This window comes from Silene latifolia, chromosome 2 (genome assembly GCF_048544455.1).
Source record: "Silene latifolia isolate original U9 population chromosome 2, ASM4854445v1, whole genome shotgun sequence".
NCBI lineage: Eukaryota > Viridiplantae > Streptophyta > Magnoliopsida > Caryophyllales > Caryophyllaceae > Silene > Silene latifolia.
In genome coordinates this window covers 92,617,408-92,689,496 of record NC_133527.1, presented here as the reverse complement: position 1 = coordinate 92,689,496, position 72,089 = coordinate 92,617,408, and the positions used below count along the sequence as shown (strand labels likewise).

Sequence of the window (72,089 nt, the reverse complement as noted above, 5' to 3'; positions counted from 1 at the left end):
CAACCCTAAATATTTTCCCTTGCGATTGTCATTCGAACGAGAGGAAAACCTAAAGACAACCTAGAGGGGCAGAGTGAACCCTTTTTGGGGATGGGATTAAAAATAGAGGACTTGGTATCCTAAAACGTGACGGGAAAGGATTTAGGGTTGGATTAGGCGGACCACTACTGCGGATCCGCCTATTCCAACCCTAAACTTTTTCCCTCGTTATTGTCATTCGAACGAAAGGAAAACCTACTGACACACTAGAGGGGCAGAGTGAACCCTTTTTTAGGACGGGATTAAAATTAGGGGACCGGGTATCCTAAAACGGTACGGGAAGATTTTAGGGTTGGATTAAGCGGACCGCTATCGTGGATCCGCCTAATCCAACCCTGAACTCTTTCCCTTGCTATTGTCATTAGAACGGGAGGAAAACCTAAAGACACCCTAGAGGGACAGAGTGAACCCTTTTTGGGGACGGCATTAAAAATAGGGGACCAGGTATCGTAAAACGGGATGGGAAAGGGTTTAGGGTTGGATTAGGCGGACCGCTACCGTGGATCTGCCTAATCCAATCCTGAACTCTTTCCCTTGCTATTATCATTCGAATGGGAGGAAAACCTAAAGACACCCTAGAGGGACAGAGTGAACCCTTTTTGGGGACGGCATTAAAAATAGGGGACCGGGTATCTTAAAATGGGGCGGGAAAGGGTTTAGGGTTGGATTACGCGGCCCACCTAGTCCAACCCTAAACCCTTTCCCTTGCTATTGTCATTCAAACGGGAGGAAAACCTAAAGATACCCTAGAGGGGCAGAGTGAACCCTTTTTGGGGACGGGATTAAAAATAGGGGACCGGGTATCCTGAAACGGGATGGAAAAGGGTTTAGGGTTGGATTAGGCGGACCACTACCGCGGATCCGCCTAATCGAACTCTAAATCCTTTACCTTGCTATTGTCATTCGAACGAGAGGAAAACCTAAAGAGACCCTAGAGAGGCAGAGTGAACCCTTTTTGGGGACGGGATTAAAAATATGGGATCGGGTATACTAAAACGGGACGGGAAAGGGTTTAGGGTAGGATTACGCGGACCGCTACCACGGATCCGCCTAATCCAACCCTAAAATCTTTCCCTTGCTATTGTCATTCGAATGAAAGGAAAGCCTAATGACACACTAGAGGGGCAGAGTGAACCCTTTTTTAGGACGGGATTAAAATTAGGGGACCGGGTATCCTAAAACGGTACGAGAAGAGTTTAGTGTTGGATTAGGCGGACCGATATCGTGGATCCGCCTAATCCAACCCTGAACTCTTTCCCTTGCTATTGTCATTCGAATGGGAGGAAAACCTAAAGACACCCTAGAGGGACAGAGTGAACCCTTTTTGGGGACAGCATTAAAAATAGGGGACCGGGTATCCTAAAATGGGATGGGAAAGGGTTTAGGGTTGGATTAGGCGGACCGCTACAGCGGATACGCCTAATCCAACCCTGAACCCTTTCCCTTGCTATTGTCATTCGAACGGGAGGAAAACCTAAAGACACCCTAGAGGGACAGAGTGAACCTTTTTTGGGGACATCATTAAAAATAGGGGACCGGGTATCCTAAAACGGGGCGTGAAAGGGTTTAGGGTTGGATTACGCGGTCCACATAATCCAACCCTAAACCCTTTCCCTTGCTATTGTCATTCAAACGGGAGGAAAACCTAAAGACACCCTAGAGGGGCAGAGTGAACCCTTTTTGGGGACGGTATTAAAAATAGGGGACCGGGTTGTTGGAAATCTACATCTCATTACTTAACATATTCTTATATGTTACAAATTAATTTAGTCATAAAATTAACTTAGATCTTATGCATGCAAACTAAATAAGAAAAGATAAGAAAATCGATTTCTCACCATCTAATATTTCGGTCATCATATGGGCACCAATAAGATCTCCTTCTTGTTAGTTCTTGAGCTTTCCAATAAAGGATGAACATTCATGACTTCAAAATAGAAGCCCTCCAATTAGTAGCACCCAAGACTATCCCAAAAACCCACAAACTAATATGTACTAGATATTTGTAATGTGGTTTACCTTAAAATTGATTACTAATACTCATATACTACTACTAGTATTATTAGTTATTGATTTATACAAATTAGATTCATAAAACTTGATTTTATGATGAACAAGAGAGAGAGAAAGTAGTTTTATGGAAAAACAGAATAGAAAGATAAAAATGAGAAAAAATCCTCTCACTCTATTCACCAAAACCGGTTGGTCTATGAGTATATGGACCAATTTTCTTTTTTTTTTCTTTTTGTCTTCACAAGACAAATTGGTGTAAGGCTTTGTCATGGTCAAGTCACTATCAAGTGTCATAGACAAATGAATAAGACAAATGAACAAGACAAAATTTCTAAAGCTTGCCCGCCAATTTCGGTTTTGATGTAGTAATATGGAGTCCATTTTATTTTTGTCAATTGTACAATTGTATGTCATGTGACATGTGACATGTCTTATGTCATGTTTTAATTTAAAATACATATTTAACAAATTAAATATCATTTACAAATTAAAGAAATCATATTTAACAAATTGACTAGTAATTTAAAATTACTTTCTCATAAAATGGTCATTTAATTACTAGTTAGTATAATTCACAACATCTTGTAATTATAACTGACTTATCATTCTCATCTCGCGTGTTTCGCAAACACCGATTAATTTTAGTAATATAACTTCTTAAAATTACTAAATGAAATCTCATTTAATCACATTATAATAAGATGTCATTTTCTCTCTTATGATAATAATTTGTTCAATTTTAAGGAATTAATTAATCTGTATCGGCATACAATTAATTAACCTTTTCAATTAAGGGAATCGTCCTTTAGGTGTGACCTCAAGGGATCAACTAATCACCACCGTCGCACGACAGTAATGTCAAACTCTAGCCAGCCAACCATTGCCGATATGTGTGGACCAGTTGACTATATATGTAATGTATCATCCCTTTCGTATTCTTGGTATGAGATTTAAATATGTGATCAATATGATCGACAATTGTGATCGCATTATTGTCGGGGACACTTACTCCAACAATCTCCAACTTGTCCTTGACAAGTGTGCGTCACCAATTCTCTTGTCCTATTACTATCTCCCACTCAATGCAAGGTGTCTTTCGGGTCATACTTGCAAGTGATCATATCGAGAGTGGTTTCCTCGATCTGGAGAATAACTGATTGACCAGAATTTATCTACCATAGATACCATCCGAGCGTGGCCACGTATTTCCAGTTCATTACTCCCCGAGTGGCCCTGAGATATTGTTTTAACCCTGACAAAGGGGTGGACAATTCCTATCGCACTTATTCCCTTCGACTAGCCACAGCCATCATAACCCAAAATATGCCCATTTGACCCCATTTACGAAGGTCGTAGTAACACAAATCAAAGTTAATCTGAAACTTTGCCACCTTAGGCGAACAGTCTTTAGTCAAAAGAATCGACTCATTAGAATACTATAGTAGCTCTCGCCACGACCAGGCTATATAAATTTGCCAGAACTCTATAAGCGGTCACTGCCCGACAAGGTGTTCCTAACAGTCTGCCTATGTGATCGACTAGTCATCTCACATGACTCTATGACACTTGAACTTGCCATCAATCGCATCACATTCTAGTCACTTCGAGACGTCGCCTCATACAAGTGACTATGGACGAATACCATGTTAATCCGGGTTCACTTTAACGGGGTTCAATGTTGTCTCTACAACCCGTTTGGATGTAACAAAGTATAAGAAAAGAGTTTTTAAAGTAAAAACTCGAACGACAAATGCGATTATCACATATGAATAGTCAATGCCTGATTACTATTTCATATTCTATAATCTAATTTGATCTTGAATGTAGTTGTTCATCTCAATTTAATTGAAATGACATGACTCATCATGTTAAGCCTATGAGAAGGCTTTGGTTCGTAGGTTTTATCAACTTCTTGTACCTAACTCAACCTTAATACATACTCGTTTTCCTTTGTAATGTATACATTTGCATTACAAAACTTTCTGAGTACGTGTCGAGATCCAATCAAGACCTAGGCCCTCTAGCCTTAGAATAGCTCCCACCGTTTTCACAGTGTTCGGGACTCATCCTTCTTGCACATCCCATGATTGCAAGTGTACTCAATTTCCGTTGTAAATATTCCTCATTGTTCTTTATTGCCTAGAACGATTCTAGAAAATCTATTTCTTAAATAACATAGCCATAATGGTATCTTAACCATCCTAATGTGTTTTGATTATGGTTTTGTCGGAAACCATGCGCAATCTCAATTGTCAATTGTCACTTGTGTAACACCCTTACACAAAATTGCATCAAAAACACTTTGCATTATTTCCTTAATGCTTTTGCAAGCACTTAAGGGTAATCTTTATGGCTTACTTGGTAACTTATTACTTAAATTCGATTTTAAAACAATTCATCATACTCAAAGCATATGAAGTGTTATACATCATTACTTATTTAATTGATCCGGCAGCGGAAGCAAATGGAATCAACCAAATATGTTCAATTCGATTGAACTAATCATGAATCTTATCAACATAAGACTTCTTATTTGATGCTAATATCATGTAGATTTATCTTCATAAATCCGGATATTATAGATGTATTATGATACTCCATAAGTCTTAAATCATTCCCAATGATCAATATGTCATCCACATATAAGACTAATTAAAATTACCGTAACTCCCACTAAACCCCATGTATAAACACAACTTCTCGACTTATCGAGAAAAGTTTTATAACATGATCAAAACATTGATTCCAACTCATTGATGTCCTACTTAAGATTCTCTCTTAAGTTTCACATTATCTTAGGATTGCAAGAATCTACAAAACTCAAGACATGTATTGAATACATTCCTTCTAATTGAAGAAGTGGGTTTTAGATTCACTCGCTATGTATTTCATAATGAAACACAATCTCTAAGAAGATCCAAATAGACTTAAGCATTTCAAGTAGTGCAAAACCCTTTGCTACCAATCAAGCTTTGAAATCTCTCTTTATTAGTGCAAAACTCTTTGTCACTAATTAAGCCTTTAATTTCGGATTTTCATGGCTCTAAGCCTTGTATTGAGTTGTGACTTATATACTCTTATGTAAGTCATATATTCATTACTTTCCTGAAGTAACTTGAATCAAACAATTTCTTTGTAAGTTGTAATCTCTTTACTTTAAGCTTTTTACTTTCTTAAAAGTAACATTAATTCATCATCTTCAACAAGTGATGGCTTTAACCTCCTAGGTTTTGAAGAAACAACGTCTTACACAAAACATCTCATGTAGCCAAGAAAGACCAGTTTCTTGGGACATAACATTCTTTGTGGCTCTTGAATAATTTCTCCCACTCTGTCTTCTAGAAATAAACTTGTATTTTAGAAAGACAGCTTCACGAGCCGCAAAACCTGTTGTACTCGTGATAATTGAAAGGGGAAAATGAGCATTTGTTTCTTGTGAAAACTTACAAGCATGGTACTCTACCATTTCATATCTCATATGTATCGGTTAGGTTTAGTGGAAAAACAACTTAGACAAAATGATAAAATCCCCAAAAGGATCAAGTAACTCAAAGTAACTTGATTGAAGTCCAAACCATATCGAATAGCGTTTGATTTCTTATCCAACCACACATTATCCCATAATGTGTGTCAAGAGAGATTAACTTGTGATATTATATGACATTTCATTTGGCTTATATCAAAGTCTTCACTTTGATAATCCCATCATGATTAAATCATGATTCTTTGAACTCTTTGAACTTCTTCACAGATTCCCTATTTACCTTATTAAGTGAACACATTAGCGTCAACTTAAATCGTTGGTAAAATAAAATGATCAACCTATTTTGGAGCAATGATTTACAACCTCGATCTCCTTTTCAACCAAAAGGCAAGAGACATCTTGCTTTGAATACAAGATACACATATACCATTAACAATCTAATGGTTTCAAGAGTACTCGATAACCCTTTGCGTTCATCATTCCAGAATTTAAGGTTTAATCTTGGGTTACCAATTTGAGTCTTACATCATCTACATGATGTGTCATTCTAGTTTGGTTTAGAATATAATCACCTTGATAATGGGCTAGCCATACATCAAATTATGGTGTATAGGGTCACAAAAGTGAAACCTCTTTTGTATCTTAACAAGTTTATATTCTTATTTAGAGTTTATGCACTTAATAGTCATAATTAAGTACAACTTTAAATCCAAAAACTAGATTGAGTACACAATTACTCTATCTCTCGACATTATTGTTGCTAGTCATCATATTCTAATCATCTTATGTGTCGAATACAATGATGAAAACCTCCACTGGTTTCTAATATTGATTTAAGTAGTACTAGCAAAATTTATGTTTAATCAAATAAACATTTAAAGAAGAAGGTCCCATTAGATGTCCCACAACTAACTTGTTGATTCTTCAATAATTTGGGGTAGTTTCCTTTCTAGTGTCCAACATTTAAGACAGTGGAAACTTTATCGGTCGGGATTGATAGGTTTAGTATCGCTATTCTCAACAACTTTACTTTTAACATTACCTTGTATCAATTCCATTATAATCTTTACTTCTTGAACCTCATCCTTTTCTTAACGGTTTAAGAGAATGCTCCCACTCATTTCAAAGAGTCTTTACTTAGAGAAGCAAAGTTGAATCTTATGAAGATTACTCTTCAATTCAATCGTTTTAGTCTTTAAAACTTTCATTGAAGTGGTTGCGTTATTTTGGTCAATTACGAATTCTGACAAATCTAATTACCAAAACAATTTATCGCTTGAACGTACTTAATTTAATTAAGCATATGAGAAACAATTCATTGTAAGTAGATATGTTAGTCAAGAATCAAAAACCTGTTTGATAATGAATAACTTTAATCTATACTCTTTACAAGAGATCCTTAGCAATGGTTCATTTGAGGTTTTTAGAAGCAAATTCATATTTGTCTTTTGTTATGATGTTTTAATGGAGATTTGAATCAAAAACGAAATGATATCGCATATGAATTGTGGTAAAGAAATAGAACAATATGATAACGGAATAGTGGAAAACAACACATTCATCGTTATAATAATACTTGTAAGCAAGTATAGCATTTACATAGTGACCTCTACCCAACTATGATAAATGATTCCAAGATCCAAATTCATATTAACTTGGGCACGGTGTGGCCGATGAAACCCTTATCAATATAACTCGGTGGATTAACTCTTTAATCGATTCTACTTTTAGAACTCTTGGTCGATAAAATTACATTAACATTTATCTTTAGCCCAAAACACATCTGACAAGGGCACGGTGTGGCCGATGAAACCCTTATCAAAAACTTTTGTTGAGTTCAATCCAAATTTCGAATAAATGTGTCCATGATCCAGACCCACATTAACTTGGGCACGGTGTGGCCGATGAAACCCTCATCAACATGAATTCGGTGGATAGACATTTATCACCCACTTCCCCTACGTAACAAGGTTTGTACCCCGGTGTGGCCGAGTGCACTCCCTCACGAAATAGGTTTTCATGGTTTCTACTATTTGGTAAGGCTAAGTCTCAATTGTTTATTTTAGCGAGAGGTCATGTCAATTTATTATCTATCACGTTTTAAGTGAACTAAAGCGGTGAACTACTATAATTGTAATTGACACGGTCGATATACTCGATTTAAATGATAATGCATGTTTTAGTTATGGCGATTTAGCGATGCATGCGACATATAAATAAAATGCAAAGCATAAATTAAATCCTAGTATGGCCTTCCTAAAATAGAAAATATAATTAACTATTACATATTCGGAAACCAACTCCATTGGTCCCTTGAACTTCGGTTTTGGCACGCATCTCGAGGTAACACCGTCTTTATGTATCGTCTTCCTTGAGTGACACCGTCTTCAAGGAACTCCGAAATAATTAAATTACATAACAAATTACATAATTTCCAATTATACATTTGTAATTAAAATAAAATAAATCTATTAAATTACAAAACGGTGATACGAGATCACAATAAATTACAACCGAATCGATATTCCCATACATTTCGGGTAATACCAATTAAAAACTAAGGCCATACTAAGTAAAATTACATAAAATAAAATTATGACAATCATAAATAAAATGCAGCATTATAATATGTATGAACATGCCCAATTTTATGCTAAATCACCTTTAAGGAGCCAATATCGTATATTAAACGGTTTTTACGGATTTGCGTGATTTAACGTTTTATAATCACAATAATTACATAAATTCATATTTATGCATACGTTAATTACCCTAACCAACTTAGGACTCAAAATAAGTCTCCACTAACATATTTGACAATAATTAACTTATATTTCTTAAAATTGTTCATTAGAGGACTCAAAATTACAATAAAATGCTATAAACTTCAAATAAATCACAAAAATTTCAAATAAATTCAAAATTTGAAATTTAAACTCATGAACATTCTGGAAAAATACCATGACACTCATAATGTTCAAAAACTTAGGTTAAAATTTCGAAAAATTTCTCGGAAAAACTATGTTGCGGTTTATCGGATTTATCAATTAAAATCATAAAAACATGAGAAAAAATTATATTCATCAACTTTTCAATTTTATATCTGAAAACGATAATAAAATACAACATGTGACGTTTTTCCTTAGTCATGAAGTATGTTTTAGCAATTTTTCACTAATTAAGTCACTATTTATGCTATTTTTCATCAAAAATTCATAAATCATGCATGAAGACTTCATTATAGCCTATTATTTTATACACATCTTGTAAAATTTAATGTGACAACATACTAAATTTCTATGACCAGATTCGAAATATTTCTCATATTAACCTATTTTTCATTTAAATTCGATTTTTATCAAGAAAAATCCATACTTCGAGCATAAAAACTCCAAAAATTCTGAAAATTTCCAGATCATCTAAAAATAATATATGTGAAAACATATCCAAAAACCATTGAAAAATTCGAAGTTTAGCTAATTTTCGTCCAAAAATAACATTTTTATCATAAAAATCACATTTTAAAGCCAATATTATATAAAATGAACAATAAAATCCATAAATTTAACCAAAATATCCTAAAACATTTTAGGAACAGAAACTTTAACATGCATAATAAATTTCATGATATATCATAATAAACACAAATTTATAAGTTTTGTTTGTTAATCATATAACTCGGAAAAACAATAACCGATTTGCATGCAAACAACCTAAGGCTCTAGATACCGCTTGTTGGAAATCTACATATCATTACTTAACATATTCTTATATGTTACAAATTAATTTAGTCATAAAATTAACTTAGATCTTATGCATGCAAACTAAATAAGAAAATCGATTTCTCACCATCTAATATTTCGGTCATCATATGGGCACCAACAAGATCTCCTTCTTATTAGTTCTTGAGCTTTCCAATAATGGATGAACATTCATGACTTCAAAATAGAAGCCCTCCAATTAGTAGCACCCAAGACTATCCCAAAAACCCACAAACTAATATGTACTAGATATTTGTAATGTGGTTTACCTTAAAATTGATTACTAATACTCATATACTACTACTAGTATTATTAGTTATTGATTTATACAAATTAGATTCATAAAACTTGATTTTATGATGAACAAGAGAGAGAAAGTAGTTTTATAGAAAAACATAAGAGAATGAGAAAAATGAGAAAAAATCCTCTCACTCTATTCACCAAAACCGGTTGGTCTATGAGTATATGGACCAATTTTCTTTTTTTTTTCTTTTTGTCTTCACAAGATAAATTGGTGTAAGGCTTTGTCATGGTCAAGTCACTATCAAGTGTCATAGACAAATGAATAAGACAAATGAACAAGACAAAATTTCTAAAATTGTCGATCATATTGATCACATATTTAAATCTCATACCAAGAATACGAAAGGAATGATATATTACATATATATAGTCAACTGTTCCACACATATCGGTAATGATTGGCTGGCTAGACTTTGACATAACTGTCGTGCGACGGTGGTGATCAGTTGATCCCTTGAGGTCACACCTAAAGGACGATTCCCTTAAATGAAAAGGTTAATTAATTGTATGCCGATACAGATTAATTAATTCCTTAAAATTGAACAAATTATTATCATAAGAGAGAAAATGACATCTTATTATAATGTGATTAAATGAGATTTCATTTAGTAATTTTAAGAAGTTATATTACTAAAATTAATCGGTGTTTGCGAAACACGCGAGATGAGAATGATAGGTCAGTTATAATTACAAGATGTTGTGAATTATACTAACTAGTAATTAAATGACCATTTTATGAGAAAATAATTTTAAATTACTAGTCAATTTGTTAAATATGATTTAGTTAATTTGTAAATGATATTTAATTTGTTAAATATGCATTTTAAATTAAAACATGACATAAGACATGTCACATGTCACATGACATACAATTGTACAATTGACAAAAATAAAATGGACTCCATATTACTACATCAAAACCGAAATTGGTGGGCAAGCTTTAGAAATTTTGTCTTGTTCATTTGTCTTATTCATTTGTCTATGACACTTGATAGTGACTTGACCATGACAAAGCCTTACACCAATTTGTCTTGTGAAGACAAAAAGAAAAAAAAAAGAAAATTGGTCCATATACTCATAGACCAACCGGTTTTGGTGAATAGAGTGAGAGGATTTTTTTTTCTCATTTTTATCATTCTCTTATGTTTTTCCATAAAACTACTTTCTCTCTCTTGTTCATCATAAAATCAAGTTTTATGAATCTAATTTGTATAAATCAATAACTAATAATACTAGTAGTAGTATATGAGTATTAGTAATCAATTTTAAGGTAAACCACATTACAAATATCTAGTACATATTAGTTTGTGGGTTTTTGGGATAGTCTTGGGCGCTACTAATTGGAGGGCTTCTATTTTGAAGTCATGAATATTCATCCATTATTGAAAAGCTCAAGAACTAACAAGAAGGAGATCTTGTTGGTGCCCATATGATGACCGAAATATTAGATGGTGAAAAATCGATTTTCTTATCTTTTCTTATTTAGTTTGCATGCATAAGATCTAAGCTAATTATATGACTAAATTAATTTGTAACATATAAGAATATGTTAAGTAATGAGATGTAGATTTCCAACACGGGTATCCTGAAACGGGATGGAAAAGGGTTTAGGGTTGGATTAGGCGGATCGCTACCGCGGATCCGCCTAATCGAAACCTAAATCCTTTACCTTGCTATTGTCATTCGAACGAGAGGAAAACCTAAAGAGACCCTAGAGAGGCAGAGTGAACCCTTTTTGGGGACAGGATTAAAAATAGGGGATCGGTATCATAAAAAGGGACGGGAAAGGGCTTGGGGTAGGATTAGGCGGACCGCTACCACGGATCCGCCTAATCCAACCCTAAACTCTTTCCCTTTCTATTGTCATTCGAACGGGAGGAAAACCTAAAGACACCCTAGAGGGGCAGAGTGAACCCTTTTTGGGGAAGGGATTAAAAATAGGGGACCGGGGATCCTAAACCCTTTCCCTTGCTATTATCATTAGAACAGGTCGAAAACCTAAGGAAACCCTAGAGGGGCAGAGTGAACCCTTTTTAGGAATAGGATTAAAAATAGGGGACCTGGTATCCTAAAACGGGACGAAAAAGGGTTTAGGGTTGGATTAGGCAGACAGCTACCACGGATCCGCCTAATCCAACCCTGAACTCTTTCACTTGCTATTGTCATTCGAATAGGAGAAAACCCTAAAGACACCGTAGAGGGATAGAGTGAACCCTTTTTGGGGACGACATTAAAAATAGGGGACCGGGTATCCTAAAACGGGACGGGAGAAGGTTTAGGGTTGGATTAGGCGGACCGCTTCCGCGGATCCGCCTAATCCAACCTAAACCCTTTCCCTTGCTATTGTCATTCGAACGGGAGGAAAACCTAAAGACACCCTAGAGGGGCAGAGGGAACCCTTTTTAGGGATGGGATTAAAATCAGGGATCGGGTATCCTAAAATGGGACGGGAAAGGGTTTATGTTGGATTAGGCGGACCGCTACCGCGGATTCGCCTAATCCAATCCTAAACCGTTTCTCTAGCTATTGTCATTCGTATGGGAGGAAACCCTAAAGACACCCTAGAGGGGCAGAGTGAACCCTTTTTGGGGATGGGATTAAAAATAGGTGATCGGGTATCCTAAAATGGGACGAGAAAGGGTATAGGGTTGGATTAGGTGGACCTCTACCGCGGATCCGCCTAATCTTACCCTAAACCCTTTCTCTTGCAATTGTCATTCGAACGGGAGGAAAACCTAAAGACAGGGTTGGGTAATGCACATGGATTGCTTTTTTATGCATCTATAAGGCTACTTCATGCATTCATAAGGGTATTGCACCCTTAAATCACCATTATTATTGGAATAAACGGTAGGGACCGGAAATCCTAAAAAGGGATAGGAAAGGGTAAACCCTCACTATTGTTGTTACTAGAAGGCAAATCTGGTGTAACTTGCTCGGTAACCTTTGGTTGGATACGCGGACTCTGTCGACGTGGAGGAATATGTTCTTGGTCTATTGATGTAGTACTTGCTTTGGGAGGATTTTCCGTCAAATTAATTAGCGTCAGGAAGGCAGCTCATTTCATGCATATACAGGGTTATTAAATGCACATAGATTGCTTTTTTATACATCTACAAGGCTGCTCCATGAATTCAGAAGTCTATTACACCCCAAATCCTCTACGTTTACAATTAAACATGTAATTATAAAACAATATAAGCTTGATGATTGACAAAATAAGGAAAAGATCCTTCATTAATAAAACATATCATCCATACATGACAAAGTTTGACATCCAAAATGTAAAACAGTCGACTACATAATTAAACAAGAGTGGCTTAATACATGTAATTATACAAGAGTACTACGAAAGAGTGAAAATACGACAACTTTAACACCTGAACGGTTAAAGGCCTAAATACACAGACATCAAAATGCCAAAAAGTGGTACAAACTTGAGCAGTTGAGTTACATTTCGAGCAAGTAAGGTAAATCTAAATAAGTTAAACTTGCCCGAGTTGTTAACTCTGTTGAAATGGCAACTGATATGTCACGTGCTCGAGATGGCGTAGCAAAAGCCTGAAGCAAATCATGCACATGTGCGCGTTCAGTATCATCAAGAGCGTTAAGATGTTCTCTTTTGAAAGGATTTTTCTCTTGGTGATATGCAGAAGCATTTTAGCTGCCAAATCTTGAGTCATAAAGCATTTGCATCTTTTATAAATTATTCTAGAACCCCTACGAATAATTCTTACACCATTGATATCATTGATACGTAGAGAAAGCCCATGTGCAAGTTCAATGCGAGGTGCAGTTGGGTGTATGAGGAAAAGCTGAGACCAATTCCCACAGACCAACGCCATGTTTGCCTTATCTTGGTAACAATTAACTCGGTCAAATATGTTATTCATTATATCTTAATTATTGAAAACATCATCAAGTTGGGCTTGATAATGGTTGTCAGTGAGCTCAAATTTGACTAAGGGATCAAATGAGAAACTCATAGCCTCTTTTTTTTCTCTTACGTAATTCTCGGCAAAAAGTGCTTTATCTTCTGCAAGAATATTGACTACCCACCCCTTGCACCAATTGACCATACTTGGCTATGTATAAGTAATTGACCAGTAAAGTTGAAACCAGAGAATGACCTACAAGCATCACAAATTGAACTCCAGAATGAAAAAAACCAGAAATAGAAACTAGTTAGGAAAAGAGTACAAGCATTCCGTCATTTGAAAATATCACATTAAGGTCTAGAATTTATAAAAGCAGTAAGATAAACTCAACTTAGAAGGACAAGATTAGAAGCATGTAGTACAGGTATTCTATCCAAGTTTAGAGAGAGCACATTCTATGTGTACAATAAACTCAACATACTGTATGCATGTACAAGGTTGTTTAATGCACATAGATCGCTTTTCCATGCGCCTACAAAGGTACTTCATGTACTAACAAGGTTATTGTAGTCTATCATTATTTTTGGGTAAAGGATGAAAGACAAAAACAGACGAAGCTATGCAGATTTTCTTACTCAAAGTACTTTGGTCAACAGCATCATTTATGCTTGAATTTGTTGGTTTTGGTGGCAAATACTCTTTCACTGATCTACCTCCTTTTATTGGTGGTTTTTTTACTGGTTGTTTTTTCTTCATTCCAATAGTCTTTCGCCCCATATCTGTGAATGCATTGACTGATATTTTAACACAGATGAAAATATAAACGCAAACTGTTGTAAAAGCAGATCTTGAAGATCTTGAAACACAGCGCATATACTAGACTAAATATGCATTGTTTAGAAACGAAATGTGAACAAATTCTGCAGTAAGACGATGATATGCAGCTTAAGTAACAACTTCAAATATATACAATTTCAAAAGCAGGTCAACAAAATCTAGCTTAATATAACAACAAAAAATCGATTCGAACTCGAAATGTAAACAATTTTAGCAGCAAATCCACAGATTAGAAGTTGATAACTAATTTTCAAATTTTCAAACTAATATAAACTGTAGAAAAATGATGTAATCAAGAGTTTAACAATTTCAGAGCATAAAATACAGCAACAACTACTAATTATAACCAAAAGTTTCATTAAGAAGAATTCAGCAATTACCTAAACCTAATCACATGTTATATGATTTGGCGAAGTGGAATAAAGCATTTTTGCAGGTTGAAAATGAAAAGTAACAAAGGACATGTTGAATTAGGGTTCGAGTATTGCTTAATTTACTGAAACTAAGACTACAATCTCAGAATTTGTCATACAACAATAATTAATTAGCTTAATTAGAGAAACTACAAGAAATTAGGGTTAATAACAACACAAAAAATTGATGAATATGAGCTAAAATGACATGCATGAACTAATTAGGGAAAGTATTGAGTGAAATCACCATTAATTTGAGCATGAGAGTACCTTAATATGAAGGTATGAACGTCGTTGATGGCGGTTGAAGCGGATTAGAGGTCCGAAAATTATGCTGATGAGAGACTTGAAGCTAACTTGAGAAGCGAATTTGAGAAGTATTATGATCGGGGCGCGTGATCGGAGAGGATGGTCGGTGAGAAGAATTTTCGAAGAGAGAGGAAAAAACATGAGAGAGAAAGTGTAAATGGGAAAATGAATTTAGATGGAAGGGTTTGTGTGCGCGGGTGTGTTAACCTCCGTATTATTTTATTATTAGTATTATTAGTATTAGTATTATTATTATTAGTGGTTCTCATGGTTCTCATCATCCTAGTGGTTCTCATATAATCCCGAATATATATATATATATATATATATATATATATATATATATATATATATATATATATATATATATATATATTATTATTCGTAATAAATTCGCTACCCCGTATTTTTAAACCTGGCTCTGCCCCTGGATAACACAACTCGAATTTAACAAGGCAAGGTTAAAACGTTGCAACCTATTTAAGCAACATGGTCAACAGAAACACGGCACGGAATTATTTGAATTGGGTTAAAATTTTAGACATAAATAACATTTATTTAAACTAGTTGGTTGCACGGCGCGCTTTGCGCACCGTCCCCCAAGATATTTTGATCGTCGACGTTTAATGTGCATGTTAGAATCTCTTTACTTGGTTCGATTGTTTGTACATGTTGATTGAACATCACAGCGAAATTCTTGTTTCACATTGTGATGATCAAAGAAATATTATACATAATCTCCAATGCTCCGTATATATTGTGATGATATAATCACTTGAAAACACCTTGTTTTAATCTAAATTCAAAGACTAAGCTCTAAGCTCTAAGCTATTACTACCAATTTCCAAACACCCACAGCATGCACCCAGATTGATTGTAGCCATCCAACCTCTGACCCTCCCGAAGATATTTCCGTATGCGGTGATGGTGGTGACCGTGGTGATTATGTGATCACCAAAGGCATTGGCAGCCAAACAAAGAGCAATAAACATTAGTTTGTGAAAAAGGAAAAAGGAAACAAATGGACCAAAGAAAAACTAAGGAAACAAAGGCCCAAACTTGGATAGGAAAAAGGTCCGCAAAAACTTTTGCTCGGCAAGCAACAGGCCCAAGCATAGCCAGCCCAAACCGTACACAAATCATATTGTTCATACTATTCATTTTGTGAATAGTTGAAGAGCTTATAGACTTTTATTAAGGTGTTGATTTGTCATAATTGTGTTGTGTTGGCATGTAAATGTACCTAATCTATTTAGGAAAAAAGAGTTGGCCTTCATCAGTTTTGGCTAATGAGTTAATACATGTTAGTTGGGTTAATGGGTTACAAGTGTTAAGTGGGTTCAAAATGCTCGGCTTGAAAATAAGTGAATTAAATAGGTCGGTTGAGTTATAGAAATTTTAAAGTCGGATTAAGGTTGATGTAATTGATCCGTTTATGTAAATGGGTTGTTTTTTACTTTTTTATATTTATATTTTCGCATTTTGAGGTGTGCGTTCATCCATGGATAGTTCTAAAGGATGATTCATGTCAGCCCGCCCCAAATCATTTTGGGATTAAGGCTCTGATGTTGTTGTTGATGTTGTTGTTGTATTGTAATGTTGACACCAACACAAACATAACATGAGCGCCTCTATTTGTCAGTTCTAGCCGATAGGGGAGTAATACCAAGTCCCATATAATCTCTCTGGTTTCAACCATTTATTTACCTTTTAATGAGATAAGGAAATAATAATAATTACTATATATTTTCTCTCGTGTCAACAATTTTTACTTTTTTTAGGAAAGTCAACAACTTATTTACCTTTGATTTAAATATTTTTAACAAAAAAATTAAAAACAAATAGACTTAAAACTGAGAATGTTTTATTTTTTCCAATGTAAATTGCATCAAGTAGACGATACACTCTTCTTTTTACGTTATAAATAGTACTCCCTTCTCTCGGTCAAAAGTTTAACTATTACATATTTGGGTGTCTTTCTCATTTATTGTTACCTTTTTATATTTGGAATGTTTTTGACTGGTAAATTGATCACATTTCTAATAAGTTAACGTGTCATTTAATAGCCATAGCTAAAAATGATCCCCTCATATCTTCTTGGTCTTTGCACCAAAAGAGTACCATGTAAAAGATGTACACGTGTAAACCTTATACATACGTAATATGTTTCTTTACCAAAGGAAAAAAAAAACGAAAAAAAAACTTTGTAATTTCATACTCAGTTTTGAATTTGACATGATAAAAATTGACACAACTTTGATGAGATTAGATATAATAGGGTCCTGTAAAACGTCGTCGACATTTTATAACAAATCGTCGACGATTTTCATAAAAAAGATACTCCCTACCTTTCCTCTCCCTCTCTCTACCCTATTCTCTCCCAAACTCTCCCAAACAAACAACAACACTTAAAAAGAAAAGTCGATTTGCTCACAACGATTCAATGTCAAACAACGAACAATCTACATCAAACGCTAACAGCGATTCATCGGTAAGTAATTAACAATCTATTTTTATTTGAATTGAATTAGTATTTATTGAATTTCATGTTAAGTTGATATGAATCGAATTAGTATATATTAAATTACATGTTAAGTCTTCATAGAATTAGTATTGAATTACCTTGTGAATAGAATTAGCATGAATCGAACACAACACGTCCAATAGCCATCGCAACTTTGTTTGTCGTCAATAGGGACGTGTACATTCATTGTCCCTCATGGACAGGGACGTGAACATTCATTGCCCACCATGGTCAGAGACGTGAACATTCAACATCTGTCCTGGAGAGATAATGAATGTCTATGTTTAGTATGGCATGGGACGATGGATTTCTACGTCTGCACTAGTACGGACGTTTAATATAGTCATCCATTGTGGGTATGGACGTGTACTATTCATGTCTTTTATGGGCTAGGACGTGTACTGTTCACGTCTAGCCTGGTGTTGGACGTGAAAATTCATTGTCCGTTCATGGATCGGACTATTAAATTGGTTTTTGTCTTTTTATTTAGTTTTTTTCGTATATATAGGTTGTTTTACATATTTTAGCATCTAATCATTATTAATTTTGCGTGTTAACAGGATTCATTTGAAGTGTTTGGTGAAAACGGTGTTAATTACAACCACCTATTTGAGATGATAACATGTTTTGCGAGTCGGGATGAGGCGTTTGAATGGGCTCAGAAAATAGCGTTTGATAACGAGTTTGCCTTAGTAAAAGCATCAAATGGGTAAAAAAATCGTAACCACCCTGAGTTGTAGGTCTCATACTTTCGTTGTTCAAGGTACGGGCGAACTAGAAAGAAGATCGATCCCGATATTCCCAACAAGCCTAAGAAGAAAGGGACATCTAAATGTGAGCGTTTGTTCCGAGTTCAAGCCGTGGAGAACCGGGTTAATGATGTAAATGGGAAGGAGTTGACTGTTTGGAACATTTTGACCTCGGAGACCGGTGGATATCACAACCACCAAGTAGCAAAGTACAAAGACGGTGATAGGCATTTTGCGGGTTTAGATGCTGGAGAGAAAGAGTTCGTGAGGCAACAAGTCTGGGCATCGATTCCCCCGAGAGATATTAAAAATGGTCTTCATCAAAAAAACCCCCGATAAACCCCAACCTACAAGTGCCCAAATTTATAGCGAGGCAAAAAAGGTTCGGCGTGAAATTATAGGAACACGGAATACGGCTCAACAAATGTTGGCTCTAGCCGTTGCTGCTAAGTATGTGGAATGGCACAAATCAGATCCTGAGACAAAGGAGCTCAGTCATGTGTTTATGTCTCATCCGGAAGCCGTTAAACTCTTCCGTGCTTATCCACATGTGTTTCTTATTAACTCGACGTACAAGGCCAATGTTTATAAAATTGCTCTTGTTGTGGTTGTTGGTGTAACACCGTGTGGGTCTTCCTTCTTAATTGATGCAGTGCTCCTTCCGTCAGAGTCAAAAAACGATTATTGGTGGATGTTGATGAGATTAGGGGAGCTACTCAGTTGTACGGGTTCATCTATTTCTGCCTTTGTCACTGATCGGGAGTTGGGTTTGATCGCCGCTCTTGAGTCCCTTTATCCGAGCACTCCTCACCTTTTGTGTCGTTGGCACTTAAACCGTGCTATGGAGAAACAAGCACTCTCAATGGAGAATTTGATGTGGTTCAAAGATATCATAATGCACAGTCCAGAAAGCGGTTGGTATAGCGTGATCATGTTAGGTTCATATACCTATTATTAGACTCTTCTAACAGTGAAATAATTAACATATTAATGTGAGTTCATTAGATCTAGTGCATGCACAACTAAATAAGTGATTAAATGAGAAAAACAATGTTCCTTACATTGTTATATGGCTCGAAATAATGTGCACAAATAAGGTCACCTTCCTTATTTTTTCTTGAGCTTAAATGTAATGGATGATCCTCCTTAATCCCAATGTGGAGATTCTCCTCTTGATTGCACCCAAAACAAATCCCTTAAACTAGTATATTAATTAACTAGATTAGTATAGTAGTATCCTTAAAATAATTCTAATAACATACTTATTACTACACTAGTAATCTTATATTGTAATTAGAATTTATGATGAACAATTTTTAAGGTTTCTAAACCATTTAAGAGAGATGTAGTGAGAATAATAAGATGAGAAAATAGAATCCCTCAAAAAAAAAGAGCTTCTCTATTTGAGAAGAAGGGTGCCAACTCTAGGGGGGAGAAAGACCAATGCATGGTGCTTCCCTTTTAGCTTTTGTTCTTCTCCAAAAGCTAGGTCTAAGACTAGGTTATTTTAGGGTTATTATTTTATTTGCTATACAATATAAACAAATACAAACAATCCCATTTTAATCTAGCAAAACCGGTGCACCTCTTAAAATATATTTCCATTTTATTTTGTCAATTGTCACACAATATGTCACATGTATTATGTAACAAGTTATTAATTAATTTAATACATATTTATCAAATAAATATCATTACATATATCAATTAAATTACATATAACAAATTGACTAGTGATACTTGATCACATAAATAAAATGGGTCATATAATTATAATTCACAACATCTTGTAATTAAAATTAACCATTCATTCTTATCTCTATTGTTTCTCAAACAATAAACAATTTTAGTAATAAAGCATTTTTATTACTAAAATAAATCTTATTTAATCCCATTACAATAAGATATCAATATTCTCTCTCACAAGTGAATTGTTCAATTTTAAGGAATTGATCACCTTGTATCGTCATACAATTAATCAATTTATCTATTAAGGGAATTGTCCTATAGGTGTGACCTTAAGTGATCAACTATTCACCACCGTCAAACAACAGTAATGTCAAACTCTAGTTAACCAATCATTACTGATTAATGTTGATTAGTTGACTATATAAATGAATCATCCCTTACGTATTCTTATTATGAGATTTAAACATGTGATCGCACTATTGTTGAGGACACATACTCCAACAATCTACCACTTGTCCGAGATAAGTGTGCGTCACCAATTCTCTTGTCCTATTACAATCTCCCACTCAATGCAAGGTGTCTTGCAGGTCGTACTTATATTTGATCATATCTTAAGTGGTTTCCTCGATCTGGAGAGTAACTGTCTGACCGGAATTATCTACCGTAGATACCTTTCGAGCGTGGCCACGCATTTTCAGTTCACTGCTCCTCGAGTGGCCTTGAGATTTCAAATAACCCTGACAAGGGGGTGGACAATTCCTATCGCACTATTCCTTTCGTATAGCCACAGTTCATCATAACCCAAAATGTACTCATTTGACTTCAATTACGACAGTCGTAGAGTATAAATCAAAGCCATTCAGAAATTTGTGCCAACTTGGGCGAATAGTCTTTAGTTAAAAGAATTGACTCATAAGAATACTATAGTAGCTCTCGCCACGACCAGGCTTTATGAATTTCCAGAACTCTATAAGCGGTCACTACCCGACAGAGTGTCCCATACAGTCTGTCTATGCGATCGACTAGTCATTCATATGACCCTATGGCACTTGAATTTGCCATCAATCGCATCACACTCTAGTCACTTCGAGACGTCACCTCCTTTAAGTAACTAGGGGCGAATACTATGTCAATCCAGTTCACTTTAATGGGGTTCAATATTGTCTCAACAACCCATTTGGATACAACAAAGTAATAAATAAATGCGTTTGCACAAAGAAACTCAAACGACAAATGCGATTATCACATATAAACCAAAAACAATGTTTTTCATTTCATATCTCATAATCTAATACAAACTTGGCATGCGTTTCAGACCCATGGAAATAACATGATGGTCATGCTTAGCCTGCGATAAAGGTTTGGTTAAAGGATCAGCTATGTTGTCATCCGTCCCAACCTTATAAATCACTATTTCCTTCCTTTCAATGAAATCTCTAATTACATGAAATTTTCTAAGTACGTGTCTAGACTTGGGCTCTTTAGCTTGAAAGATTGCCCCACTATTGTCATAGAAGATCGTGATAGGATCTTTGGCAGTAGGAACTACCCTTAGCCCCTCCAAAAATTGTCTAATCCACATGGCTTCCTTGGCAGCTTCAGACACTGCAATGTACTCAGCCTCCATTGTAGAATCCACAATGACCGACTTTTTGAAGCTCCTCCAGCTAACCGCACCACCATTAATCATGAAAACAAAACCAGCCTGGGATGTCAAATCATCCCTATCAGTTTGAAAACTCGAGTCAGTGTAGCCCTTCACACTTAGCTAGAAATCTCCTCCAAACACCAAGAATGAATCCTTAGTTCTTCTCATGTACTTAAGGACATTCTTGACGGCTATCCAGTGACTCTTACCTGGTTTGTCTTGATATCTACTTATCATGCTCAAAGCATACGATATATCGGGACGAGTGCATATCATGGCATACATGATTGATCCAACAGCGGAAGCATAGGGAATCAACTTCATGCGTTCAACATCTTCGGGTTCGGTGGGTAATTGAGACTTGCTCAAAATTATCCCACTACCCATAGGAATTAAGCCTCTCTTGGACTGGTCCATGTTGAAGCATCGAAGAACCTTGTCAATATAAGATTCTTGACTTAATGCCAATATCCTTTTGGGTCTATCTCTATAGATCCGGATGCCTAATATGCGTTGTGCTTCTCCTAAATCCTTCATTTGGAAATGATTTTCCAGCCACTCTTTGACAGAGGACAACATAGGAATGTCATTTCCAATAAGCAGTATGTCATCCATATACAATATTAGGAACACAACATTGCTCCCACTGAACTTCATGTATAAACATGATTCCTCAACACTTCGAGTAAAACCATTTTCTTTTATAACATGATTAAATCGATGGTTCCAACTTCTTGATGCTTGCTTAATACCATAAATGGATCTCTTAAGTTTGCACACTTTGTCAGGATTACAGGATCTACAAAACCTTCAGGTTGCAGCATATACACCTCCTCTTCTAAATGCCCATTTAGAAAGGCGGTCTTGTCATCCATTTGCCATATTTCATAGTCATGAAATGCGGTGATCATTAACAGAATCCAAATTGATCTCAGCATGGCTACGGGGGCAAAAGTTTCGTCATAGTGAAGACCATGAACTTGGGTAAAACCTTTTGCCACTAGCCTAGCTTTGTAGACATCATCATGTCCTTCTATGCCATTCTTTACCTTAAATATCAATTTGCATTGAAGAGGTGTTGCTCCTTCAGGCAAATTCACCAAGTTCCAAACTTTATTTTCATGCATAGAAATCATTTCGGATTTCATGGCTTCAAGCCATAGAGCTAAATTGGGACTAGAGATTGCAACTTTGTAGGTGGCAGGCTCGTCACTTTCTAAAAGTAACACATCAAGACTCTCATCCTCTTGGATAAGTCCAACATATCTATCAGGACGGCGAGAAACTCGAACCGACCTCCTTGGTTGAGGAATAACAATAGAATTAGACGACAAAGGAACATCTTCTTGCGCCTCTACTTCGGTTTGTGGCTCTTGAACTTCATTAAGTTCAAAATTTCTCCCACTCTAGCTTTTATAAATAAACTCATTTTCTAGGAAGACAGCCTCACTAGACACAAACACTTTGTTTTCATGAGGTTTGTAGAAGTAATAGCCTCGGGAGGTATTGGGGTAACCTACAAAGATGCACTTTTCGGATCGTTGGGCTATCTTGTTGTCTGTCTTTACCTTGACGTAAGCATCACATCCCCAAATCTTCATATAGGATATATTAGGAACCCTTCCTTTCCATATCTCATATGGAGTCTTTTCGATTGCTTTTGTTGGACTATTGTTCAATGATTTGATTGCGGTTTGGATTGCAAATCCCCAAAATGAGTCGGGTAACTCGGTTTGACTCATCATAGATCGAACCATATCTAGTAGGGTTCAATTTCTCCTCTCGGCAACACCATTAAGTTGTGGTGTACCGGGTGGAGTGAGTTGTGACACAATGCCACAATCCTTCAAGTGTGAATCAAATTCATTACTAAGATACTCTCCACCACATCGGATCGTAGTGCCTTTATCTTCTTGTTCAATTGGTTTTCTACTTCATTTTGAAATTCTTTAAATTTCTCAAAGGCCTCACTCTTGTGTTTCATTAAGTAGATATACCCATATCTACTTAAATCATCGGTGAAGGTAATGAAGTAGTCATAATTACCTCTAGCAGTGATAGTCATTGGTCCACATACATCGGTATGTATAAGGCCCAATAATTCACTAGCTCGTGTTCCTTTACCACTAAAAGGATTACGAGTCATTTTTCCTAGGAGGCAAGATTCGCATATACCATATGATTGAAAATCAAATGGTTTAATAACATTAGTTGGAACTAATCTTTTAATGCGATTCTCGTTAATATGACCTAATCGACAATGCCAAATGTACGATTCATTTTGATCACTTGATTTGAGTCTCTTGGATTGTATGTTATAGATGTCTTTACATGGATTTGAAGTTTCTAAAACATAAATTCCATTTATAGAAGAGCCTTTGTAATACTCCGTATTTATGGTCTAGGGGGTACTCTATCGAGTAACCCTTACTCTGTCGAGTAAGGGTATGTTGCAGAATAAAATAGTTTCTGACCTGTTGGGCACTCGATCGAGTAGCTGGGGCACTCGATCGAGTATGGGGGTACTCGATCGAGTACCGTGGGTACTCGGTCGAGTGTCCGGTTTTACGGGGGAGTTTTCTCGGGTTTTGTTAATTACGCGATTAAGGTATTTAAACCAATTCGTCTTTGTTCTAAATCACTTTTTATAAAACCTAAAACCTGTTTAAGAGAGAAAGCAACTTGTCTTCTTCCTAATCGCGTTCTTGACAATTCCCGGAGTTCAGACGGTCGGTTTGCATCGTAGTTTGTGTCGTTGGATTCCTTGCGTCGAGGGTAAACTTTTAATGTAATTTATATAATGTTTTGTTAAGATTAGTGAAACCCTAATTTAGGAATTGGGGGTTTTTATGAATAGTAATTGAATAGTAGTATCTATGTGTTGTATGGTAGGAGGAGAGTTCATAGAAGAGGCGTTTTGAGACAGCTGTAGATACCGTCTGCGTGTTGTGCTTTCCAGGTAGGATTTCCTACTCAGTATTAGTCCCATAATGGGATATTGGTGATGTACTGTAGTTAGTTGCTTGATATGATGATTGTGTGTAATTGTGCTTGTGGTTGTGTTGTTGATGGCTCTCGAGATGCGTTCTCGGCTGAGTGGGGTCACTTGCGGGAGTGATCTCACGCCCTAGTTTCGCCCTTCGTAGAACCCGCCACGAAAGGGGATGTGCACATTAATGGACAGGGTTATCGCTCGCATGATGAGCGGGGCTTAGGTGGGAACGGCTGCGGTCCCCCACTGGCAGGGCTGGTCCAGTGGACAGTCAGTATTGAGATGATGGGAGTTGGTGGTGGTTGTGTGTGTGTGACAGTTCAGCTGTCTATTTGTCTTATTGTTGTTATCTATTTTGATTGTGTGATTAGTACTGACCTAGGTGTTGTTTTGTAAAACCTGCGGTGATCCATTCGGGGATGGTGAACAGATATTGAGCAGGTATAGAGATGATACTAGGATAGCTGGGATGGCCATGACATGACGATAGAGTCTTCCACTGTAGTTTAGTTTTATTTACATTTCAGTTGAGAACAGACAGTTTGGAATAATGTATTGTACTTTCAGTTTGGTTTCGAGGATTGTACTTATTCATTAAATTACTTATAATAAATGTTGTTTCTGTTTTGTCTATTTGATTATCATACCTCGGGCAACCGAGATGGTGATGTCTTCATACCTGAGTGGTCCTGGTAAGGCACTCGGAGTATGGGGGTGTTACAAATGGTATCAGAGCGACGATCCTGAAACCTGTAACCAATGAACTTAATGAACATAGGGAGTCAATTAAAATGAACCCGGGGTAAAAGTTGTAGGAGCTAGTGCAAAGGCTTGGGAGACGTCCTAAAGTCGCGGGGGTCGCCCTACAACTTTGAACCGGTCACATGGGGGAAATATGTGTTGAGTCATGTGTGTGCTTAGTAACTTGCGTAATAATGTGATGGAATGTGTTGATGGTTGAATCTTCGAATTGGAAGTTGATGAGACGAAAGAAAAGTAATGTTATATATATATACATTGTTGATGAAATGATAGCATGATGGAATGATTTACAATGTGGCTTTAATAGCATGATGAATTGATCTTGTTGATAGTATAAAAGATGCGTAGCATATGTATTCTGATAGCATGTGATTTTATAAAGTTAGCATGTTAGTATACGACGTAATATGCGGGTAGCTCTTACGTATTGGGGGTACTTGATCGAGTGAGGCTGACTCGATCGGGTAGGTTTTTAACGATTTTGAGTCCAGAATCGAGTTTTGGGGCACTCGATCGAGTAACTAGGGGTACTCGATCGAGTATGGGGTCACTCGATCGAGTAGCCTAGATACTCGATCGAGTGGGTTAGAGATCAGAAGGTCTGTTTGGTTCTGGAGTTTGGATACTCGATCGAGTACATGGGGGCACTCGATCGAGTAGCCCGTTACTCGATCGAGTGGGTTTGGATACTCGATCGAGTAGGTTCTGGGCAGCGCGTTTTCGTGTTTTGAGGTTTAGTACGCGTGTTTATGTTTATCCCTTTCTTATATAGCTTCAAGATGCCGCCCAAGAGAAACGCTTTGTATGCGAGAGCTGAGGTTATGACTACGGATGACATCGTCAAGATGTTAGAGCACCAGGACGCTCTTACTGAGACCCTGAAGAGAGTGAATGAGGACAAGGATAAGAGTAAGGAGAAGGAGGTTGACCATGCTAAAGTCAGCCTCTATATTGCGAGGTTTAACCCGAAGGAGTACAAGGGAGTTGAGGAGCCTAACCATCTTGATAGTTGGCTGAGGGAGATGGAGAACATACTAGATTTAGTTCGCTGTCCTGATGAGATGAGGGTGGATCAGGCTGCATTCTATCTGAGGGAGGCAGCTGGCAAGTGGTGGGATTCAGTAAAAGTGAGTGCCAAGGAGATATATACCAACCGGGGGGTTACCCTGCTATACCTTGGGAGGAGTTTCGTAGGGTCGTGAGGAAGGAGTTCGTACGAGAACATGTGAGGAGTAAGTTGAGAGAGGAGTTCGACAAGTTTAAGATGACGGCCGAGATGTCCGTGGCGAGTACTACAGCGGTTCAATGAGAAATCCGGATATCCGAGGATATGGGTTTGAGTGAGGAGAATCGGCTTTGAGGTTTGAGAGAGGGCTAACCACGAAAATTATGGATAAGTTACCCGTGGGAGTCCTTACCGATGTGAAGGAAGCATATGAGAGGGCCGGGAGAGCCGAGAGGCTAGTGGAGATGGCTCGGGAGAGGTCGGGTGGAGAGAAGAGGAAGTCCGAGAGCGAGGGTGGTGGCCAATCTAATTTCAAGAAAGGCAACCACAATCAATCTAAGGGATTTTCTTCTCGGTCCGGGTTTAGTCTTTGGAACTTCCTTTGGGCGAGGTCGTGGGAGTGTGAGCAACACCGGGGGAGTGACTGCTTTGGTTGTGGTGGCGTAGGCCACAAGAGACATGAGTGCACGAGCGCACCGGGATCCTTTCGAGACTGCGCGAGCTTTGCAAGCAAATGACCCGGTGGATCATGGCCAAACCGGGGAGGTCAGAGCTACCAGAGTGGAGGCAACCGCAACGGTGGTAATTCTTATCAGAAGACACCGATGAACAACAACAACAATCAAGGGTCGGGAGCTAAGCCGACCGCATCGCCTAATCTTGTCCGGGAGGTGGGCGAAGACCGATGGCAAGTTGTTCATGATGGACAAGAAGGCAGCTGAGGAGGATGCGCACGTTATCACCGGTATATTCCTTGTTAATGGTATTCCTACGTTTGTTTTGTTTGATTCGGGGGATTCTCAATCGTTTGTGTCTTCGAGTCATGTAAAACAGTTGGGTTTAAGAGTATATGAGTCTGTTAGGGAGCAAGTTTTCATACCTTCAGGTGAGTCTGTATCGTGTGGGAGGTTGTTTAGAGATGTATCTTTGATAGTTGGGCAAGTCGATTTCCCTGTAGACTTGCTAGAGTTTCCTTTTAATGGTTTTGAGATGATAGTTGGGATGGATTGGTTAGGAAAGTATAAAGCTAAGATAGACTGTCATCAAAAGAGAGTGTCCCTTAGAGGTTCTAAGGGTGTAAGTGTGTCTTACCGTGGGTTTCTAGTCAAACCCAAAGTTAAGTTGATTGTTTGTCACTTTGAAGTCGTATCCGAGGAAGGGATGTCCTTTGATCCTGTGCCATGTGAGAGATGACCGGATGGAGAGCCCGGCGATTGACGAGATACCAGTGGTGGGAGAGTATGCGAGATGTTTTTCAGAGGAGATTAGGGGTTGCCACCGAAGAGGGAGATAGATTTCACCGTTGAGTTGAAGCCGGGGACGGGGCCAATCTCTAAGGCACCGCACCGTATGGGTCCTAAGGAGATGGAGGAGCTTAGGAAGCAGTTGGATGATTTGATAGAGAAGGGATACATTAGACCAAGTGTATCGCCTTGGGGAGCACCAGTTCTTTTCGTGAAGAAGAAGGATGGAACTTTGAGGTTATGCATAGATTACCGGGAGCTGAACCGTGTGACGATAAAGAACAAGTACCCTTTGCCAAGGATAGATGACCTGTTTGATCAGTTGAGTGGTGCAACGGTCTTTTCTAAGATCGATTTGAGGTCGGGGTACCATCAGGTGAAGATTAGAGATGTGGACATACCGAAGACAGCTTTCACGTCGAGGTATGGCAATTATGAGTATGTGGTGATGCCATTTGGGTTGTCTAATGCGCCGGCAGTGTTTATGGATTTGATGAATAGGATCTTCAGACAGTTCTTGGATCAGTTCGTAGTAGTGTTTATCGATGACATCTTAGTTTACTCTAAGACTAAGGAGGAGCATGAGGAGCATCTGAGGATCGTGTTGCAGACGTTGAGAGATCATGAGTTGTATGCTAAGCTGTCCAAGTGTGAGTTCTGGTTAGAGAAAGTTGCTTTTCCGGGGCATGTAATCTCTAAAGATGGGGTAAGTGTGGATCCGGCGAAGATTGAGGCGTGACAAAGTGGGAAGCACCGAAGAATGTTGCTGAGGTTAGGAGTTTCTTGGGTTTAGCTGGATACTACAGACGGTTCGTGAAAGATTTCTCCAAGATAGCTAGACCGATGACAGCGTTGATGAGGAAAGAGAACAGGTTTCGTTGGGATGAGAGTTGTGAGACGGCGTTCCAAACCTTAAAGGAGCGTTTGACCACGGCTCTGTCTTGGGGTTACCCGAAGGGAGCGCGAATTTCGAGGTCTATACTGAGATGCCTCGAAGAATGGGTTGGGATGTGTGTTAATGCGAGAATGGTAAAGTAATTGCCTATGCGTCTAGGCGGTTGAAGCCTTATGAGGAGAACTACCCTACTCATGACCCGGAGTTGGGTCTTTGTGGTGTTTGCTCTCAAGATTTGGAGACACTACCTTTATGGAGCAATCTTTAAGGTATTTTTTGATCACAAGAGTCTCAAGTACATCTTCACGCAGAAGGAGTTGAACATGAGACAGAGGAGGTGGATGGAGCGGATTGGTGATTATGACATGGAAATCATCTACCATGAAGGAAAGGCCAACGTTGTTCTTGATGCTTTGAGTAGAAAGAGTGTACATTCCTTGTGTACAGCTCTATCTTTGATGAGGCTGAGGGATGAGGTAGCGAGCTTTGGGATTCATATGATGCAGAAAGGAGATGCTATGGGTGATATGACGGTACATATGGAGTTTTATGATGACATTCGGGATAAGCAGGCTTTGGATCCTAAGATAGTGGAGTGGGAGAGTGGAGTAGAGAAAGGGACAAAGTGTCCGGTTTTCCATTCATACGAGATGGTAGCTTGAGGTTTGATGGTAGGTGGTGTGTTCCTAATGACGAGGAGTTGAAAAAGACAATCATGACAGAAGCGCATTGCACACCATATTCAGTTCATCCGGGTGGAGACAAGCTTTACAAAGATTTGAAGAAAACGTTTTGGTGGCCTGGGATGAAGAAAGAGATAGCCAAGTTTGTGTCCCGTTGTTTGACATGCCAGAGAGTTAAAGGGGAACAGAGAAGACCACAAGGTAAGGTTCGGTCTTTGGAGGTGCCGGAGTGGAAGTGGGAATCCATTTCCATGGATTTCATTGTGGGTTTGCCGAAGAGTCAACAAGGTAACAACATGATTTGGGTGATAGTGGATCGGTTGACCAAGTCAGCTCACTTTGTTCCAATGAAAGATACATGGACTAAGGCACAACTGGCTATGGCCTATCGAAAGAACGTGCTTAAGTTACATGGAGTCCCTAAGGACATAGTGTCTGACAGAGATGCGAGGTTTATATCAAGGTTTTGGAAGGAGTTGCAGGAATCGTTGGGAACAGCTTTGAAGATGAGTACAGCATTTCATCCTGCGACAGATGGGCAGATGACGAGAGAACAATCAAGACTCTTGAGGATATGTTGCGAGCTTGTGTGATGGATTTTGGTGGTAGCGGGGAGCAGAGGTTGGACTTGATAGAGTTTTCTTACAACAATGACTATCACACCGGTATTGGTATGGCACCGTTTGAGGCTTTGTATGGGAGGAGATGTAGGAGTCCGATCTGTTGGGACGATAGTCTTTGAGGCGGTGGTTTTAGGACCAGAGATGGTACATGAGATGGTGGAACAGATTAAGATGATCAGGGAACGGATGAGAGCGGCCCGGGATCGACGAGAAGAGTTATGCAGATCTACATCGTCGGGACATAGAGTTTCAGGTTGGGGACAAGGTTCTTCTGAAGGTGTCTCCTATGCGTGGAGTTATGAGGTTTGGGAAGAAAGGCAAGCTAAGTCAGAAGTTTATAGGGCCTTATGAGATCTTAGAGCGAGTTGGGGAAGTAGCTTATCATTTGGCTTTACCGGCTGCTTTGGAGAGAGTGCATAATGTGTTTCACGTATCGCTTTGCTGCGGAAGTATGTGAGTGACCGATCACATGTGTTGGAGGCAGAGAGCTTAGAGTGGATGAGTCTTTATCGTACCTTGAGGTGCCTAAGCGGATCCTAGACCGAAAAGTTAGAAAGACCAGGAGTGGTGAGACAGTTTTGCTTAAGATCCTTTGGTCTAACCATGAGGCGAGGAAGCTACATGGGAGGCGGAGGATATCATGAAAGAGCGTTACCCTTTCCTTTTTGATCAGGTATGTATGGTTACGGGGACGTAACCTTGTTTCTTTTAGGGGGGTAGGAGATGATCGCGAGAGTTTTTAAGAGTTTTTACACCCCTTTTATATGTTGTGTCGGTATGTTTGTCGGGATAAGTTGGGTTAGTAGCATGTTTTACGTTGTGTTTATTTTGACCTTCGAGTCGGGAAGCTTATGGGAGTACCTTTGTTTTGGTAGTGGTTTGAACTTCGGGGACGAAGTTCCTTTTAAGGAGGGAAGACTGTAATACTCCGTATTTATGGTCTAGGGGGTACTCTATCGAGTAGCCCTTACTCTGTCGAGTAAGGGTATGTTGCAGAATAAAATAGTTTCTGACCTGTTGGGCACTCGATCGAGTAGGGGGGTACTCGATCGAGTACCGTGGGTACTCGATCGAGTGTCCGGTTTTACGGGGGAGTTTTCTCGGGTTTTGTTAATTACGCGATTAAGGTATTTAAACCAATTCGTCTTTGTTCTAAATCACTTTTTATAAAACCTAAAACCTGTTTAAGAGAGAAAGCAACTTGTCTTCTTCCTAATCGCGTTCTTGACAATTCCCGGAGTTCAGACGGTCGGTTTGCATCGTAGTTTGTGTCGTTGGATTCCTTGCGTCGAGGGTAAGCTTTTAATGTAATTTATATAATGTTTTGTTAAGATTAGTGAAACCCTAATTTAGGAATTGGGGGTTTTTATGAATAGTAATTGAATAGTAGTATCTATGTGTTGTATGGTAGGAGGAGAGTTCATAGAAGAGGCGTTTTGAGACAGCTGTAGATACCGTCTGCGTGTTGTGCTTTCCAGGTAGGATTTCCTACTCAGTATTAGTCCCATAATGGGATATTGGTGATGTGCTGTAGTTAGTTGCTTGATATGATGATTGTGTGTAATTGTGCTTGTGGTTGTGTTGTTGATGGCTCTCGAGATGCGTTCTCGGCTGAGTGGGGTCACTTGCGGGAGTGATCTCACGCCCTAGTTTCGCCCTTCGTGGAACCCGCCACGAAAGGGGATGTGCACATTAATGGACGGGGTTATCGCTCGTACGATGAGCGGGGCTTAGGTGGGAACGGCTGCGGTCCCCCATGGCGTAAGGCTGGTCCGGTGGACGGTCGTATTGAGATGATGGGAGTTGGTGGTGGTTGTGTGTGTGTGTGATTCATTTTGTCTATTTGTCTTATTGTTGTTATCTATTTTGATTGTGTGATTAGTATCGACCCGGTGTTGTTTTGTAAAACTGCGGTGATCCATTCGGGGATGGTGAGCAGATATTGAGCGGTATAGAGATGATCTTTGGGATAGCTGGGATGGCCATGACATGACGATAGAGTCTTCCGCTGTAGTTTAGTTTTATTTACATTTCGGTTGAGAAAGACGAGTTTGGAATAATGTATTGTACTTTCAGTTTGGTTTCGAGGATTGTACTTATTCATTAAATTACTTATAATAAATGTTGTTTCTGTTTTGTCTATTTGATTATCATACCTCGGGCAACCGAGATGGTGATGTCTTCATACCTGAGTGGTCCTGGTAAGGCACTCGGAGTATGGGGGTGTTACAGCCTTGGCCTATAACCAAGTCATTTCTAGAAATGACACAACAATTGTTTTTAATGGCAAAATTAAAGCCCTCTATGTCTAACATAGCAATTGAAATAATGTTCTTAGAAAGAGAAGGTATATAAAAACAAGGGATATTCTCACTTGTACCCTTCAACTTTTTCATTTTCTTACTTGTAGCCCTCTTTTTTGGAGGAAAAACTTTGACCGACAATAACGCTTAGTTACAAATTCGGAAAGCGGTAAATTTTTTTTCCATATTGTACGTCTTTATGAGATCTTTAGTTTGGAAAAAAAATCGTCATTTTCGAAAATTTTACCCGGGAGTTTTAGTCCGTCAAAGTTTATTCCGTCAAAACACTTTGACCGATCATAATTCCCGACTACGAATTCAGAAAACAACGATTTTTTTTTTCAAAACGAAGATCTCGTGAAGACGTACAATATGGAAAAAAGATTTAGCACTTTCCGAAGTCGTAACTAAGAGTTATTGCCAGTCAAAGTTTTTTCTCCAAAAAAGAGGGGTACAAGTGAGAAATTTAAAAAGTAGAGGGGTATAAGTGAGAATATCCCTAGTTATTATGCAAACACAACTCAAATCCATTTGCCAATACAAGTACATAAGTTCCCTTGGATGTGGCCGCTACCCTAGCTTCATTCCCAAGTCGGAAATCAACATCGCCCTTGCTCATCTTTTCCACGGTTCTTAGCCCCTGTAAATGATTACAAAGGTGAGAACCGCAACCGGTATCTAATACCCACGTTGTGGTGGAAGTAAAATTTACATCAATAACATAAATTTCAGAAGGAATTTTACCGAGTGGAATAACAAGTCCATCCCAAATATTTCCCAAATATGTGGGGCAATTCCTCATCCAATGTCCCATGCCATGACAATAATGGCATTCATCATCAACTTGGGCTCCTTTGGTAGTCCCACTAGCCATCTTGTTCCCATTGTTGAATTTTCTACCTTTCTTCCCCTTCCTTTTGAACCATTTCCCTTTAGTTGCAAGAGCTTACTTGCTATGACTCCCACTAATTTCGGCATTCCTTTCTTCTAAAGATAAGGATCCCATAGATTTAGTGAGATGGTCTTCCCGAGACACATTCATAAAAGATCTAGTCATAGTAGGAGGTATGGAGGAAGTAATGAAATTAACGTTTCCGTCCGAACCGATCCCAAAATGAAGCTCTCTAGTTGTTACGAGGTTGTTGTTGGAGCAAATATCGTTAAATAAGTTATGACAAGACTCAATGGTAATAGGTGTTGTCGGATTGATAGGATCCATTGAAAAAACTACAAAATGGAGGTAAGGGAAATATTAACATTTGTCTTGTAATCATACTTGTAAACACTTTAAACAAGTTTTAAGCATTTATATAGTGACCTCTACCCAAATATTATAAATGATTCCGAGATCCAAATTCATATCAATTCGGGCACGGTGAGCCGATTCATCCCTAATCAATATAACTCGGTGGATTAACTGTTTAATCGATTCTACTTCTAGAACTCTCGGTCGATAAAATTACTTTAATATTTATCTTAAGCCCGGAACACATGCGGCTACGGTCGCGAATACTTCCGTTGAGCTCAATCCAAATTTCGATGTAATAACAATTTACTACCCACTTACCCAACGTAACAAGTTTAGTACCTCAGTGAGCCAAGCCTACTTCCTTATGAAATTGGGATTCATGGTTCTACTATTTGGTAAGGCTAATTCTCAATTATTATTTAGTGAGAGGTCTTGTCAATTTATTATCTATCACGTTTTAAGTGAACTAAAGCGGTGAACTACGATAATTATAATTGACACGGTCGATGACTCGATATGATATGCATGTGTTGTTATGGCTATTTGGCAATGCATGCAACATATTAAAATAAATGCAAAGTAATAATAATAAATTCCTAGCATGGCCTTCCTTAAATAGAAAATAAAATAATCTATTACATATTCGGAAACCAACTCCTTTGGTCCCTTAGATCTTCAAGTGGCACGCCTCCCAAGAACACCGTCTTTGTCGGAACACCTTTCCGAATGGCACCGTCTTGAAGGAACTCCAGAATTACAAATAATAATAAAAATACATAGCTATTCCTATTATACATTTGTAAAATGAAAAAAGTGATACGAGATCACATTAAATTACAACCGAATCAATATTCCCTTTCATTACGGGTAATATCGATTAAAACTAAGGCCATACTAAGATAAAATTACATAATTCCAAATTATATAAATAAAAAGACATTAAACAATTGAAATATGTAGCATTATAATATGTATCTATCATGCCAAATTATGTGTCAAATCGCCCTATTTAACTTACATCGTTTATATAACCCGGTTTTATGGAAATGCGTGATAATAACTTATTAAAATCACAAATCAATACTTAAATCAAATTTAAGCTCAAATTAATTATCGTAACATATTTAGGTCTCAAAAATTAGTCATCATTCAATTTTTGACAATAATTGAACTTGATATAATTTTAGACTCATAAGTTTATGCTCATTTTGACCTTAAAATCATAACTATTATGAAAAAAATCCAAATTTTAAATTTTAAATTTTTAAACATTCTAGGATATTTCCATGACACTCATAATGTCAAAAATCATGGTTAAAATTTTTGAATTTTATTTCGAGAAAATATAGTTGTGATTTATCAGTTTTATCAAATAAAACATCTAAAGTATACAAAATTAATCAAATCAATTTCATGACTTTAGATCTGATAAGTGTCATATAAATGCAACCTAAAATAATTTTCTCATGCCATGTAATTCATTTTAGCTATTTATGCTAAAATAGTTACTATTTATGTCATTTTTATACTAAAAATTCATAAATCATGCTAAATGAATCAATTTCATTTCAAATTTCACACATAGTGAGTAAAATATGCATGTGGCAACATATTAAAATTTCATGGCCTATTTCGAAGTTTAACTATATTTAACCATTTTACCTCCATTTAATTCATTTTTATCTCATAAAAATCATAAATCATGAAATATTAAACACATTAATACGAAATTTTACATACAATACATAAAATATTCATGTGAGTTCATACTAAAAAAAAATCACGGCCAGTAATGAAGTTTAACTATTTTTAGTAAGTAAAAGTTCATTTTACTCATAAAAATGTAATTATTTCACTAAAAATCATTAAAATGAGCAATAAAATACCATAAATCATAAAAATGACCTAAAAATATTTTAGGACCAGAATATATAAGATGCATCATGATTTCGTGACTTAATCTAATTAATCACAAATTTTTAGTTTTAATTAAGTTACTAATAACTCGAAAAAACTATAAATTGATTATGCATGCAACATCCTATGCTCTGATACCAATTGTTAGGTTAATATACATATTATTAGATTCTTCTAATAGTGAACTAATTAACATATTAATGTGAGTTCATTAGATCTAGTGCATGCACAACTAAATAAGTGATTAAATGAGAAAAACAATGTTCCTTACATTGTTATATGGCTCGAAATAATGGGTATAAATAAGGTCACATTCCTTATTTGTTCTTGAGCTTAAATATAATGGATGATCCTCCTTAATCCCAATGTAGAGATTCTCCTCTTGATTGCACCCAAAACAAATCCCTTAAACTAATATATTAATTAACTAGATTAATATAGTAGTATCCTTCAAATAATTATAATATTATACTTATTACTACACTTGTAATCTTATATTGTAATTAGAATTTATGATGAACAATTTATAAAGGTTTCTAAACCATTTAAGAGAGATGTAGTGAGATTTATAAGATGAGAAAATAGAATGAATACTACCCTCAAAAATAGAGAACAACTTCTCTATTTGAGAAGGAGGGAGCCGGCTCTAGAGGGGAGAAAGACCAATGCATGGTGCTTCCCTTTTAGCTTTTGTTCTTCTCCAAAAGTTAGGTCTAAGACTAGGTTATTTTAGGGTTATTATTTTATTTGCTATACAATATAAACAAATACAAACAATCTCATTTTAAGCTAGCAAAACCGGTGCACCTCTTAAAATGGATTTTCATTTTATTTTGTCAATTGTCACACAATATGTCACATGTATTATGTAACAAGTTATTAATTAATTTAATGCATATTTATCAAATAAATATTGACACGTCTGTCGCGTACCTGTCAAAAATAAAACCTAACGGTCTCAACTAAAAATGTAGTAGAGGCAGTCGAGTATCGAATCCACAGGGAGGAATGCAACTACAGCTATCTATTTCTAATTCTAAGGTAACAATTGGGTTGATTAATTTTTGGTTCTAAACTACGGAGTTGAAAGAAAGAGAAATAAGGCAAGAGCAGTAAAGCAGAAAGATGAATTAACTATCAATAAGAGGGAGACATGTCGGGAACTCGGTTCACTACGGTAGATCAACAACTTAGCAGTAAATGACTCAGACGAACTAATGCGAGACGGATATTAGAAGGTCCTTTCGGTCCACTTCCCACCCTAAAATACCGCTAACTTAACTTTCGTCCTCATTAGGGCAGTCTACTGTTTATAGCAGGCCTATTTAATCCAATCTTTCGATCCAGGACTAATTGTAGCCAGATTAATGGGTGACATAGAAGCGTGCACTCAACTAGGTCGATAATTACAGTTATATTGCTATAGTGACAGAATCTCTTAAACCAATTCGTCTAATTCATTTACTACGTCGTCATCTTCCTACCGTAGATCCCCTAATCCCAACATGAAGGGAGATTAGCTACTCATATCTATTGATAAACTAACAGCATGTAAATTTCCAGCAGAAAACATAGCGAAATAATAATAAAAAGCAATGATAATAATTAGGGCAAGAAAGAATAAAAACAATAACATAAAGCAGGAATTGAAACAACAAAGGAAGGTTAATTATTATTAGAAAGGGAAAGAGAATTACAATCCGAGAAATTCCGGCGTAAAGAACGAAATCCGATCAAAGCAATCCAACGTTGAAAAGTAACAGTAGGCTAATGTGAAGGAATAAAGATAAAAGAGAGTAAAAGATGATAAGAGTAAAAAGATGGTAAAAAGGATAACTAATAACCTAGTTAAACATAGGTTATATAGCCGAAAAGCCTAAGTGTTTATGCGGAATTACTAAAGCACGGACTAATTAAAGCCCACAGACGAAATCTTCTCGATCGAGTAGGCAAACCCACTCGATCTACCACGTTCTTCAGCAGAAGTCCCTCGATCGACCAGCAGGGTTCTCGATCGAGGACTTGATCAAAGGCAGCTTACTCGATCGAGTAAGGAGTAACTCGATCGAGGACTTGGGAAGCTTAGGGACCACTCGATCGTCCTATAATTGCTCGATAGACCACCTGTTAACTCGATAGACCACTTGGGTCTTCAATTCAGCTCACGTCTTCACCCAAATGCTTCGTAATGCGTGCAACGACACTTCAAGTGCAGCATCTCACTCTAGGACAATCCCGTCTCCTCTAAATGCATGCAAAAAGGACGAAATGGAGCATGGTTTCGCTTCTTTCGCGATTATCCCTACAAAAAGGACAAAATACACCAAAGTAGCGAATTCGGGGCAAAATACTATAAAAACAGTACATAAATGCATGGAAATACGTGCTGAAATAGGCCAAAAAGACCGTACATTAGGCACGTATCAAATCTCCCCAAACCAAACCTTTACTCGCCCTCGAGTAAACTCAAAACTAAACTAATGGAACGGAAATGATAACTCAGAGCTAGCCTAACTTGTCTACTTGAACCACTTTAATGCACAGAAATTAACAGTTAAAGCTAGACAGTCAATACGCAAACGAATTATAAGCTGTTCAGAAATAAAGCCGACCTATCGACCTTGCAAGACCAACAAAACCGGACTCTCACGTGGTCACTCTTCTCTCATGAAGCAAAGGGCAAATGTTATATGTAAAAGAGAGAAGAAAAGACAGTCACTCGCCTAACTGCGACCTACATAGCATGCATGCAACAAAAATGAAAGACAATTCAAGTACTAATGCACACACTCCAACCAATAATGTCCGTCACAACCGAGGGTTTGCAAATGATATGGGAATAGTGAGGTTCAGGTGAGAAAAGGCTAAACAAGTTATGGAAATGTGGAGGTAAAAGCGTCAAGCTAGTTCCTAACAGGACCATAATAAACCATCCGGATCTCAAACTGACTGGGAAAACTAACACAGGTGCCCTTCACTTGGCACAAAACTCGCTAGACTGGAAACACAATCTCCTCAAAAAAATATGGAATAAGAGTGGAGGAGCTAGACGGTCACAAAGTTCCCTTTTTTAAACACCGTCTGAAACAACTAACTGAAACAACCAACCCTCTTGTCGATTGTACATCTTCGAGCATCTTCTCAACTCTGACAAGAGGGTCCAACTTTTTTCACAATCTATCTCTTTTTCTTTTGTTTCACGTGAATCTCATCATTTTCATTTCATTTTCTTTTTTTTTTTTTTTCTTACTTCACGTTTTTCTTCTTTTTTTTTCAACATTTTTTCTTTTTCTTTTCTTCCTCCTTCCTTAATTCAAACACCAACTCCAAATGAGAATTACGGACCAAACTGCAACTGAAAACATACCACAAAAGGACAGACTAACTAGCTTGACTAGGCAGGCTTAGTTTGGAATGTGGCTAATGGGTCAAAAGGCAAGTTTTGGTCAATGTGGAGCTAAATGGGTGAAAGATGTAAAGAAAGGGAAATTGCAAGACCCTCCCTGCATGTGACACCAACCGCAGACCCGAATATGTGCATTTGACGAGAAATTGAATGTCATAAATGTGCAAATGAGACGAACATGCTATGCAAGGAGTACTACTCTCAAAATTCCTAATGAACTGGTCATGAATGTCACCAGTTATGGCTCTAAAAACTCAGAATTTTTAAGTAGTTTGCCAATTTATCAGTCAAGTCTAAACAAATCGGCTATTATTTGAACAAATTCGTAGACTATGCGTATGACAAAGCTAAAAACCATCAATAAAGTGCAAGGCTCAAGTGAATTGACAAGTTAAGTGCAATTTCATCACGGGAATCTACCGTTCCGACTCAACCTAAATGCAAAAATAAACGTGAAAATTTTTTGAATTTTTAACATTTTCTAATTTTTTTTTTTGAAAATAAACAACAAATGCAAACTGAAAAATTAAACGTGAATGCAAAACAAATGCAGATGCAGACTCAAAAGGATGCAATACCCTCCCCAAACCAAAACGGACAACGCCCCCGTTGTCCTCCAGCATACACCAGCAGTAAAATGGGGGATGGGGGTATACAACCAATAAAAGAAAAATAAAGGAGACGAAAAATAAAAAGAGTGAGAGGACATACAAAACACGAACTTCCCCAAACCAGCCAGAAAACTGGGGAAGTGAGTAGACCAGTAGCTACTCGTCGTCGGCACCGCCGTCTCTCAGGTACTCCGACTCAACAAAACGGTCTCCCCAAACAAAGAACAAACAAGGGGAGACTCGGTCGTCTCCATCCTGATCCTCCGGACCGGGTACGAACGGAGGGTCACTCGCCTCCTCTCTGGCAGCTCTCGCCGCCGCCTGCTCTGCCCGTAACCGCACCTCTCGTGCTACCGCTGTCTCCTCCGGTTCCGACTCTGAGTCAGAAGGAAGTGGAGGGTACCCGTCCGCTGGGTATCGGTAGAAGGAAGGATGCGGCCACCCCTCTGGAATCGGTCGCCGGGCTCGGATGTGGAACTCGTAGAGCGGGAATACAGCCAAAGCCATATCCGTCTCATCTCGTAAGGTACCCGCACAACCGGAGACAAGGCATCACGACGCCCTTGGTCCGTGACCGCGGGCGCCTCTAAAGCAGGAGGGCAAACAAAGTTGGCCGGAAAAACCGAACCAGAAGGAGGGTCAAGTGGAGGTGGAGTATGAGTCTGAGTGGGTGTGGGCTGAGGCGTGGGTGTCGGTCCAGCCTGGGCCTGAGTCTGAGCCTGGGAGCTAGAAGATGCTCCGGCCTCGCGCTTCCTCTTCTTCGTAGAAGAAGAGGGAGGGGTGAAGGTAAGGTGGTAGGTAGGTGGAGGTGGCCTCGCTCCCTCGGCGGCGAGTAGGGAGTGGTGAAAGCGGCGGAAGGGTAGAGCACGGCAAGGTAACAGACGTGGAACTACCAATCTTCCACGTCCTCGCACTCCCCTTCGCCTTTGGGAACCAGGTCAATGTTGCCATGGCATCCAGGTCAAGGTAAGCCACCTCATCGGGTGCAGTGAGTCCGGGCTCACTGGGGTAAAGGTGGCGGGCAATCCTAGTAACTAGCCCGCCCACAGACAACGGCGATCTTGACACGAGTCCCAATACCGTTCCAATCCGAGCTACCGGATAAGCAATGTTTAGAACAAACGGGGAACCGGAGTCAATGTTGAGGTACCCCGCGAGAATCGCTAGCTCAGTGTTGGTCAAGTTATTGGGCTCAGGGCGCCCAAAAATGGTCTCTCCTAACAGACGCAAGTAATAACGGGGCGCAGGTAAGTGAACGTGAGCTCCCTTCCGTGAGTGGAAGGGAGTGTGAGAAAGAGCAGCCCAAAGTGGCTGAAGGAGCTCTCGAGGTGGGGCAGTGGGACCATCACTAACTAGTCCCAAAACCTCCCCAAACTTGGCCAAGGTCCAGTGATGCGACTCATTGCGGAGTCGGAAGTGAATGCAGGAACTGGAGTGGTCAGCAGTGTAAGAGTCGGTGTCAAAGGAATAGGAGCTAAAGAACTCGTACGTAAGGGTACGAATGGTAGCCTCCTGCATGGTAATCAGACCCGACATACCCGTCCCGTTCAACAAACTACAGACCTCCTCATAGATGCCTAAGGTCTCTAGGTCAGCTCGTGCAAGGAAACGGGTGGAGGAGAGAGGGCAGCGAAGTAAAGTGACTAACCGTGTCCGGTGAGCCTCTGAAGTGAAACGTACCGAAGGCATCTTCGGTAGAGGTGTGAGTGTGCCCTCCCCCGTAGAAACAGCCGCAGAAGGGCTGGAAGTGAGGGCTAACTGGCTAGCCTGCTGGTGTGTCCTCGGTGGCACCATACCAAGCTGCGGAAAACGGGGCCTGAATCCGCGATCCAAAGAAAGAGAAAGGCCTGGGAGTGATGGTGGTGAAGCTCGAACCGAGCTCCCGCCGAGCCGGGTGCGCCGTACACTGTCCCTGCAAGTGAGACAAGTAAAACCGGTGTCTTTGTGGTGGTGTGAGCGAGGCGAGCTAGTGGTAGCGTAGGGGCCACTTGCTCGCTCACAGAAGAGCTGGAGGACGTACTACTAGAAGACAGAGAACTCGCGTCCATCCTGCAAAGTGTCAAAGGGCACGAATAAGAAATATGCTGCTAACCGTGGTTAAAACAACCCGCTAACCAACATGTGACAGCAAAAATGAGGCCCTATCAGTCGAAACGATCGACGTACAGCATACAAAACCAACAATTCCTCAAAAAGATTCGAAAAAACAGCATGTGAGTGGCAAGTGATAAAACAGTGACTGCAGAAGGGTGAATACAGCATGAAAACCGAAAATGGGGGCATGTATCACTCCGGGCAGTCGAGAACAACCATTCACAGCGCGAGATTCGTAATAATTCAAAGCATGTAGTGGCGATAGGGGACGGGAAACAGTTACAGCGGTTAACAACAGTGACAAGTAGGCGATAACTGCAATTACAAAGCACAACAACCGTCTGACAGTCGAAATTTCCGACTCACAGGAACCCTAATCGCAAAAATCGCGCAAGATTCGAATTTAATATGTAAAAACAGTAAGGAATTGCGAAAACATCATCAATAAGCTAATCAAGGGCAAATAAACACAATAAAATCGAAACAAGTCGACTATACATGGAATTTTCGAGCCCTAATTCAAATCACCTCATAAAAATTCGAAATAATTGAAGATAAAATGCAAAGAGGATGAATGAACACTTACTTGATGATGATTGACCTACAATTTAGCAATTAAACTCCAAACAACACGCAACAAAGGCGGATTATCAATTGGAAAACCGCAAACCCTAATTCCCTTAGAAAACCGAGAAAATGAGCATAAAAGAGGGGGAAAATAAGGGGGTATTGAAGATTAATTAGCTAGCAATAGAATGTAGGTGATGGATTTGATAAATTTGGGCAAGAAATGGGGATTTGGGGGAAAAATCAATCGCAATAAGGGGAGTGTTTAGACGGAAGTTAGGGATAAATGAAAAAGATTAGGGAAATAAAAGAGTTTAAGAGAGAAAAACTCCCGTGTCCCTGTTCATTCCACTCGATCGAGTGGTTTTAATCACTCGATCGAGGACTTTTTGATGTCCCTTTGCTCGATCGAGTACGATTCCTCTCGATCGACCTGCTTCCTTTTGGTCTTCCTCGATCGAGTAACAAGCAAGCTCGATCGACCCAATTGCCATTCGATCGAGTACAAAAATACTCGATCGAGGACTTCCTCGTATACATTCCTTTGAATTTTCGTCTTTACTCCCTCGAAATGCGTGCATTTCCCCAAACCTGCATAAAACACGTCCCAAAATACCAAATATGCAGAACACAGTCTATAGTCTTAGTTTACGCTAAAAATTGTCTAAACTAATTGTCCTAATTAAAAACATAATAAATTAAATAAATTCAAAAGAAATTCAAACCAAAAATCTATTACAATTTGTTACACGGGGCATTTCCCCGTTTAATTCCCATCAGCTGTCAGTAGCCCCTTCGTGGGCTTCTGACTGGAGGACGTCACTTCAGCGATACTGACCGTCCTTTTTTACTTCCATGAACTTGAATTTCTGAGAGGAGGAGGAACATAATTCCCATCTATGTAGGTTCGAACTGCCTTCGTTCTCGCCCCTCTGTCATCTTCTTTGGCATCCTTTGCTCCAGGTTGATTGATAATGGTCTTACCACGTCCCTTGACAGCTCCTTTCTTGCCTTCATCTGTACCTGCAGTAAGGAAAACAGACGAATCTTCCTCCTTTTTGCTCTCAGTATGAGGCGGAGGGTCGGCAATAATAGCAATATTCTCCAAAATTGGAGTGTCGATAATAGGGTCAACAGAAGAGAGGGCATTGCAAGGCTGAGCTTGCATGGGAGCCCTCCGGAACTTGGAGTGATGAAAAGTCGCTCCTCATCCCCTACCCGGAAGGTCAAAGTCTTCCCCGACATCTATCCTTTGCACGGGCGGTGGACAAAAATGGTCTCCCTAAAATGATAGGGGTGTGCACATCTTCGGGGATATCTAGGACGACAAAGTCAACGGGAATAAAGAACTTCCCGATCCTAACAGGTACGTCTTCCGCTACACCTAGTGGCCGTGATAGACTACGGTCGGCCATCTGGACAGTCATATTGGTGCAACTCAGCTTGGTCACACCAAGTCTCTTAGCTAGAGACAAAGGTAGAACACTTACGCTAGCGCCTAAATCGCATAGCGCATTATCAATCAACTGCATTCCTATGTGACAAGGGATCGAAAAGCTACCCGGGTCTGATTGCTTGAGAGGTAGCTTATTTTGAGACAGGGCTGACCCCATCTCGGTCAAAGCTACAGTCTCATTATCATTAACGGTCCTCTTACGTGCTAAAATATCTTTCATAAATCGTAAATAAGAGGGTACCTTCATAAGCAATTCAGTGAACGGCACGGAAACTTCCAAACTCTTCAAAAGCTCAACAAATTTGCTAAACTGTTGATTAATCTTGGTATTCTGCAGCCGCCTCGGAAAGGGAACCGTAATTGGAATCTCAAGTCCCTTGTTTCTCGCCTCCAAAGTGTCTTCCGGAGCAAGTTCAGTATCTTTTGGACGCTTCTTACCTCTCGAACGAGGCCTTTCTGGTAATTCATCGCTTAAACGAGCACTAGCAGGCTCTCGAATAAGCTTCCCGTCAGTAATATCACTCGATCGAGCAATGTGTCCACTCGATCGAGTGTTTCTTCAAGCAACTTGATCGATCGAGCAACGGTCCCCCTCGATCGACCTTCTTGACTTCCAGGTCACTCGATCGAGTAGAGTGACTACTCGATCGAGGGCTTTCCTCATCAATTCCACTCGATCGAATGTTTGACACGGACTTGATCGATCGAGTAACTCTTGTGTCGTGAGTCCTTTCTTCTTACCGAACACTTTGTTCATCGACAGTTTGACTATTCCCAGTCGATTTCTTCATTTGGTCCCTCATAAGAGAGACCGCTTCTCAACTCTATCAGATGTACCGTCTCATTTGGGTTCTTGTCATTTTGAGTCGGTAAATGACCGGGCTTCCTGGAGGATTGATTCTCAGCCAATTGCGCAACTTGAGTTTCAAGTGCCTTGAATGCCGTGTCCTTTTGTTGTAACTGCTTTGCAATGGACTGCATCATGGTCTTTAGCTCACTTATCTCACTCACCCCACTAGATGACGAAGCACCTTGGTTAGGAGGGTTGAAAGACGGAGGCTTCGAATAGCCTTGTTGCTTCGATGTGGCGGAATGTAAGGTCTTCTGCTGGTTTGGAGGAGCGGTGGGGTTAAGTACGTTGTTCTGATTACTCCACCTCAAATTGGGGTGGATATTCGGCTCATACTGGTTGTTGTTTTGCCTGTAGTGTTGAAAGGCAGCACATTGCTCATAAGGACTAGGACAGAAATCAGAGACATGTCCGTCTACCCCACACCTCGTACAGACGAAGGGACCGTCTGTCATAGCATTAACCTGGTACATCCCTTGCTTGAAAGTTCCCCCTAGTTCATACTTGTCGAACCTAGCAGTAAGGGCTTCTAATGCGGACTATCGAAGAGGATTCAGCACTCTCCTTTGGTTTCCCCTTGAATTCCCGTACTCGGCCCTATGAGTGGCTAAATCATCTATGATTTTCCATCCCTTAAATCGGCCCCAAGTTGTCGAAAACCGACCGTTGTTTGCCGCATCTAGTATAGCTCTCGATCATCATATAAACCATTGTAAAAATGGTTACATAGACTCCATTTCTCGAAACCGTGGTGCGGTATGGTTCGCACTAGTTTCTTAAAACGAAGCCATGCCTCATGGAAATTCTCGTCGGGCCCTTGTTTGAAACTGGTTATCTGGGCTCTGATGGCTATGGTTCTCGAAGCAGAGAAATACTTTTTGTAGAATGCCAATGCTAGCGAATTCCAATCCGTTATGCCGTGAGCAGCTCGGTCCAAATCCCTGTACCACTCCCTTGCAGCATCGCGGAGTGAGAAAATGAACATAGTTTCTTTGATTTGATCAGCTGTCACACCAGTGGGAGGAGGTATGGAGCAGCAGTAATCAATGAAGGTCTCCATATCTTTTTGCATCTTCTTTTGCGGCTCCCGAACCGATTTTTCTCTACCATGCGATGTAAGAAGGCTTAGGCTCGAACTTCCCGGCATCCCCAGCATTCGAACCCTTTATAAAGATTGTCGGTGTGGGCTCGGAGTGACTAGCAATGGTTGCTTCCTCGGCCATTTCGGAAATTGCGGGAAAGTGATAGACTCAAGTGAATAATCGGAAACTGGAGAAGACGGCGGATTATTTTCGAAAAGCTCGTTCTCGTAAAAATTGCCGCGAGAACTGGGCTCTTCCTCTTCCTGTTGCTCTTGAAACAGTAGTCTCCTTTTTACGCGAAGAGATCTCTCAATCTCGGGATCAAAAGGTAGTAGTGGACCACCTTGCGACCTGCGCATAAGACGAAACTACAGACAGGATATGAGAATAGTCTAAGGAACGATGTTCCTTAAACTAAAAAGGAGAATTAAAAATAAAAACAGCTAGTAATTGGAACAATTGCCTCCCCGGCAACGGCGCCAAAATTTGACACGTCTGTCGCGTACCTGTCAAAAATAAAACCTAACGGTCTCAACTAAAAATGTAGTAGAGGCAGTCGAGTATCGAATCCACAGGGAGGAATGCAACTACAGCTATCTATTTCTAATTCTAAGGTAACAATTGGGTTGATTAATTTTTGGTTCTAAACTACGGAGTTGAAAGAAAGAGAAATAAGGCAAGAGCAGTAAAGCAGAAAGATGAATTAACTATCAATAAGAGGGAGACATGTCGGGAACTCGGTTCACTACGGTAGATCAACAACTTAGCAGTAAATGACTCAGACGAACTAATGCGAGACGGATATTAGAAGGTCCTTTCGGTCCACTTCCCACCCTAAAATACCGCTAACTTAACTTTCGTCCTCATTAGGGCAGTCTACTGTTTATAGCAGGCCTATTTAATCCAATCTTTCGATCCAGGACTAATTGTAGCCAGATTAATGGGTGACATAGAAGCGTGCACTCAACTAGGTCGATAATTACAGTTATATTGCTATAGTGACAGAATCTCTTAAACCAATTCGTCTAATTCATTTACTACGTCGTCATCTTCCTACCGTAGATCCCCTAATCCCAACATGAAGGGAGATTAGCTACTCATATCTATTGATAAACTAACAGCATGTAAAGTTCCAGCAGAAAACATAGCGAAATAATAATAAAAAGCAATGATAATAATTAGGGCAAGAAAGAATAAAAACAATAACATAAAGCAGGAATTGAAACAACAAAGGAAGGTTAATTATTATTAGAAAGGGAAAGAGAATTACAATCCGAGAAATTCCGGCGTAAAGAACGAAATCCGATCAAAGCAATCCAACGTTGAAAAGTAACAGTAGGCTAATGTGAAGGAATAAAGATAAAAGAGAGTAAAAGATGATAAGAGTAAAAAGATGGTAAAAAGGATAACTAATAACCTAGTTAAACATAGGTTATATAGCCGAAAAGCCTAAGTGTTTATGCGGAATTACTAAAGCACGGACTAATTAAAGCCCACAGACGAAATCTTCTCGATCGAGTAGGCAAACCCACTCGATCGACCACGTTCTTCAGCAGAAGTCCCTCGATCGACCAGCAGGGTTCTCGATCGAGGACTTGATCAAAGGCAGCTTACTCGATCGAGTAAGGAGTAACTCGATCGAGGACTTGGGAAGCTTAGGGACCACTCGATCGTCCTATAACTGCTCGATAGACCACCTGTTAACTCGATAGACCACTTGGGTCTTCAATTCAGCTCACGTCTTCACCCAAATGCTTCGTAATGCGTGCAACGACACTTCAAGTGCAGCATCTCACTCTAGGACAATCCCGTCTCCTCTAAATGCATGCAAAAAGGACGAAATGGAGCATGGTTTCGCTTCTTTCGCGATTATCCCTACAAAAAGGACAAAATACACCAAAGTAGCCAATTCGGGGCAAAATACTATAAAAACAGTACATAAATGCATGGAAATACGTGCTGAAATAGGCCAAAAAGACCGTACATTAGGCACGTATCAAATATCATTACATACATTAATTAAATTACATATAACAAATTGACTAGTGATTCTTGATGACATAAATAAAATGGGTCATATAATTATAATTCACACCATATTATAATTATAATTAACCATTCATTCTTATCACAATTGTTTCACAAACAATAATCAGTTTTAGTAATAAAGTATTTCAATTACTAAAATAAATCTTATTTAATCCAATTACAATAAGATATAAATATTCTCTCTCACAAATTGAATTATTCAAATTTAAGGAATTGATTAACTTGTATTGTCATACAATTAATCAATTTGTCTATTAAGGGAATTGTCTTATAGGTGTGACCTTAAGTGATCAACTGATCACCACCGTCAAACGACAGTAATGTCAAACGCTAGTTAGCCAATCATTACTGATTAATGTTGATCAGTTGACTATATAAATGAATCATCCCTTACGTATTCTTATTATGAGATTTAAACATGTGATCGCACTATTGTTGAGGACACATACTCCAACAGATCAATACATCCACCATTGATGAGTTTAGGAGCGCTTGGGAATCTTTTAGTGTAAAGTGGGTAGAGTTGGCGATTTTTGTGATCAATGCATGGGGTAAATACAAGAAGAAGTTCGTGAACTGCTATACAAACCAATACTTCCATCTTGGAAACACGGCCACTTCCCGGGTAGAGTCCTCCCATTCACTTTTGAAAGGTTGGTTGAAGAGTGCTAACCTAAACCTTGACACTATGTGGTCCCGTATTCATTCCATGCTTGAAGCGCAACACTCGAAGATTAGATATGAGCTAGAAGTTTCGAGGAGTAGGCCGCGAAATGGAGATCATGTATTTTTATTGTTGCAAGGAAATGTGTCTATCAATGCCATTGAGATAATGGAAGAAGAGATTAAGAGAGGGATAAAGCTCGGGAACGTGTTGGAAGACCATTGTGGATGTGTGCTAAAGGTTACTTATGGGTTACCTTATGCTGGTACATTGATCCATTTGCAAAGAACGGGTAAGAGGGTCCATCTTGAAGAGGTTCACGCTTATTGGAGGACCTTGGAGTACGACAATGCCCAAACGATGCCCAAGACCGATAATGATGAGTTGGAGGAGCTTATTGCGGAAGCTAGAGCTAGTGACCCGGCTAAGAAACGGGTAATCATTGAGAAAATGCGAGATGGTCTTCACCCGGAAGACGAGGAGATTCTACCACCTCTTGTTAGAGAAAACCCCAAAGGGAGACCGAGGGGTTCTACTACTCGTAACAAGTCGGGATTTGAGCATGCAAAGAGGAAGGCTGCGAAAGTTTCTACTCCTGCGACGACATTTGTTCAACATACGGTGGGTGATTTTGATCAAGAACCGGTTGGTGCACCGTTGGAGTCCGGCTACACTAAGGGACTTTTGTCAACTTGGAGTAAAAAATATACGGTCCCTGAAGATCTATAGGGTTTCTTTGATGGTTGGGTAGATGTCGGTAATGATGGTCATTGTGGTTATCAGGTAGTCTCGCATGCTGCGCGGGGTCGGGAAAATGACCATTTAGTCATGAGAGACTGGTGTATTGGGGAGATTAAGGCATACGAGGTCTAGAAGGATTTTTTTGATGATGGTTGTGCGATGCCTACGGGTTTGACCAGATACCAGGGCACATTGAGACGGATCGAGTTTACCGGCAGTGGAGGATGTGGGAGTCACCATTGGATGTACGGGGAATATTTGTTTGTCTTTGCATCGTTGTTTAACTGGACTATTTGTGTCATCGCCCAGAATGAAGTTGGAGAATCTCGTAGTTCGCAATGTAATACATAATTACCCCTATGGCCCACATCCCAAGTGTCGAGGCCATACGGTGTTTTATGGATCGTAAATTACCATCTCCATTGGATGAGATTGCATTGTCGAGTACCATCGAGAGATGCACCGATGCCACCGATCGATCCTTTCTGGGAAGGGTCAAGAGACCTTTCGGCTGCACCCTATGCTGATTTGTACAAGACAAACTTCGAGAAATGGCTTACCTTAATGGGAACGACACCTAAATTTTATCGCAGAAGACGGCGTTCCACAACAACTGACCCAGAAACTGCAAGGAAATTAAACTTTGATAATGTATTTAAAGTTTGATTATGTAATAATTTAAAAAAGCGTTATAATTAAAAATGTCATCATTATAATTTTAAAAAGTGGTCGTTTTGAAATAAAAAGTGGCCGTTTAAATTCAAAAATACCGTTACAATTCAAAAATACCGTTTAAATTCCAAAATACCGTTACAATTCAAAAATACCATTGTAATTCAAAAATACCGTTACAATTCAAAAATACCGTTATAATTCAAACATACCGTTACAAATTTTAAAAAAATATTACCACTTTAATCTGACTTCTTATAAATAGCCCTTGCTATGTCCATTTCAATCATAACATCCCATCTTATTCACTATTAAAAATACTCGATTTCTCAATCAAATCCATTCACTACAATACTAAAATGGTTCTCACAAATATTCAAAAAATCAGAGCTTATCAACTAAAGATCGATTCAATCGTTGTGGATTTACCAGTGTTAGTGTCTCGCCTTGAATTAGTCGTTCCAAGTGCCACTGTATGGCACTTGCTTGAAAATCCTCCACTTGGCAGCCTTTGTATCATCTTAGCCGGAAACCCGGAGGATATACTAACTCCAGCAGTTACTGATGAGGTTGTTTCTGATGAAACATTAACCGAAAAGATGTGGGAGTTTCGCAGGTTAAAAAGTGATGTCCTTGTCTGTTTTGAGCGCATACTCACTGTGCTCGATTACGCAACACTATCAGAATTATGTGCCGGTAGAGTGTTCAGCCTAAGAAATGTAAAACTCGACATCATTGATTTCTATGATCAATATGTTGCTAGCCAACCTGAAGAAATTGAGGCTCGACATTATGTACAAGATCTGGAATCGTCATCTTCATCATCGGAAGATAATTGAGTTGGATTTAAACTACGTTTTAAATAAAGTTGTGTTTTTCAATTCCGTTAAACTACGTTTTAATTACAGTTGTATTTTAATTAAGTTTTATGTACTTCCGTCATGCGTGTTTTATGTAATTTCATTGTCTATTTTAATTAACCTTTAATTTAGCTAAATGTAGTGCCGACTCATTCATTTCAATGCATGACATTGTTCACACAAACAAAATATTCATACATAACCAAAGAGAATAAAAATATCCATACACAACACAAATAAAAATATCCATACATAACAATAAGAACAAGTAAATAAGAAAGACACTACAAAAGACACTACGGGGTACTATCATCATCATCCTCATCATCCTCAGCATGGTCCTCGGCTCTGAAGTACGGCTCCATCTCATCCACCAATCTCCGCACATATTGCCACTTCCTGTCCGCGGAAGGCTATCTATAGATCTGTGAGAAATGACGACTAATAGCTCGGGAAACCTCGGGCGCCTCGCTGAAAGGGAGTGAGCGAAACTGAGTACGGCGTGTAGGGGGGTAGAAGTGTGGGTGAGAAATCTTCTTATACCAAACCATGTAACGCGGATCACTCTGAAAAGGCATCAAAGCCCGGTCAAACCGCTCTCTCAAAACTATCTTGGCATCACTCAAACCCCACTCCAAATCAGGAGTATCTCCATAAGACAGCTTATAACCCAAGGCCGGCTTAGCTGGACGATAGTCAACAGTCGGGAACCGCATAGCTGCCGGGATAACCTGAACATACCCGTACTGACGGAGACACCTATCAGGCTGGTACGACTCTACTATATCCAGAAATCTAATCAGGCCCGAGTAGAGCGAAATACTGCAAGCCCTGCGTGGACCAACACCATAAGGGAGCCACGTCACGTGCTCCGCCCTAAGCCCGTCCAACCTCTGCCGGTGCTGCTTTAACAACCGAACATCTCCCCTAAACCTAGGAACCCGTGACCAAGCCTCGACAAGTGGTCTCCCCTCGACATAATATCCGGAGTGTGATCGGAACAAGGGAAAGTACTCATATATCCAAGCCTGAAGCAACGGTATACAACCGCTAACACCCTGACCCTCCCTACGCGAAGCCATCCCCAACTGTCGATACAAGTAGGCCAATGTCGCGGCCCCCAAGCATACTTGCCAAAATCACTCAACTGATCAAACAACGGCAACATACGGGCAATAACCATATCACCAGACTTGTCCGTAAACAAAGTCTGTCCTACCAACAACATCATGAAAGCCCTCAGCGAGTCATGCTGGTTACCCGTCTTCGCAAGCTCTATCAAGCTCTTAACCGTCACTCCACCACCCTTGTAAAACGGTGCTTTCACATCTCTCAAAGGCACACCAAAAAAGGCAGCCACCTTCCCCTTCATACCGATTTCCCCCCTCATAGGACCCTCCTCCATAACCCTCATGCCATCCACCCGTATCCCAAGGATCTTCTCAACGTCGTGCAAAAAGATAGTTATCTCACCAAACGGCATATGAAAAGTGTTGGTGTCGGGCTGCCACCTCTCTACAAAAGCTCCAATGAGGTTCTCATCCAAACCAGTCATCAAAGAACGCCTCAAATGATCAAGGTCACTCTTACTAACTCTCTAAGTAACACCATCACGGACCTTCGTCTTACTTATTTTCTCTAGAGCACCCGGCCTCTCGTAACACGTGATCCACGATCTCACGTTTCCCATACCGGTCCAACTACTATAAGCTACGTGGCCACCAAAGCTACGTAGGACGCTAAGGATACTAGGATCACCCTAACCCGGACCTGAAAGACGCCAAGATAGATCCAGAGTCTTTGTCTTCTTCCTCCCCGTGCTACTAGATGAACCATCACCAAGCAGTACATATCGACCTCTACCATCCCGTACCACCTTCTTAGGTGGTAGTGCGGCGGCCTCCTTGTCAAGAAAATGAGAGTCATCCTCCTCCGCCGCCTCCTCCTCCTCCTCCTCCTCATCATCATCATCACCATCATCATCATCATCATCATCATCATCATCCTTCTCATGCTGAGCCACATAATCAAAATGCTCCTCCTCTTCAGCATCAGAATCGGCTACTGGCTCCCTAAAAAACACAGTCGGTAAATCAATCTCGGTCATAACAGGGGCGGGAGTAGCGTCGGGAGTAGCGTCGGGAGAAGAACGGATTTGAATGCCCCTACCCCTAACCCTACCTCCCCGACCACGACGTGGCGCTGACGGTAAGAGGATATGCCTCTTAGAGCTTGTCACTCTTCGGTCTTTCGTATGGTCTAATGAAGTCATAATGTAATCTTCGCTGTCCGGCATCTGCATTTACGAGATTAAAACGTTAGATAAATAAAATAAACAAGTTTTCATACAAAAATAATATAAAATAAACCATTTAAATACAAAATTAACGGTCGAAATGTAATTAAACGGTCCAAACCAGAGACGGACGTTGAGTTTCAAAGTCCGAACATGGCCAAGACAATGAAACTCAACGTCCTTAACCGTTTTGGACGTGAAAACTCAACGTCCCATTCTAGGCAAACGTTGACATTCATCGTCCAACCCCAACTCAGACGTAGAATCCATACGTCCCTCACCATTGCGGACGTAGAAACCATACGTCCTCCCGCATCCCGGACGTTGCATCTTCACGTCCTCCCCCTCTCAACGTCCCTATCCTCCCCCTATCCTCCCTTAAACCCAACTCCAATCGAGTAACAACACCAACAACAAATCCTTCTTTTCATACAAAAATAATATAAAATTAACCATTTAAATACAAAATTAACGGTCGAAATGTAATTAAACGGTCCAAACCAGAGACGGATGTTGAGTTTCAAAGTCCGAACATGGCCAAGACAATGAAACTCAACGTCCTTAACCGTTTTGGACGTGAAAACTCAACGTCCCATTCTAGGCAAACGTTGGCATTCATCGTCCAACCCCAACTCAAACGTAGAATCCATACGTCCCTCACCATTGCGGACGTAGAAACCATACGTCCTCCCGCATCCCGGACGTTGCATCTTCACGTCCTCCCTCTCTCAACGTCCCTATCCTCCCCCTATCCTCCCTTAAACCCAACTCCAATTGAGTAACAACACCAACAACAAATCCTTCAACAACAACAACAACTCGACTACAACAATAACAACAACAACAACAACAACAACGAGGGCAACTAATTAAAACTAATTAAAACCATTGAAATAATTCAAACTAATTCTAATTAATCAATCCCAATATAACAACAACTAATTCGACTACAACAACAACAACAACAACAACAACAACAACAACAACAACAACAACAACAACAACAACAACAACAACAACAACAACAACAACAACAACAACAACAACAACAACAACAACAACAACAAAAAGAGGGCAACAAATCGAATTTAAGTGCATTATTAATTAAAATTATCCAATTGAATTTATAAAAACTAATTCAAAAAAGCTAATAAAACCGGGTTGCGAAAGATGTGTATTACTTATTTGTGGTGTTGTGGTTGTCGGTGTTGGTGGTGGGGTTCTGCTTGTTGGTGGTGGTGCGGGGTGCTGCTGGTGTGGTGGTGGTGGTGGTCGGATGCGGCAGTAGCGGAATAGGGTGTGGTGTCGGGGTTGAAGGGATTGTTTTGGTGGTGTTTTGGGTTGAAGGGGAGTGTGAAAGAGAGATTAGAGGGAGAGAGAGAGAGAGAGAGGGAGAGAGAGAGAGAGAGAGAGGGGGCAAATACCGTCATTTTATGAAAACCCTCGACGATTTGTTATAAAACGTCGACGACGTATCGCAAACCGAAGCTAATAATGTGTCAGTTTGGATTGCGCTGGATCAATTTGAATATGTATATGGAATGGGGAATTGTCATTTTAGATTTTGGCTTGTTTCAAATTATTTCGGATTATTTGAGTTGAATTATTTTCAGCTCATTGATTAAGCGAGAATATATTAATTAGTTTGAATAGAAAAATTGATTGGTTCAAATAATTACCTACGGAGTATTTATCAAGGGAGGTGCTCATTCATGCACGGTTTTCCTCTTTTATGGACAGAAATGACCATGTTATCCTTTTTATTTCAACTCCCAAATCTTCAATTTTCTCTCTCTATTCAATTTCCTCTTGAATACCGCCACCTCCCTCCACCACTCCTGCCACCACCTTGCCACTGTCCTTCCTGATCTCAGCTTGCCGCCAACCACCGCCTCGCTTCCCTTAACCGATGACATCCACCACACTAATGCCCGACCACCGCTGCTTCTTACTCGCCTCTAACCCCAATTGTGCTACTTCCAATTTGTACAGTCTCTAGTCTCTTGTGCACAGAAATTGGAGACTTTGACAATCTGTAAAAATTCCCAATCTATGCCATGCGAAATTGGAAATCGAAGCCATCATACTCTTTAATTATAGTTTTGGTGGTTATTGCTAGACCTGGCAAATGGGTCATTCGGGTCGGATTTGGGTCGGGTCACGTCGGACCGGGTCATTTTCGGGTCAATAACTTATTGGGTCAATTTTGGGTCGGGTCACTTCGGATCGGGTCATTCTGGGTCGGGTCAATCTGGGTCATTTGGCTCATTTTGGGTCATGATTTTGCCTTAATTAGGTCATTTCGTGACATTTCGGGTCATTTTGGGTCACTTAAGTCGGGTCACTTTGGGTCAGGTCAGTTTCGGGTCAGGTCTATCGGGTCACTTTCGGGTGAGACCCTTCGGGTAATTTTCGGGTCTCGGGGCAGCCTTATTTGGTCGGGTCATTCGGATCGGGTCAGCTTTGTCAGGTCTAGTTATTGCCTCCGACAGACTTATCTTTGGGGGTTTTGTTTGCTTCCATGAATTGATCTGTCCAGCCATTGTAGTTATTTTCCATGAATTCCGAATCCATCATTTTCACTCCACTGGAGTGCTACTTCCTGATATACTCCGTATAAATTATTTAATTTGACGAATTTGATTAATTTTATGAGGGAGAGAATTACAGAAACTTAGAGAGAGAATTAGGCAAAGGGTAAAACCCATCCATGAATGAGCAAAACCCGTCCATGAATGAGCAACTACATTTATCATTTAGCTTTTATCACATTAATTTGCCACTTTTTTTTCCAGATACATTTGTATAATAAATATTGAACATGTGCCCTATTACTAAATTTATGTTACGATGTACCAGTTTTACGACAAAAGTTTTCCTAATTTTTCAGTTTTTACTAAGATGAGGGAGGAGAGGAGAGTTCAAAGGGCTGATTTTGTAGCAGGGATAGAGTTGTCCAAAGGGTAACCGTGTTGGCGATCCCTTGTAAGAGTCGACAGTCCCTAACAGCTCCCAAATTTACAAGCAGGGCTTGTTTACGGCTGCCAAATCCCAATTTGGTCATGCACCAACCAGCCCACCTATTTAAGAAGAATTATCCCGATTGCCGATTTGGCATGTTCAATAATAGGTTAGAAAAGGACAAAGGGTTGGGGTATGAAACCTGGCCTTGGTCTGCAAAGTTAATGACTGGACCAACAAACCAATCGAGAGAAATACCATTAATTACAGAATTAAGGTTATTCTGTATAGTGATACAAATAAGTGGATAGTGTTGAGAGCCTATTCTATACAAAGCAATTATAACTGGCTGCCTAGCTGATAACCTGGCACTTGGTTGTCCGCAATGGTCTGAGATAGTTCAAGTAGGCTTCCTATTTGAGGGGCCTGGCCCCCAAGATTCATGACCGTGTACATCTCGACATGTGCAATCATGGGATCACAGACTACCACCCTTGGTTTTGCATCCAAACACGCAGCCCAAGTACACAAATAGAAACGTCAAGAAAAATGGCATAACCTGCCCACACAATGAATAAGACTTCCTTAAAATGATTTTATAATAGTATATTTTACCATTCCTAACTTCAAAGCAGATAAAAGTTACTATGTTTTTACCACAAGGGTTTATGCAAGGTCTTTCAGACGTATTTGTGAATTCATGGCCTATAAGGTGGCGCGGTTAAATGGCTTTCATAATGAGAAAACTTCGCAAAAGCTATTAATTCCTGAGTTTCAGGCACTCAATTATGATTTTGTTTCTTCAAATTATTGCAGTTCAAGATAAATAACAAAAAATCCACTTCAAGGCTAACTATCCAACAAGGTCACCCTAAAGCAAACATACCTTAAAACCTTCTTGATTTCTGCTGTGGAGGATACCCAGGTAACATCCCAGGGTCCTTTCTTCTCAACTGCTTCAAAATAACACAAACGATGAGTGGAATTCTTTGGAAACAAAATCAACTTTATAGGTGTAACAGAGAAAAAATTGAAAATCTCTCGCAATAAACTATTTGAACCACCCTAAAATAAATGCTTCAAGCATGTATCACTTTGGTATTTAGTAGGGGTACCTTACTCTTGATTAATTAAAGTAGGCCTTAGACAAAAATTTGGTCTCAGTCCAAGGGCTTGGGACGGGGTAACTATTACCGACCAAAGAAATAGAGCTTAAAATAAGAAAAAAGAGAAGATTGGTGGTTAACGGCGGTAGTGGAGAGTGGAAATATTAGGTGCCGAGGGAACTACTGCCCCCATATGGAGGCAACACGAGATAAATGTGGCGGATTTTGCACACTATACGGCATACACAGCCTGACAGCCTACAGCAAAAAAAAAAAAAAAGAATAATAATAATAATAATATATATATATATATATATATATATATATATATATATATATATATATATGTATGTATGTATGTATGTATGTATATATATATATATGTATGCAGGGTTACCTAATTCGCTCGTCTCCCTCCGAATTGAGAATTAATTCGAACGAATTAATTCGCAATTCATTTTCATCTTAATTCGTCCCAATTCGCGAATTATTCGCTGAGATGAGCGAATTATATGATTATGCTAAAAACCAAAAAAAATGAGGAAAAATTGAAGTATAGACAAGATACTTGGTTATTTTGAAGTTTGAACTTTGAAGCCAAGCACAATAATTTGATTCACTATTGTAGATTTGTAGATTTAGCTTTAATTTGATTTTGATTTCTGACAGGAAGATTATTTTTTTTTAGCTTTGTTAATATAAAAGGATAATCCTTTGCGAATTGGATTCGACGAATTACCGAATTTTAAAATAATGTAATTCGCCAGCGAATTGAATTCGCTAAATTGAGCGAATCGCGAATTAGAATTAAGAAAGCGAATTGAACGAATTGCGAATCCGGTAACCCTGTATGTATGTATATATATATATATATATATGTATGTATATATATATATATGTATGTATATATGGCCAACCTGTGGCTGCTGATGGGCCTGCGGAGGAACACCTCGTTGCATAGGTAGGCCAGTGTTCAATCCACCACCCATACCAGCCTGAGAAGAGATATTATAAGCCGGCATGCCTTGAGGATGCACTCTTTGCATGCCAACCATAGGTATTTGCTGTCGAGGTACATTCCTCGGCACAATGTGGGAGCCTTGCATGTTACCAGAAACCGCATTTACAGGTGGAACCTGAAATAACATGGGACTTCATGATTAATCCTGAAGATTCCAAATACAGGTCACAGAAGATCTTAGTATCTCATACATCGCCAATTCACCATGGCCATAATAATGAAATGTCCTGTGAGGTTTTGGGATTTTTTAAGATTTGAAGATAAATCGGTTAGGTTTTTATAAAATAAATCTTCTTCAAACTAAAGAATACCTTCCAGTTTTCATCATGAACTTGATTTAAATTTACCTTCCAAATATTATTAAAACAAGTGGACGACTAGTAATACCCCTTGGTCAGTTTTTAGTTGACGCCATAACTACCCGCTATTTTTGTTCAATTACATTATAACTTATAAGTACTGCTAGCTCTGAGGTCCATCATCTTAAATCATGTACAACTGTACAAGTGAATAAGGAAGGTATTTTCACAATGGGGTATACAAGATTCCAGAAGCTCACATTATCTCAAGATCTTGCATACAAATTCATATTCCCTCCAAACATTCCAATCTATCCGTTTACTTAATTTCGATCTCTATAGCCATACTATACCCATATTTTTCTTTATTTAAACATCACTTTTTTAGTCCAAGATATAATTTTATGAAAGATCTTTTGATAACAAACGTAGATAATAGTGTCACATTTTAGCAGCGCTTCCACTGGCTCAGATGTTTCATTTGGGCCCAGACGTTTTGCCTGGCAAAGCTTCAAAGGTTGGGCTGTTCGGCAGCAATTCTACCATTTGATACAAATTGGCCAGGGCATCAGTCAGTCTTAGATGTCCCAAAAGGTCTGGGCGAAGGACTAAGTTTTCATATACTTTGATATATTTACAGTAAAAGTTTTGAAATTTTAACCTCAAAAAAGTAAATGTGTAGATTGGAAAGGATTGGAGGGAGTATAACCTATCAGTATTGCCAAAGTTTGCGATGTACACAAAACCATTTATTTATACATCATATTCAAGAACATTTAAATGGGATACGGCAAACACTACCTGTTGCGGAGGTTGAATGCTAGTTGTTCCTTCAAAATGAGTATTACTATCCACTGGGCGAGCAGGATAATTAATAGCTTTATCTTCAGGCCGTGAAGGAACAAATGCACTGCAAAGATTTTGAAATGCTTTGTGATGTTAATCTTGCTCCAATATGACTGGTAATTCAATGAAGTACCTGGCACATTCCCAAACTAAGGGCAAAAGATCAAGATGACTATTGAAACATACTTGCGACCAGGCAGAGGTTCGGTCATGAAATACCTGATAGGCACAAAGAACGAGAAAGTTAAGGAAGAAAGAAAATATAAAAACTGAAAGAGAGACTCCGCCGTCCAAATGTGATTGTCTATGGCATAATCAAGTAGCTTGTGTAAAATGTGCACTATCTACTCATTAAATCACTCTACCTAGTGTATTCAAAGGATAAGTTGCTTGCTAACAATCATATTCAGATTCAGATTTTCAGATCCATCTACACTCTCCAGAGTCCAGTCAACCTCAGAAAACCAAGTCAAAAACCACTGAGACAAACTGAATAGGATTTTTAGTTTGTGTTTTTTCCAACTGAGGCATGTGATTATCGCTGGAACCAACAACACTATTGGAGTAGTTCAAATGAGGGCATTGCAACCATCAAAAAAGAAGACGCTATTCTAGAAATCTCTTATTCGGGTAAGTAGTCTTACTCATGCTCCAGCGCCTGTGCAGCAGTTATCCGCTTACGAGGATCGTATCTGTATATAATTCAAGATAAGTTGAACGATTAAACAATCAATACAACTAAAAATTTGCCCCAGACTATAGAAAGTACAGAGTAGCCTAACATACTCGAGCATTTTGGAGAGCAGATCATAAGCAGGAGTTTTAGGAGAGAGGTGGACAATACTATAAAGTCCAGGATTGTCACTGTAATGAAATATGAGAGCCAAAAGAGGTAAGATACCAAAGCTTAGCAACTACTTAAATGGGGAATTGAAATAAACTATCCTCAGATACATTGTCAAGCACATGACTACAAGTGAATTAAATTAGCTGCCACTAAAGAGGATGATTCCCACTCTAAAGCGCCTTATGAGGAAGAACGAATGAAATAGTCAACTCACTATTTATGCCCTTGGATGTTCTGTGCATCTTGCTGCCAATGTGGAAGATTTGCGAGTATGGGCCACTTATCCGGAGTAGGATGTCCTAAAGTTGAAATGGATTTAATGAAGAGCTCTTTGCAAGAAATACAAGCATACAAGCATGCTCGCCTTACCTAAGACCTTGAATATTTTGTCAAGTTGATCTAGCTGTTTAATGAAAAGAAAAAGGGAAACATGTTACAAGAAATACTAGAAAGATAACTGATAAAACAATAGACTACAAAACATTGGAAGCTAGGAATAACAGCTCCATCTAGAGAGCATCATATCTGAAAATTGTTTCTATCTAGAACAAATGAATCTCACATTCAAATATTGCTCGAAAATAAATAATAATTAAGCAAAATCTTTGAAGAAAATCCATTTATCAAAAGAGGGTCCATGCATGTACGCTTGGGAGATTTTTGTTATTCTCACATGTAATGTGATAAAGAGTGACAAGATTCTTCTTAGTGTAGAGATACCAACTCTACTTTGGGAACCCAAGGATTGGAGTTCAGTTCCTAATAGCAGCATTTTGAATAAATTTCATTTACGTTGTTATGGAATTTACATGAGACAAAATGTCAACCAACCTACACATGCTAGGAAGAGGAACTGGCTATGTAGACTAACACTGTGCAACACAAGCCATTTGAGCTAAAGTTGATTTGCTTTGCAACTCAATAGCAATACATACTTTTCCTATTCAAAGTAAATACACTACCCCAAGTGGATGCATTTCTTATTTAACACGGCACACCTGTTTCTTCATAACTTCATACCACGCTTTTGAAATTATGAGCCTAAGTGCATTCTTTTTCGACAAATAAGTTTTCTTCCACACGAATTTGATAATATTTTTATTCATAAGCAGTATTTAATAAAAAAAAGGTTCATAACAAATTCCCAGCAAAACCTTATTTGTCTTTGAAACCTCCGAAATTCCAAATACCTGAAAATGATTTGGCGTGCCTTTCACTTCGGCACCTTGAAATAATGGCTTCAGAGTAATAAGCTCAGCAAATATGCATCCAACAGCCCACATATCTTGATAGAAACAAAAATATAGATCAGACGATCTTTTCAACAAAGGAAGCCAGTAGAATTTGCTGATTTTAGTATATAGGAGTTTAGGAACAATCCATCTAATCACTCATTTAGCCCCCCATTAACGCTTGACACAGTTTTGGGAGAGGAAACCAAGGATGAAAAAGTAGGGGTAAAGAATGTCATCTTCCATTGCGAATAGGTGGGAAATAATGTTAGGGCTTTGGGAGTGAGCATACTTTAGTCATTTTCAATACAAAAAGTTGCCATACTTGGAAAACGGGGCTAATGAGTGAAATGGAGGGAATAGGCCACAATAGAAAGGAAAAATGCAAAGAATCAATCAACACATCTCATAGGAGAAGAAAATGGAGCCAAAAGATACCAACAGCACTAGTGTAATGTTTAGCCCCAAGCAGCAACTCAGGAGCCCGATACCAAATTGTCACTACAACCTGAAATTTAACTTCAGAGTATGAATAATTGTATTACAAATTTACAACAGTATAAGATGAGACCAAAAGTATCTCCACTCCAGTACACAGGAAAACCAGCGTATATATATATATTATATGATCAAACAATAGTGATGACATCCTTCAAGGTGCCCAAACCATAATTCCACAAAAAGGCCGTTTAGCTGGGTACTTCAGATTTAAATGGAGATCAGGCCATTATTTTATTTATAAGCACCAACGTGGAACATACTCTTCACTTTGAAAAAATGTAAAAAAACAAGCTAAGCAAGAAAGAAAATGCTTTCTGCAGAGGCTGACCCTCAGTTGTCAAGTGGCTTTAATTCGTAGTGCACCTTCCACAAAACGCAATACAGATCTTAGTTCAGAAAGTGTACCCTAACCTAAAGTCCAAGGTTCAATGAGGCAGTAGCAAGTGTCCCTTGTAGATAAGGCATGGTAGCAAGGTACACTACAATGCAACTTCCATTCTTTTTTCTTTTAATTTTACTATACCCTTCTTTCTGAAACATTATTCCTAGGCCCTAGCTAATACTCCTATATATGTTAGCCCTCTCTAAATTCTAAGCAAGAGTATTATCACGCAATAGTTTATTGTGAACATACAAATTTGTTTGCAAAAATAATGCCCCTCTCATTTCTAGTACTATTGACAAGCCATCACCAGTGAGTTCACACAAGTCACTAGTTCATCTAGGCGTGCCAGAGAAAAATTTTCTACCACGTTATACCAAACAATAACAACAACGTCGTGACCCCAGTGCCTTGAGGGCTCCCGCAAATTGTGGGGTAAAAAGGGGTCGGATGCCATGTTATACCAAAAATGCTGCATTTTTCTTCTCCAAGGATTAAACCTACTCCAGAGTTCAGACAGTTTATCCATGAAATGAGCCTCCTAAAATGACCCTTACTTCAGCAGCTGATTAAGAAATGAAGTTGCAGAAACAACTTTAAACCAGTTCTACAATGAACAAAAACTCAAAAGTCTTGACACCCGAGTGTTACAAGTATTCCACAACCCTTACTGTCACCTAAATTCCGAGGACACGGAAAGTAGATGATACAGGGCACAATGTGTCCACATTACATTGAAGATTTAGCACAACTCCTTGCTCAATGAATATCCCTTTGCCTAGCTACTTTGCCTCAAAAAAAAGGGGAAATCTAGATAACAAAGAGAAGGATCGACGCACATTACCCGAAACTAGAAATTACATTTTGTTCACTAAAGTTCCTTGACATTAAATAATGACAAACAAACTAATCTAGAGTCGAGACAACATGTACAGCAGGTCATAATCGCCTATTTTCCTACCCGCTAGTTCCTCAACAAAATGTGTGGTAAGTGCTACTTGCAGTCTCAGCACTCGAGTAGTTTGCTTCTTTTTCCCTTTTCTCTCGAGTATATAGGGACTTCCATCTACTCTTTTTATCGGTAGGAACCCAACCAGGTTTGTCTTTACAGATTTTAGTGTGCTAGAAGTAACAGTTTGTTCAATACAACTAAAATCTCCAGTTGTGAGAATTTTTGCAGGGTTTTCTTTGTCCAATAGAATGTGAAGATTAATTTGATGCAATAAGATCCAACTACTTTGTTAACTACTAGTCTACTATGCCTGGATAAGCAAAGTTCAGCTCGACCAGTAATCATTCCCTTGTCAGATGAACACTATCATCCAGGCAGCCTCATAAATATTTATTAAAAGTAAAAGCACAAATGACAGGTAAAAACAGGGTAACTGTGAAAATTATACCCCGTTGTCAGCCAGTGCCTTCAAGGGAGCTTGGTATATTCTAGCTAATCCAAAATCAGCAATCTTAACGACCCCTTGCTCTTCTCCTTCACCCATAACCTTCAAACAGTTGGCGAAATAAAAGTTATAGTTTGTTAGTGCGATTATCCCAAAGTAACAGCTGCGCATTAACAGTAATAGTCTCTCGTGCATTAATAGGAATTAGGAAATGGACAGTGTAGTACAAGGTACAGAAGTGTACCAAGATGTTTGATGGCTTTAAATCTCGATGAATAATCCAATTGCTGAAGCAAAATGAGTCAAGACAACTGAGAATTTTGATTTAAATATAACAGTTGGATGGAAGAATGGCAATATAGTAGTTAGGTATACCTGTGTAGATAGTTTAGCCCGTTTAGTAGCTGCCAAAGCAGCGATTTAACAGTGTACTGATTGATCGGTTGATTAACTTTGTCCCTATGGTATCTTATAATTTCCTGCCATATGGGAGAAAGGAAACAAGAGTACAAACATTCTCAATAAGAGGGCGGTCAACAGATAAAGTTCATATGTGCGCTGATGTAAAACTTAATCCTCCTTTGCACTTTAATGTGTTGTTTAGGACGAACCACGGTGTTTGTTTTCAAACGAAAGTGAAAAGAGTATGAAAAAGAAAATCATAATTAAAAGGTAGTCCATAGTTTGTTTTGAAAATTTGGAACAATTGTAACAAAAATGTGTAAAGCAAAGGCATAGGAGAAAAGAGAAGAAACGCACATATAAATCATGCTCAGCATAATCAAAGGCAAGGTACAAGGACATATCAACAGAATTGATGTGTACGTTGACAAGCTTAACCACATTCTCATGCGTAATCTCTCGAAGCAACTGCAATTTGAGATCAAGGAAAAGAAATTGAACAATTAAATTAGTAGCAACATTCAACTACTGACTTAACTACTGACTTATCAGACAGAATAAATTTCCGAAATTTTCACGGCAAATAAAAATAAAAGTGAAATAATGAAATAAAGAATAATCGGAAAAACAGCATTCAACAACTCATTCATCAGTTCCTGAACATTGACTCTTATTGTTCAAAATCAAAATGAAACCCTAATTCGTAAAAGATGAACCCTAATAAAAGAAAAAATATCAGAAAAGTAGGAGCATCCAACAATTTATGAATTAATTTCCGAAGTTTGACGCTTGATCATCCGAAAATGAAGATGAATAGCAAATCCTAGTAAAAATAAAGTATTGAAAATCAATCAATGAATAGGAAAGCCTAAATTTAGAAAGAAGAAAGGTAATTAAATAGAATAAAGAGGAAGGGGTGGAAACCATGATTTCGCGAATAGCGGTAGGGGAGATGCCGTCGCCATCTTTAGACTGTTTGAATTTTTTAATGGCGATGGATTTACCACGATTGGGAGAAGGAGGTTTGATGCGAGCTAAGAAGACAAGTCCGTAAGTGCCTTCTCCTATTTTCCCTATTAAATCGTATTGTTGTAGCCACTCTGGTTTGTTATTATTATTATTATTATTCTGTTGCTGTTGCTGTTGTTGGTGGTGTTGTTGGTGTTGTTGTAATTGGTGGTGGTTTCCCAACATTCCCCCGCCTCTGTTGCTCATTCTCCTTCTTCTTCTTCTTTCCGCTTCTGCTCTTGGTTACGATTATTCTCCGCTTCTTACCATTATTACTACTTATCTACTTACTCGCATACACAATACTCAAGGTTGCTCCGTCCCACCGTGCAACGTCACTACAATTGTCACCTCTTAAACCGTCTTAATTTTTTTTTTTTTTTTTTTTTTTTTGGTACATATGAGATTATGAGGGGCTAAGCCCCGAGAAATTATCTATTTGCTATTACACGGGGAATAACAACCCCAAAAATGTCTTCTCGGAGGAGAGCACGCAGCTCATTCGTAGGAACTTCCGAATGTGTCGGGTAAGCACTCGAATTGACCCCGACATTTGCTAAATAATCAGCAACCCGATTAGCCTCCCTGTATGTGTGTTCTAGCTTTACTATCCATCCCGCTTCCTGTATAAGATCCTTGCAGCTTTTGACGATGAACTTTAGGCTATTACTGACTAGCTGCTCTTCAAGAACTAGTTTAATACATGGATTATTGTCCATGTGAATGAGAACTCTCCTTAAACCCAATTCTTTAGCTCGTCTCAGGCCGGTGAGGAGTGCCAAGAGCTCTGCTTTCATATACGTACAAAAGCCGCAAGAGAAATAATAAGCTGTGATAAATTACCTGTCTCATCTCTAAAAATTCCGCCTCCACCTGCTAAGCCTGGATTACCTTTCGATGCACCGTCTGTGTTGAGTAACGCCCAACAATGGGGCGGAGGGTTCCAACGGACGAATATTTCGACGTTGGAGCTGCATGATTCCGGTATGAATATGTCCCGGATAAAATTCGCATTCTAGCTGTCGTAACACATTCCATCACAACATCAATAAGTAAACCCGGAAACTCCATATCTTGCAAAGTGTCCCGGATAAAACTCCACCTTAGTCTATCGTAGGCCTTTTCTAGGTCTATCTTAATCGCCATTATCCCTCTATGCTCCTTCTTCTTTCGCATCGAGTGAATAGCCTCCTGGAATATAACGATATTATCCGTAATTTGCCGACCCGGAATAAATCCACTCTGTGTCTCGGAAATGATTCGTGGCAATACCCGCTTAATTCTATTGGCCAAAATTTTGCTTATAATCTTGTAAGCTGCATTACACAAGCTAATGGGTCGGAACTGAGTTATAAATTCAGGGGTATCAACCTTTGGGATTAGGACTATGTGAGTATCATTTAATCCTTCCGGCATCCCCTTTCCCTCGAGAGCTTTCATTACCATATCACATAGAGACGATTCCACTAAATTCCAATTCTTTTGATAAAAGGGGGCTTGAAAACCGTCTAGGCCCGGGGCTTTGAGCGCCCCCATATGGGAAACAACACTTTTTATCTCGACTTTAAAGAATGGTCTTGTCAACCAATCTCAATCACTATTGTTGAAATCTTGAAAAATGTCCCAGGGAATGATATCATTTGCTCCTGGGCATGGTACATCAGTGTATAACTCTTTAAAGTAGTCTATCGCTAATCTCTTGACAGTCTCAGGATCTTCAGCCCAATTTCCATCGGCTTATTTTAGCGTAGTTATTTTGTTTCTCTATCGCCTGACAAGAGTACTAACATGAAAGAAAGCGGTATTTCGATCCCCGTCTTTTATAAAGTCTAGTCTCGATTTTTGGTACCAAAGTATCTCTTCTCGGGCTAGGACTTCATCCAAATCCCTTCTTAATTTTGCTTCTAATTTAATTAAATTGCTTCTCCTTGTCTGCGAAAGAACCCGCTGGCAACCTTCTATACACGCCATCAATATCCTTTTCTGCTTAAAAATATCTCCAAACACCTCAGAGTTCCATGATTGAAGCTTGCGTGATAGCTGCTCAAGTCGGGAAGGGAAATTTCCATTGTCAGGCCAATTATTTACAACAATCCGTAAACTTTTCATGGGTCATCCAACATGCTTGAAAACGGAAGGGTCTATTGACTGCATTGAGAGGAACGAAACCATTCAGCGAGATGAATAACGGACAATGATCTGATTGTATAGCGGGAACATGACGGACCATTGCTTCCTCAAATATCGCTCCCCATTCTGCATTGCAGAGTGCTCTGTCTAATCTTGCACTATGTCTCGTTGCGACGGAATTACCTCTTGCCCAAGTATGAGACGGTCCGGTAAATGCTAATTCGATAAGCTCACAGTCTTCGATCCAGTTATAAAAGTTTTCGCACCTTCGAACCATATTATAATCCCCTCCATGTCTTTCATTTAGTGATCGGGTTTCGTTAAAATCTCCCGCCATTAACCAAGGTCTATTGTTTTGCCTTGAAAACATCTCCAATTCCAGCCAGAGTTCTCGACGGTTATGAGGGTCCGGGCTAGCATACACCGCTGAAAAGAACCATGTGAGCTCTCCATTCCGGAAAATTTCTACTATAATATACTGTTGGTGCTCGACTACAGGGTTAACAGACACTATATTTTTCTTCCAGTAAAGCCATATTCCCCCACTAAAACCGATAGCATTAACTCGGGAGTGACCGCCGTAGCCAAGGATCGTTCCTAATTTAATCGCATGATCGCCATCCATATGGGTTTCGACTAAAGCTAGGACCGTTGGTTTATAAATCCTTACTACTTCCTTTATCGCACTAATTTTGTTCTTACTTCCCGTACCTTGAACGTTCCAAACCATATATGTAATATGGGAAAGGTTGGGAGTTAAATTCGGGATTCTTGTACTCATTAAATCGGGTAAAAAATTTAAAGATGATAGATAAGCTCTACTTACGAGTTGTAAAACATCGTCAATACTCCATGGTATCGACAACTCCATCGTTAGACTCGAAGGATTGTCCTTTGCTAGCTTGATCGTGAGGTCCATCATTGGACTCTCGGCAATCATAATTGTAACACTACGGATTTTTATAAGCTAAGTACTCGACCGAGTAGTGTCAATGGTGTAGTCTGTTTTGGTTCTGCCGAGGAATACTCGGCCGAGTATGAAGAATACTCGACCGAGTAGAGGATACTCGGCCGAGTATACACTTTACTCGACCGAGTATCCGTGCGGCGAGTAATATTCCGCGGTTTGATTCGGAAGTAATTAGAACGATATATAATTCGTTAAGCAGTTTCCTAAAACATAATTTACAAAACCTAATCATCGTACGACGCTCTAATCACTCCGAATCTCTCCTATGTGTGTGTGGATAATCGTAGCAATCGCATTCGATCCTTTATTCCTCCGTCGGTAAGTCTTTATCCCCATGTTTGTTGATGATTGTTCTAGGGTTTGTCTTTGATTATGAATTTGGGGGAAATGGGGTTTTGCATATAGTGTTTGCGTTATGTGATTGTTGATTATCATTGTTGTAGGTGACGATGTGGTAATTGTTATGCATATTGTATGATTGATTGCAAAGATAGCGGATTGCGAAAAGGTAGGGTTTCTCCTACTCGAAGATCGTTAATTGATTGAGATTTCATATGTTCATAATTGTTGTTATCTGCTGATCATCGGAGGATGGGTGTTGTGGAGATTGTGTTGGTGTGGTCATGTTGTGACGGTTGTGGTGTTGTGGCAGCTGTGATGCTGTGTGTGTGTGATTATGGTGGAGTCACTTGCGGGAGTGGCTTCACACCCTAATTCGCCCTCCGTGGAACCCGTCACGGGAGGGGATGTGCACATTAAGGGACAGGGATTGTTAGTCGCTCGTTGATGAGCTGGACTAGGTGGGGATGGGTGCGGTCACCCATCGGCGGCGAGGATTACTGTTGCGATGAGTAATCTGGGGGCTACACACTTCGGTGTGTAGTCGATTCTCACATGAGATCGATGATCATTTGGTTGTATTGTTTGTTGTCTTTTATTGATTGTGTAATCGACCCCGTGTTGTTGTTTTGTAAAACTGCGGTGATCCATTCGGGGATGGTGAGCAGATTGTGACAGGTGATACATTTATTGAGCTTGGGGCGATCATGGGAGAGTCATCATTTGGATTAGATGACACCATCATGAGTCTTAGTTATTGTTATTGTAGTTGTTGCCATTTGGATAATTCGTTTGTTAGATTTTGGAGACTATGTAACTTTTATAATTACGTACATCAATAAATGTGTTTGGACTGTTGCTTTTGATATATACTAACCTCGGGCAACCGAGATGGTAACAACCTTCCATGCTGGGGTAGTCCTGGTAAGGTACCTTGGTATGAGGGGGTGTTACAAAGTGGTATCAGAGCCGACGATTCCGGCACTTAAAACTAATGAACTCAATGAACTTAGGGAGTCTAAATAAAATAAACCCGGGGAGAGTTGTTTGGAGCTGCCGCAAAGACTTGGGAGACGTCCCGAAGTTGCATTAAGGCCCTTACGATCTCAAGCCGGTCACATGGGGGGGAACTGTTGTATGTTTGAGTCATGTGAGTTTGATATCTATAGTTTGAATCTTGTGCATGGTTGGATGAAATGATGAAAGAAGTGGAATGTGATAGTTGTTGAAAGATGCATCGAGGATTGTTGATGTTAAACATTGAGCATGAATATGTTGGCATGTTAAGTGTTGGAACATGGTAAAATATGAAAGGTGAATTGTGAAATCATATCTGGTTGATATTGAGCATGAATAATGTGATCATGTTACCTGTTTAATACAATGTTGAACATGAAGTATGGTAGTGGTACATGTGCATATGAACATGATGATTTTAATGCTTGATTGTTGGTAGAAGCAGGTGATTAAGGTCATGCGACTATATATGTGAATGTCGTGTTTAATTTTAATGTGAGCATGATAAAAGTGCCTCTATGTACTGGTTTCTTGAAGTATTGAGTTGTTGTTGTTGCCTTATGCATGTTCAAATTGTTTTGGTTGAGAAAATTTGATTTGTATGAAAACCGATTACGGAAGGGTTGTCTTAAGACTGTCATAAGTCGAGTTCTAAAAATGATATGGCTGTGATTCCAAGTTGAGGTGATAGCTTGTCCTCTTACGATTCTAACGATAGGTCACACGCCCAAAATGACCAAGTAACGAGTGAGATATGACTGTTTTACGAAAACTGGACGGTCTTGAGAAGCTGCCGATACTCGACCGAGTAGTCCCTACTCGGCCGAGTATCTTTTATACTCGACCGAGTATTCCATATTCGGCCGAGTAATTTCTCTGTGATAATACTGTTTAGCGTTTGGAGTCGTGAACTCGGCCGAGTAGTCTCATACTCGACCGAGTAAGGTCTACTCGGCCGAGTATTCCTAATACTCGACCGAGTAATCCTTCTTCGACAAATTGAGTTTGCTTCTGGAGTCGAAAACTCGACCGAGTACCTCAGTGGGCGGCCGTTTTGAGACGGTGGCTATGTTTTACCATAATTTTCAATCGGTGATTATGTTCTTACATTGTTTTGAGTCGTAGGGTATGTGTACATGTATGTTTTGGGTCTTAAGTTATTCTTTTATATATGCGACGGTCTTGATACGTAAGTTACCAAATGCTATGTTAGGGAGAATGTCGGCTTATGAAGGGACAGGTGTTGGATATAAAGGACATGAGTTATATGTGGTTGTGAGCGTTAATGGAACAAGAAAAGAGTAGATTGATGAGCTCATTGAGACAAGGAGCATGTTTTGTGAGATATGATGAGTGATATAGTCATGGGTTGAGTAATATAAAAGTAAATGCATATGGGCAAGGGTGATGTAAGTGTAAAGAAATGTGAGAATGAAAGATTGAGATGAGTGATACGAATAGTGGCGTATCGGGATGTGTAAGGATTTATGGAGGGAGACGGTTTTGATTGAGTTGCTTAAGGACATATGTGATAAAAGGTCGCTATAGAGAGATGGAAATGGATAGTGTATAGTGAGGTCAAGTTATGCCGCGATGAGTATATAGTAGTTGATTTGGGAATTTGGAATATCACGATGTGAGCCTAGTGAGTAATTCCTTGGGCAATTAACGGTATGAGATGAATTTTTGGTTTTCTAATGATGTAAAAAGGAAGATGCAATTGTTTGAACATTAAACGTTGATTTTATGGATAGATTAGTGACAATTGGGAGTTCTAGTATAATGATAGAAGACCCATGGTAAGAAAGAATGAGATGATATCGACATAAAAATAATGGGATTTGAGTTTGGAGCAATGTGAAGGTAACCGGAGCACTAGAGAGTTAGATAGAAATAACGAAGAGTTGAATTATTAAGGGAGTTTGTCGAGGGTAAAAGAAAAGAACAAGGGGAGTAAAACTAAGAAAATGTTCAAGGAGTTATGTGATATAAAGTAAGGAATCGTCGAGATGTATGATACTAGCATGAGGATTTGAATTAATGGTTATATAGGAGTTTTGAACAACATGATTAGTCGGGAGTTTCGAGGAATTAAGTAAAGTAAAAGTTGGGTAGAGAATTTGCACGATATGAAATCTTGGTGGTGAGTCGGGTAATAATACAATTAAGAATAGTATTGGGAAGAACGTTGAGGTAATTTTGTTGATGGATTTGATGTTCGTTATTAGGATGTTGACCAAAGTTAGGAAAGAAATCGTGATGTTTAGAGATGAGTGTAAGAGGCTGATGTCCGGACAATGGTAGTGTTATCGTTTGTGACTAGTGGTTAAGGGCGATGGTCTATTAGAAAGGTAGCAATTCTAAAGAGGTTGATTTTGTAGAGACCAGGTTGATATGTATAGTTGTGAGAGAGCATAAGATGTGGTTATATGAGGCGGTTGTTAGTGGTTGAGTATTAATGGTATGGTTACATTTGGCATGGGGTGATGGATATGCGAATAGGAGAATGTGTTATGAGGGGCATACGAGTTAAACTCAAGCGAGAGGTAACCTTTATCGGGGGGTAACTTACGTGATCAAGATTGACTAGTTGGATGTGATTACGGGTCTATGATATGTGTAAATGTTTGTGTGAGGTTCTGACCTCACAAGAAGTGGTATGGTGTGATAATTATAAAGTTGTTATATGAATGTTTTGTAATTTATGTTTGGTACGGTATACTAATGGAATGAGGTTCAAAAG

The 72,089-nt window shown here is 39.2% G+C and overlaps 2 protein-coding genes across 3 annotated transcripts; one reads left to right on the top strand and one right to left on the bottom strand.

Annotated features, from left to right (window-relative positions):
* Window positions 1–18,734: 18,734 nt before the first annotated feature.
* LOC141641091 (uncharacterized) lies at window positions 18,735–49,048 on the top strand. The gene is made up of 2 exons (XM_074449768.1): window positions 18,735–19,235; window positions 48,113–49,048. Exons 1-2 carry the CDS (start codon window positions 18,735–18,737, stop codon window positions 49,046–49,048), a joined length of 1,437 nt encoding a protein of 478 aa, XP_074305869.1.
* A 7,009-nt stretch (window positions 49,049–56,057) lies between these two features.
* LOC141642849 (cyclin-dependent kinase E-1) lies at window positions 56,058–65,221 on the bottom strand. 2 transcript variants are annotated; one of them, XM_074451802.1, is made up of 16 exons: window positions 64,807–65,221; window positions 64,240–64,350; window positions 63,856–63,959; window positions 63,725–63,767; window positions 63,484–63,582; window positions 61,639–61,708; window positions 61,159–61,253; window positions 60,338–60,371; window positions 60,183–60,267; window positions 59,908–59,985; window positions 59,766–59,813; window positions 59,308–59,340; window positions 59,077–59,185; window positions 57,873–58,091; window positions 56,736–56,802; window positions 56,058–56,408 (listed from the first exon to the last, which is right to left on the bottom strand). In XM_074451802.1, the coding sequence occupies exons 1-15, from the start codon at window positions 65,095–65,097 to the stop codon at window positions 56,737–56,739; spliced, it is 1,485 nt and encodes a 494-aa protein (XP_074307903.1). In that variant the 5' UTR covers window positions 65,098–65,221; the 3' UTR covers window positions 56,058–56,408; window position 56,736. The 2 variants fall into 2 exon arrangements, with proteins under 2 accessions (XP_074307903.1, XP_074307902.1); XM_074451801.1 differs by having other exon boundaries at window positions 56,736–56,805; window positions 64,807–65,219.
* Window positions 65,222–72,089: the final 6,868 nt, after the last annotated feature.

Bases quoted from the DNA above. Each gene is read 5' to 3' on its own strand.
- LOC141641091 (XM_074449768.1), top strand. From the start codon at position 18,735: ATGTTGGCTCTAGCCGTTGCTGCTAAGTATGTGGAATGGCACAAATCA. The intron at 19,236-48,112 runs GTGATCATGTTA...ATACTCCAACAG, and splicing joins CAGAAAGCGGTTGGTATAGC to ATCAATACATCCACCATTGA.
- LOC141642849 (XM_074451801.1), bottom strand. From the start codon at position 65,097: ATGAGCAACAGAGGCGGGGGAATGTTGGGAAACCACCACCAATTACAA. The intron at 63,583-63,724 runs GTACACTTCTGT...AACTGTTTGAAG, and splicing joins TAAAGCCATCAAACATCTTG to GTTATGGGTGAAGGAGAAGA. The intron at 59,186-59,307 runs GTATGTTTCAAT...AAATCTTTGCAG, and splicing joins GAACCTCTGCCTGGTCGCAA to TGCATTTGTTCCTTCACGGC.